Here is a 72,089-nt window from a genome sequence, read left to right on the forward strand (position 1 = left end):
GTAGTCTGGTCATGTGAGCTGTGCTGCTGTGTCTGTGATCCCATTAAGAATCACAGCCCTGCAGCTGCATGCAGACCGCTAATTCCTCCTGCTTGGTCGCCATACCGTGTGTGTGTGATGTATGGGCACTTTGCAGAGGCACCCAGTCATGCTGATTTGCTAGAAAAAGTATTAGAGTTTTTCCCATCATGCTGTCCTGCAGGCAGCTTTCTACAGATGTGCTTACATTTGAAGTGGGGCCCTGCTTAGCTCTGTGTTTACTATTTACGGGGTCTCTCTTGCCTACATCCCTCTGTACCCTTTGCTTATCAGCCTGGTCTGCCACTTGGCTGTGAGTTGTCATCTGCCTCCCCTGACATTGCTGGTATCCTTCTCATAGAGCTGCCCCAACCTTCTACCTTCCAGGAGAAGCCTTTTAGTGGAGCTGCTGTTGCATTATACCTCCTAGGTGTTTACAGCTACTACTGCTGTTTTCTCCAGAAATTAAATCTAGTCCTGTGTGGCTTATAATTCCTTAGCCCTTCCTTGTTCCCCTTTCATCCTCAGAAGCACTGTTCTTCTATGTTTTGCACAGAATGGCGTATCTTTCTGGGCTTGTAAGAGGAGATTGCTCTACCTGGTTCCCAATGGTTTCACCTGACCAGGTCATTTATTTAATGATAGTGCTAGTGTGGGATGGGGGGTGGAAATATCTTACACTTAGCTTACGCTATTGTTGTGTATTAAAATGATTCAAGAAGTTTCTGGACAGCCTGTTCAATTTTGTTCCTTTTGCTGTGCATGTCTGGACAGTCATTTCCTCACAACCATTTCCTATGCATTGAAAGATTTTGGTAGCTTTCTCTTTAAGTAAAGCCTTACTTAAGTATTTCCCCTTGCTTTGGAGGGTTATAGCGGGCTCTAATTCATGTCTGGTTCTTCTCCCTTTAGGCTTCTTAAAATTCTCTGGATATATTCCACTACAGTCTGGATTTCAGAACAAAATACTTGTGTTTGTGTTATACAAGGCAGTTCTTTTCTTCCCCTCTTTCACTTCCTTGTCATTCATCAAGAAGCTTGTACTTGGGTATCGGTACTTCATAACTAATTTTAAACTGGCAAAGCAAAACTTGATGGGGTATCTCACGTGACTTGAACATTTCACCAAGTGAGTGTTAATTTTTCCTCAGATGAGTATTTAATTTTGTTATTTGTATAAGCTAATATGTATTGTTGATCAGTTTACCTATGCATAGGGTATCCCTCACAGCATGCTCTTTTAACTTCTAATAGTTTTTTATCTTAATGATATGTTGCTTTTTGTTTCAGAATAAGCCATTCCAAAGGACAGTGGCTTTTAAGTGTTTTCTCAAAAATAAGAAATCAGAAATGAGTTTCAAAAGCTACTCTGCATCTCTTGTGTTTAAGTCTTAGTACTGATGATCTTGCTCTATCTGAGATTGTGGGATGTTAGACAGGGGAGTCCATCTTAGGCTACATGCTGAGGCAGCAGGCTCGTTGTCTTGCAGTTGCCACAGTGGGGGAGGATTAAAAGGTTTTCCATCAGTCTTTATTTCAGTGACCTTTTCCAAGTCAGGAATAGCAGTTCAGTAGGAAAAACCTGAACAGGCATATCTCTTCAGTGAGTCCGTGCAGTTTTTCTCAAGTTCTGTAATCTGAAAAATAAATTGAAGTCAAGAAGGTAATATTTTCTGTTTTCAAAATGCCATTTCTGCAAATCTCTGACTTGCTGAGCTTCCCACACAATACGTATTTGGAATTTATTAAACTGCTGTACATGAAGACTCCCATGTTTAATGCTTTCAGCAGCTTGCCATAAGTGAGGTAGAATAAAAGTTCAAAGTAATGTCAACATGTGAAATGTTAACAAGTAAAAGCACGATAAGATTCTTTAAATACTCACAGTGATTTAATTTTCATCATCTGTTTAATGAAGTCACTACATAGTTTTCACAAACTGTTTGCTTATTCTTTCAGGCTGCAGGTTTTGGAACAGATGTTGGAAGATGTTAGCTGTGGATACTGGGATTGTGGAGGAGTGGTTATCAGAGTTCAAGGTAATAAGAGTCTCAGATATTTAGCAGTAGTGTTTGAATCACTGCTGGAGCAGTATGTAAGAGTGCTTGATTGCTGTAGAAAATGAAGAAAAATAGTAACCTTGGATTTTGCTGACATAGTGATATATGCAACTGTCTGCTTGAAAGGTTTTTTTTTTCTTTGTCCTCTTTGGGATTACATACTTCCAGATACAGAGCAGTGAGAATGTATATCACAGATTGAACGGTCTTGTTGCTTTGAGTATGGACTAGAATTGACTATAGGTTTTGATTCTGGTCTCCTTAGATACACAGGGAATGTATTTTCCTATGTGTAGAACAGAGTATGATCTCCTTTGAAGGACTGCAGATCAGTGCTCTAAGAGCTATGAATAGTAAGTTTAAACTACAGCTTCCAAAGGGTTGTTAAAAAGATTAGATTTTTACTCCTCTAAGTACTGGCAGAAAATCTGCTTAGTGTTAGAGAAGAGCTGTTAACATCAACTGGAATTTGTGTTATTTCAGAGTAATACTATGTCCTGTAATAACGTTCACTAGCTGTGTATAGTCAGTCTTGAAAACTACTTAAAATATGGATCTGCAAACTGCTAAGTTTCACAGTACTGAAATTTCACAGTGGCATTTCACTGGGATTGCACCTGTGGAACTCTTGGGTTTTATCTATTTCCCATCCACTGTCATTACATTCTGTATGAAACTATCTGCAAAAGGATAAAATGCAGTGTGTCTTCTGGCAATTTTGTTCTGAAAACATGGTGATTTCCATAGTAAGGATTTCTTTGTGAAACAAATTTTAGTTTATAGTAGACTGATACAGAGTAACTTTGGAAAATTGTTGTTGAAGTAGCTGTTACATTTTAATTTTAATGATAAAAATTTATTTTGCTAGTAGTTATTATATTTTTATTTCAGACACTGCCAGAAGCCTCCATATCCAGCTATGCTACAAACTTGAAAGATAAGAGTGCTCTGATTTCATCTCTTTACAAAGTAATTCAGGAGCCACAGAGTGAAGTGAGTATATCAGACCTCTCGCATAAAATGTCTGACATAACACCGGCAGAATAAAATAAGACCTTGCATGCTAGTTAATTGTGTTCTAACTATGTGAACTACAGAACTACATGAAGAGTCTCTGTCAAAATGTTCATTCTTAGCAATGACATACTACCATGGAAACAATTCATAAGATTTGTAACCTACTTATCATAGCAGCTAAGCTTGTAGACCATACTCATGAGCTTCAGGACTTGGGTATAGAATTGAGAAATATGTTAAGGAATTGAAAAGATGTTTGACAGAATTCTTTCTGTAATTCAGTATCACTTGAATATGAATCTATAGCTATCAGAAGCTTGTCTGTTACAACCCAAGAGAACAATGTTATGTAGGTTTGCAACTGTTTTAAGTTATTGCTTAGGTTTTAGGTTTTTTGTTGTTGTTTTAAATACATACAATATAGATATGGACATTTATCCAGTGGTTGTACCCTTGCTGAAATGATGGCAAAAAAAAAAGAAAAAACCTGTTTGATTTGTACGTGTGCCAGGAATGGTTCCATACCCCATGACTACACTTGTTAAACGAGTGTCTTAGGTGAGTTCAGAACATACTGAGCTGGTTTGAGTTGTGTCTTGTTAACTGTATTATCTCACTTTCTACGATCTAGCAAGCCTTGGTGCAATTTCAAAATAATACGCAAAGTCCTTAATTCCTCTTCTGAAAAGACCCAGCATAAGAGAGCTTTCCGAAGTTTGAGATGATGCCAATAGTGGTCAGAGGATAAAATGCTTTTGGTATATACATTTTTAGAGAGAATGCTAGTAGAGGAACTCCCAGGTTGTCCAGCAAAGAAGAAATATAATTTTACTTTGCTGCTCAGAAAGGCATTCTGAGCCATTCCAACTACTGAGTCAAGCCTGTCTAGTCTTCAGAACACTTATCGACATGTAAATGAATCAGATGAATCTCCTTGTTGATAACCAAATTGATACTTTCATATGTTCTTTGATTTTTTTTTTTTTTTTTTTTTTTTTTTTACTAATTCTGCCTATCACTAGGTTTCTCAGGGACCGTAGTAGCAGGGTGGTCAAGGCCCTGCAAATTCTGCTTGAAATTCTGGGGGCAAGGTATTAAAGATTTCCCTGTTAGTGAGACTTTGAACTGAAATGAAAAGCCAGTGCTGACCTCAAGTGTTTTGTTGCCTTGGGAAAACAGTCGGAAAACCCTTTATTCAGACCATTCTCCAAGTACCTGTCACTTTGTGGAAGGGGCTACTTGGAGCTTTCCACATTGTGAAAATACTTACAAACTAGCAGTTAAAAAGACAAGTAATTTCTTTCAACTGTTGTTTGAGATCTATTAGCTGCATTGTGTAATGACACAAACTTGGTTTACAATGTAGGGTGTGTGCTGTTCTTTCTTCTCTTATGTATGTAATACAAAGGGGAAGGATTAATACGTGAACACTACAAATACTGCTGAGATTAAAAACAGACAAACCACCCATCTGTGTAGTTTTGAATATATGTACTTCTAATATACTAACTATCTGTACTTTTAAAACTCTGATTAATCTCATTTCTGGGGATGGATGTGTTCCTTCTTAAGCATTCAGAAAGTAACTGTGTGTATTTGCATCTGTGACTGCATTTTCCTGCTGGGTCATATTTGCTTTTCATATGGGTTTTTTTGATTTGCTTTTCCAAAAATTTAATAATCAATTTGTGAGATAAACGAACTACTTCTTTGCTATAGCAAAGAAATATCCAATTCCAAAGCTTTGCTAGTAAAGACATTGTTAGTTACTTTTGAGGTTCCTGTGCCACTGATAGGTGAAAAACATAATTCAATACAAGGCGAGTCTTAAGTAGACATGAAGATTTAAAGAACTTTTGACTTAAGAGTCCAACAGTAAAAAAAAAAAAAAAAAATTCTGAGGTTTGTTTCTTCACAAGATTTTTAGCTTTCTACTTAAAACACTATTGCTGTCCTTTTAGATAGTAGCCATGCAGGCATTTGCATTAGGAAATAGAAAGTGTTTGGAATATCTTAACACATTTGAATGCAGCTTAAAAGGAAGGGGGATGAAATTGCTTGGACATTCTTCTGTTCCAGCATTAAAAATTGTTTCAATCTAGATGACTTTTAGAACTATTTTAGTGTAAAACAATATCTTGAAACAGTAACAATCATTAGTGCATTTTGATGTTAGATGTAGCATGTGGTGGCATTTTGAGGAAGAAAATCTGGTTTTGTACTGATTATGCATTTAAATGTGCTAATATAAAGCTGTCTCAACTGAGATAACGATGTGAACATGGATACCTGTTATAGCTATTTATGTGCCTTTTAAAATTCAAGCATATCATTCTGAACTGATACTTCATTAAAGGAAGCATGCAAATTGTGTGAAGTATGTAAACTGAAGATGGAAAGCATTTGTGCTGGTAAAGTTTTCTAGAAGGATCTTTGATATTATGCTTTTAAAACTGATGACTGGTTTAGCTTGCCATGATTCTTTTTTTGCCTTTGCTCCAGATTTTTCACAATTAAGTTATGTTGTTGGGAGGTAAGAAATGTTGATTCAACTTTCTTTGTAGTCAGAAGGAAAAATTTGGAAAGCAAACAGATTTTTTTCCTAGCATGCTCTGGTGGTGCCTCCTTTGCTACAATAAAGGGAGGAAAATATGGAAGAATGGGTTTCTTACCTTTTTGAAAGCTTGCTCCATTGAAAAACTGAAGGTGTGACCTAGACAAATAGCAGAAGAACTGAGTGTTGCAGTAAGAATCAGAGGGAAAATGTGATCTGCATGTCACTAACAGTAAAGTACATATCTATATTCCAGTTTTAAAGGATTTTCAGGAAGACGTGCAGTAATACTTTGCTTTCTGAACTGAAGTGCAGTGGCAATTCTAATGATTATGGTATCTTTTCTCAGTGAAATCTCTAAAATACTCTTAAAATGCATGTCTGGTTTGGATTCCATCATTTTCAAGTTGAAACTTTTGGGGATTTTGTGCAGGACTACATTTCAGTGAAGGTCTATTACTAGCCTGAACATTCCTGGTTTTGAACTTAATTCAGAGTCTATTTCTGTCAGTCATATAGATGAACTGTTGAGATGTTAAATCTTGGAGGTAAGAAACAAGGTAGCAAAACTAATCCTTTAGGTATGTTACATTTGAATCCTGCTCTTTCAGAGATTTGCAATTGGGGAATGTCACATTTTATGTAATGCCTTTTATATACTAGCTGGAGCTGATAAAATGAATTTTAAGTAGCTGGAATCTCAGACTTCATTTTTGTAAAGTTAATGAATATAAATGCATCAACTGCCTAGATTCTTTTTCACAGAGTAGTGTCTTGGATGATAGGGTCCTCCTATTTGTTAACACTTGTAAATAAAATATTTAGAAAATTTAATTAAAAATCACCTTTTTCCCTTCCCTACCCCACTTTTTTTTTTTTTTAAGAAGAAATCCTTTTACATTTACAAACTCTCATTGATGGTTTGCTGTGTTTGCTGCCAAAAAGTGTTTTTGAGTATGTGCTTTTGAGATTTTGCTTGACAGTTCAATGTCCAGTTAAGCTGACTTTGAAAGTGCCTAGTGTTTCTCACACTATTTTCCACTTGGGTTAGGAAATCTCCCATCTCAGTGACATCTGTACTTTGACATGTGATGGTTAACACTATGTTTTGTCCTCTAGCAGAGGTAGGTGGTAGCACTAAATCCAGAAACACTGTGCAAGCTGATTGCTTAATTGTTTTTAAGTCTTTTTTTTAACTTGTTCTAGCTCAATGTATTACTACCAGTTCAATGTATTACTTCCATTTATATCAGATTAACAAATTTGATTGTAAAATTACTCTTCAGGCTTCCCATTTCTGTCTCAAACCTATAAATACACTGAACTTTCTAGAAGATTTTAATGAAAGTGGAAAAGTGAGCTAATTTTATGGTACTTTGAATTTGGATGTTATGCAGCTTTTCTCATGTTGAGGGTAAAAGCTTCTAGCAATTTGTGTGTACACTGCTGGAGGTCCAGAATAGTAAGACCTTTTGTTCATGTACTTTTCCTGTAAATTAGAGATATTGAGAGCATGGTATGAGGTGGGGTGATAACAAATATCCTCTATTTATGCCTTGGAGGCTAGAGGAAGTGAGCCAAAAATGAGAGAAAGGAGCCATTGGAATTCTTCACATGGGATGGAAGGCTCTACTTTTATCATCTGAAAGTATGTTATAAGGGATGAAAAGTATATAAGGTGGCTTGGGCAGTTGTTTAATCAGTCACTCCCTAATAGCTAAAATGTAACATTTATCAGTTTACAGTTTTGTCCAAAGGATTTCTTCACAAACAGTTGTCATTTCTTGTGATGTTTTATTCATTCACAACTGTAATTTATATTTCAGCTTCTGGAGCCAGTTTGCCACCAGCTCTTTGAGTTCTATCGCAGTGGTGAAGAACAATTGCTACGATTTACGCTGCAGTTTCTACCAGAATTGATGTGGTGCTATCTTGCTGTCTCAGCCAGCAGAGATTTGCAGAGCAGTGGATGCATAGAGGCTCTTCTCCTAGGAGTTTATAACTTGGTTTGTACATACATGTGGTTATTCAGGCCTAAAAATACTAGTGTGCTTTTTGGGGATACTGTGGAGTATTTTACTGGTGAATAATTAATAATTTTGTTTCAGAATTGAAATTAAGTGATTGAATATCTTAGTTTTGACTACTCAAACTGGTGTCCTTGTCAGAAATCTGCAACATGTACTTTTATTGCAGTGAATATTTTCTCTGTTCTTTTTGTGGTTCGTGGAAAGTTTTAATGCCCTAATGGCTGAAAGAGCCAAAGGAGTTGTCTTAATTATTTTGTTACTTAATTCTTCACCACTCTCATTGTGAAAAATGTCTTCCTTATATCTAGTGTAAATCTACCCTCTTCTAGTTTAAAACTGTTATTCCTTGTCCTATTGCTGCAGGCCCTACTAAAAAAATCTGTCCCCATCTTTCTTGTAAGCCCCCTTTAAGTACTGGAAGGCTGCAACAAGGACTCCCCGGAGCCTTCTCTTCTCCAGGATGAACAACCCCAACTCTCTCAGCCTTTCTTCATAGGAGAGGTGTTCCATCACTCTGATTATTTTTGTGGCCCTCCTCTGGACCCTCTCCAAGAGGTCCATGTCTTTCCTGTGCTGAGGGCTCCAGAGCTGGATGCAGGACTCCAGGTGGGGTCTCACCAGAGCAGAGTAGAGGGGCAGAATCACCTCCCTTGACCTGCTGGCCACGCTTCTTTGGATGCAGCCCAGGTTACGGTTGGCCTTCTGGGCTATGAGTGCACATTGTTGCCGGCTCATGTCCAGCTTTTCATTCACCAGTACCCTCAAGTCCTTCTCGGCGGGGCTGCTCTCAATCCCTTCACCCCCCAACCTGTACTGATACTGGGGGTTGCCTGGACCCAGGCGCAGGACCCTGCACTTGGCCTTGTTGAACATCTTGAGGTTCACATGGGCCCATTCCTTGAGCTTGTCCAGGTCTCTCTGGATGGCATCCTGTCCCTCAGGGGTGTCACCCACACCACCCAGCTTGGTGTCATCTACAAACTTGCTGAGGGTGCACTTGGTGCCACTGTCTATGTCATTGATGAAGATATTAAACAGTGCTGGTCCCAACATGGGCCCCTGAGGGACACCACTTATCACCGATCTCCACCTGGACGTTGAGCAATTGACCACTACCCTCTGGATGCGACCATCCAACCAATTTCTTATCCACTGAACAGTCCAACCATCAAATCCATATCTCTCCAATTTAGAGAGAAGGCTGTTGTGGGGGACCATGTCAAAGGCCTTACGGAATTCCAGATAGATGACATTGGTAGTTCTTCCCTTGTCCACTGATGTGGTCAGTCCATCCTAGAAGGCCACCTGGTTGGTCAGGCAGGGCTTGCCCTTGGTGAAGCCATGCTGCCTGTCTTGAATCACTTCCCTGTCCTCCATGCGCCTTAGCACAGCTTCTGGGGCGATCTGTTCCATGATCTTCCCAGGCACGGAGGTGAGGCTGAGAGACTGGTAGTTCCCAGGGTCCTCCTTGCTACCTCTTTTAAAATGGGTGCATTGTTTCCCTTTTTCCAGTCACCAGGGACTTCACCTGACTGCCATGACTTTTCAAATACGGAGAGTGGCTTTGCAACTACATCAGCCAATTCCCTTAGTACTCTGGGATGGATCTTGTCAGGTCCCATAGACTTGTGCATGTTCAGTTTCCTCAGGTGGTCACAAACCTGATCTTCTCTTACAGTGGGAGGGACTTTGCTCTTCCAGTCCCCATCTTGCAGTCCATCCACTTGAGAGGTGTGGGAAGAGAGGTCACCAGTGAAGACTGAGGCAAAGAAGTAGAGTACCCCATTTGCGTTGGTGACCAGCAGGTCCAGTGTGGCATCCCCTCTGGTAGGGCTGTCTATTATCTGGCACAGGAAGTTATCCTCCATGCATTCCAGGAGTCTCCTGGATTGCCTACAGCTTGTTATGCTACTTTGCCAGCAGATGTCCGGGTGGTTGAAGTCCCTGAGCAGGATGAGAGCTTGCAAGTGCGATGCTTCCTGTAGCTGGAGTAAGAAGGCTTCATCAATAGGCTCCCCTTGATCGGGTGGCCTGTAGTAGACGCAGTTGCCATGGTCCCTGATTTTTACCCATAAGCTTTCAAGCTGTTTGTGGCTATTCTTCAGTGGCAGAAGACAAATATTGAAGGCAGAAGGCAAAATATTGACATTTTTAGATTTTAAAGGTTTGGATGTAGCTAGTTTCTCTTTCCTTCTCTCTCATATATTGAGGAGACCTTTTTCCACATGGAGCATGAGCAATATTGAAAATTAAAGTATCAGTGGTTTGATGTGGAGAGTGGAGGAGCTGTGTAACTTCAGACAGAACAGCTCTGTATGCCTTTTTGATACTTCTGTCTTCCTTTAGGATTTCATATTCTACTTCAAGACATGAGTTTTAATAATTACTATGTGAAGTTAGTCCTTCAGCCTTCCAAGGCGTGGGTATTAGGAGGCACTGAAGCTCTGTTCTCTGATCTCTACCTTTGGATACTACTGCTGAAATTTAGGGGAGGAAAAAAAGTACTTGTGGTATTGGTTATTGGTCAGGTCTGCTTTGGAACTTCTGAAGTCTTTTACTTGAAGTACTTCAGCGGTCTTCTGTGATATGTAGGCACCCCTTTTTTTGCCTTACCCAGTAGTCTTCCACTAACTTAGAGGAGTGAGAAGTCTGCCAACATACTGCTGTGGTGGCAGCATCTTGCAGCGAAGTAGCTTCCCTAAAGCTTTGCATCTGTGCTTCTTCTAACTGCCTCTGAGTATGGAAGTATCAGACTTGGGCTTTTGCAAATACTATGTTGTCTGCTACTGTCAAACCATATGAGCCTGCAGTCGTTCCAGAGGTATAATATTTCCAAGACAAATTACTTGTAGAGTCATTACTTGATGGGTAGATAGTTTTCAGATTAGAATTATTGAACATTAACAATCACAATTAGCAAATAATGTATAATTAAAAAAAGATAACACTGTTTAAATGTATTGAGATTTCCAGTTAGCGTTTCTAAGGTGGACTATGTATGCAAATGCGTGTGCCCTTTGCTAAGTAATTTGAATAGTTTTCAGAAACAAAACAAATGGACTGTGATAGAAAACAAATACAGAGATAATTTCTAGCTTGTAGCTCAGATTGTTACAATGTCCCTAACTGTCCCTACAACAATTTGTTGGCTTTCTTTATCCATTCAGCCCCATACAGCATTTAACATTTTTGAATGTCTGGTTTCTGTAGTACAGTGTAACCATCAGTATCATCTACCTTTTTCAGGAGATAGTTGACAAAGAGGGACACAGCAAAGTGCTGAGTTTCACGATTCCGTCTTTGTCCAAACCTTCAGTCTATCATGAAGTAAGTGACATGTACAACATAATGTTGTTACTGATTGAGAAAGGCAGTATGCTTTGTGGGCCTGTTTGTTAAGAATAAAAGTGAAAAGTAGTTTCAATTTGTGACATGATGACATAGCAGCATATTTCTCAGTCTTCGGAGTACTACTAACTGGTCTCTGAGGCCTCTTCAAGACTGAATAGTCATAACTCCGTAATATCCATGCACAAACTATGTCTTTTTTTTTTTTCTCTATTCTGAAGCCATATATCTTATCTAGTGTAAAATAACTTCTCAAATCTAAGACCATTAAGTCAGATAACCTTAAGCCTGTTGAAAATTGTACAAATGCCTGTTGTACAAATATGGTGATGCTGATCGTTGTCTATTTTCACTGGCGTTGTAGCAAGACTTCAGGTGGACATGTTTTGAATGACCCTTTTTCCTTTAGCCTTCCAGCATTGGTTCCATGGCTCTCACTGAAGGAGCTTTATCGCAGCATGGTTTGTCCAGGGTTGTATACAGTGGACCTCATCCTCAGAGGGAGATGTTAACAGCACAGAACAGGTGAAATGGTATAATGGGATTTTGCTTGAGAATCACTAATGAATCTTAAGTTCTTATAATTTTTCATACAGTTATAGACTGAAGGTGGATAGGTGTATGTTTTGTGGTGTGGGTTTTTTTAAGCACTTATGAATATAGATGACAGAAAAACTAGCAGCATATACTACTACATGAAGAGGGAAAGCTTACAGAACCAAATTAATCCGTTGTCAATTTTATTAAAATAAACACCAAATCTGTTCAAGTGACTCTTGCAAATTTCTGTGTAAACTTGTTTTCTTTTCAAAACTAAAATTGATAATGTAATGTTTCTTGTAAATCCCAGGTTTGAAGTGCTGACATTCCTTCTGCTCTGTTACAACGCTGCCTTAAGCTACATGCCTGCAGTTTCTCTTCAGTCGTTGTGTCAAATTTGTTCAAGGTAATTTCTGTAGGTTGATTACACTTAAAACGGCGTTTTCAACTTGAAATGCAATCACTGAACTTTTTTTTTTTTTAAAAAAAAAAGCTTCAAGTTCCCAGAAGCTGTTTGTAATTTTGACTTTTTTAAATAAGCGTTTACAGCTTTTAAAGTATCTCTTATATAAATTTGGGTTGAGGTATCCGACTGGGAAAGCAATGACCTGGCTTATATGCAGTGCTGTTAAGTGGAGAAGTTAAATCAAGGGAACTGTTTGTTTTTAATTGAAGTAGTTGTAGGTGGGTTAACTAAATAAAATCAGCAATGTCTTCTAAATTCTTCGTAAATTTTTCATTGCAAACTTACTAAACATATTTGGATGCTGTGCAAGTTGAAACTGTCTTGCAATTATAATAGATCTTGGAACTAGAAATCGTCCATTCCTACAGATAGTTTGGATATTTCCAAAATCTGCTGTTACTTCAAAACACAAAACAAACCTCCCAAAAAACACCACAGCTTTAATTACAATGTCTATTTTTGATCCATTTCTTTTTCTGAAGAGGAAGAACTGGTAGTAAACATGTCTAGCTCTAGATTTTTTGAAAGTGGACTTTGGGTTAGGGAAAAAATTAGAATGGTCTCATTTCCAAGAAACCATTACGTGTGATTGACCCTTGCTTTCCTGGAGATGTCTGAACACCTGCCTGCTGATGGGAAGTGGTGAATGAATTCCTTGTTTTGCTCTCTTGTGTGTACGGTTTTTGCTTTGCCTGTTAAACTGTCTTTATCTCAGACCATGAGTTTTCTCACTTTTACCCTTCTGATTCTCTCCCTCATCCCACCATGGGGGTGTGAGCGAGCAGCTGCGTGGTACTTAGTTGCTGGCTGAGGCTAAACCACAACACCCAGGAAATCCAAGAGAGACCTAGAAGTTAACTACAGCAACTTTTTACCAGTTACAGTTCTCAGGTTCCTCACACAAACAAAACATGATAATGAATGCCTGTAAGATACTCTCCTCTTCAGAGGAGGTCAGAGAGCATGGGAGCAATTGGCAATATTTACAAGATCTTGACAAGATCTTTGTTAAATATGCTGGTCTAAAATTTAAGGTAGAAAATACTTAGAAGCTACAGATTGTGGACAGGAGACTGATGTTGCTTATTCTGCTTGATTAGGTTTTGATTATATTTGGGATAAATAATTTTCTAAAAGCCTCCAAAAAAACCCCAAGCAAATTACAAGCAGATGCAAGCAAGTCTTTCTACTTAAAAATGTTGAATGTTAGGACACTGAATTATTTGATACTATAAAATTTTATTTTTATCTTAGTTCTTCATTCCCTACTGGTTTTGGCATCCATGTTACTCTTCTTACTGAAAATCTCACCCTGACAGCATTTTAGGGATTCAAGGCAATGTGTCAGAAGACCAGAATATCTTTCAGTATCCTGTTTGGATGTAGTGCTAACAAAATTCTCAGAAGAATCTATAGGATAACTCTTTTCAACTGTTCTGAGCAGTGTTGAATTTAAAGTTTCTTTTGCAAGTTCTGTATGAAAGCAATCTACAACAAATGTGCTTTCTTCTAGTAAGTCTAATTCAATTTTTATGACTTTTCTAAGGGAGCAAAAGCTTCTAGTACTACTTATTTACAAACATGAACTGTAAATGTGACAATTGCCGCACAAAATATTTTGTGCTGATCTTAAGTGTTGTAAATCCAGATTTTTGCATTTGGGCATCTTCAGTTACTAAGTCTCTTTCCATAAGAGTATCATCTTACTCCGATGTAAAGCGAAGCAGTTCTGCTGATGTCATTCTAGGCTTTTTAGAGGAAGTAGCTCAGACTAGAGTAGGGCTTGTTAAAACTCATCAATACTGGCATTAATAGAGTGTCTGTATTAAGGTCTTTTCTATATAACTGATCACGTTCCTACTGCGAGTTCACTGTTTCCTCCCAAAATACTTAACTGTATCCCTATACAGTAGCATCTAGTAAATGCATAAATAAATACATCGGCATAATGATGACCAGATTAGATGGTTTTTATGTAAACTAGCATTTTTGTTTAAACTGGACACTTACTTGCTGCTGCCTCCACCCCTCAGGCTTTACACAACACTGAAATGCTTATAATTTTAGTGGATTATAAGTGTCATCTTTGAGCCAAACCATTGGCAGAAATTATGGACTGTCTGGAACTGAAGTGTTGCCCAAGTTACATAATAATAGCCTGTTCTGGGGGATAAAGAGGAGGAAAATGGGATGGGATTTTTGTGGGTGAATTATTCAACCTAGTTAGTTCCAGTAACTGGCTCACGTGGTTTAGGAGTAGGTAAGAGTCTGAAAAACAGCTTCCATGCTTAATTTTTACCATACATGGACAAAATAAAATAAGAAAGGATGAACTAATTTGGTTCCAACATCTTAAGCATATCTAACAGAAGAGTCAATTTGATTCACTTAACTGGAAGTAAGATTTTTGATTTAGCTATCTGTGCATACACTTTGCAGGTGAACTCTATATATATTTTAAGATACAAATTTATTTGCATTCTGGTTTCTAAAAATTTAGAGTTTTAAGCCATTTGAATAGTGAGGTACGAATCACAGTGCAATTTGAAGTAATGTACTCCGAACAATAATAAAATTGGAGTTTAAAATCTAAATGAATAAGCAAGAAGTACTTAAATAGTCTGTGCTTCTGGCCAACAACAATGTGAAATTTAGGGGAAAACTTGCAGTTATTTACAAATTAATATGTTTGGCTACTCTTGAAAAGCAAAATTCAAAACTAAGCAAAATAAATTCTTTTTCTTAGAAATACAATTTTGAATTGTTGTATTCAGTCACTTAAATCTTGGTTTAGGCCAGTTTGAGAGGTCTGTATTTCGGGTTGTAAATTTCAGTGAGAATTATAACTAAATAATTGGCAGTTTTTAACTGCTAGAGAGTAGCAGTTAACCAACTCTATAAAGTGGCAGCACAAGCCTACAGTTTGTGGAATTACCTTCAATACCGGATGAGTACATAGAGGGTAGGTATCCTATGGTCCTGCACCTGCATTGGGGCAACCCCTGATATCAGTACAGACTGAAGGATGAATGGGTTGAGAGCAGCCCTGTGGAGAAGGGCTTGGGGATACAGTGCGACATGCACTTGCAGCCCAGAAAGCCAATCATATCCTAGACCACATAAAAAGAAGCGTGGCCAGAGGTTGAAGGAGGTGATTCTCCTCCTCTGCTTGGCTCTTGCAAGACTCCACCTGGAGTACTGGATCCAGTTCTGGGGTCCTCAGTATAAGACAGACATAGACCTGTTTCATAGACCTCCAGGTCTAGTGGAGGGCCACAAAAATAATCAGGGGGCTGGAACACCTCTCCGATGAAGAAAGGCTGAGAGAGTTGGGGTTGTTCAGCCTGGAGAAGAAAACACTCCAGGAAGACCTTATTGCAGCCCTTCAATATATATAACAGAGGCTTATAAGAAAGATGAGAGAAGCTTTCTACCAAGACCTGTAGTGACAGGGTAAGGGGCAACAGGTTTAAACTGAAAGAGCGTCGATTTTTAGATTGGACGTGAGGAAGAATTTTTTTTACTATGAGAGTGGTGAGGCACTGGAACAGGTTGCCTAGAGAAGTTGTGGATGCCCCGTCGTTGGAAGTGTTCAAGGTCAGGTTGGACAGGGCTTTGAACAACCTGATGTAGTGGAAGATGTCCCTGCCTGTGGTAGAGGGTATGGAAATAGATGATCTTTAAAGGTCCCTTCTGACCCAAACCATTCTATGGTTCTGCCTTTATAAACATCTCATAATGTTTTCGTTTCCTTGCATGTTGTCACTAGTGTGGCTTCCTGTCTTTCCTGATTTAAAATTTGTTGTTGTTGTTGTTATTTGGAGATACGGTGATACCAGCATGAAGATTCAAATTTAGATCATACCAGGTGCAAAGTACATACTGGGAGAGTTGCTGAACCATAGAGATCTTGAGGGCACTGTCTACTTTTTTGTTGGAGTGGTGTGTTTTGGTTTTTTTTTTTTTTTGAAGTAGCCAAAGCAGAAGGTGAGTTGCGGGATAGAGGAGAGGAAAAAAGTGTAGTAGGTTAGTGGCAAAGTTAGTATTAATAAAAAAAGGCTCCTGAAATATCTATTACAGATGTAATTTGAAAGGTATTACAACACAATCTTAACTCAATTATTTTTTCTCTGGAGAAAAAAAATAGATCTAAAAGGAATTTTACAAGCTCTCTCATATTAAAGCTGAAGAATTGAAGCTTTCTGAGGCTAAACCTTCTAGTCTATAATCTGAAGAAGGAAATACTTCGATTAATGTCATTAAAGGTCATTCCAGAAGTCCAGTAATAGCCAATGAATTGAATATTGAACTACCCAGTATCTTTGATTTCCAAAATGTTTTGACTGCAGAACCTGATGTGGAATTTGGTTCAGAACTAAATTCTAAAGCTGACTTTTACTGAATTTTAGCATAGTTTTATGAATGTGACACTTCTGGTCTCTTTGCTTGAAAACTTGTATGCAACTTCCATATTATATGCTTCTGTGTCTAATATTAATAGTTGCTATGCTGCTTTATTTTCCTTAAATACCATTAACTTATTTTTTTGTCTGTTCTGCAGCAAATGCATGGATTCAGTGTGACCTTTACTGGTAGTTTTCTTTCATGTTCCACTGTAGTATAAATGTAATATGAGTGTCTAGGATATCTCTGTTTTGAAGGATTTGAACTCTGCCAGTAGAGGGCATACCCTTCTTCCATAATACGAAATAATCTGCTTCAGGACAGGGTTGTTAATGGATACCTTCCTGTGGGTCTACTGTAGTTAAAATGTATACTATCTAGCTTTGAGAGTTCTTTACCAAAGTGATTCTACAGTATTTGCTAATGACAAATGCATGATTTCTTTAGAATTTGTGTCTGCGGATATCCTCGCCAACAAGTGAGAAAGTACAAGGGAGTCAACAGTAGGATTCCAGTTTCATCTGAATTCATGGTGCAAATGCTAACAGGGATTTATTATGCATTGTAAGTTGTGGGGTTTTTTTTAATATGCATACAAAATAAAGAAATGTCAGATTAATTCCTATACTATTCTAGGCATGCTACTTTTGAAATGTTTTATTTTCTAGTGGACAGATGCAGCGTCTAGCATTAAGGTACTTGGGAAGAGAACATAACTTCAGCTAACCAGTTGGAGAACTATCTATGTCATACTGGGGAAAGAAGGCTAGAACAGCACTTAATAGGTGTAACTGATGTGAAAAAATCTTTCTAAAAAACGTTTCCAGCTGCTGTCTGCTGTCCACATTTTTGCATGCTTAGTTTTGATATCAGTCTAGTTAAAGAAAAAAGGTCTTATTATTCTTTCCCTGAAATACTGATGTCATTTACCCTTTGACAGTCATATTAACGTGTGAAGCTCTCTTATTAACTGAAATAATTAGAGACTAAGGAATACTCAAAAGGTGGAGTAATATTAAACAATCCTGTTTGAATTTCAGAATGTTTCATGACTAGCTGATCAATAACTAATTATGTTGTTTTTAAACTGCTCAGGGTGGCCAATGAAAAAAACCCAAACAACTTTGTCTCCATAGACGCTACTTCAGAACAAGTTCTCTAAATAGCAGGCTTACTGCTAATGAACAAAAGTAGTTCAACTCCTTTAAATTGAGCTCTCAAGCAATAATAAACCTGTAAAGGTTATGTGACCAATAAGGTTCATCTGTTGATATAGATGCTTATTATTATGTATATATTTACCGTTGTAGTTATAATGGAGAATGGGATCTGGCTCGTAAAGCTATGGATGACATTTTATATAGAGCACAGCTGGAACTATATCCAGAACCTCTGCTGGTAGGTGTTGTATTTCCACATTTTTTTGAGTAGAATTTTTAGTTTAAGAAATCCTTCCTGTGAATGTGCATGATGCGACATCATGCCAGGAACCTAAATCCCATGACATCTATGTGGCTATGCTCATGTGAATAGCTAGATCTGCAAGTATACACACACACGCATGGGAATTTTCAGTGTACTTAGTTATTTTGTCATCTTCCCTAGTGAACAAGCTATTTTCAGTAGAACACTTCTAAGTCTTGAAAGACTTAGATGATAGTGCAAGAAGTACTTTGAAGTTCATGTTAAGTAATAGCCACATCTTTAAACTGGAAACTTTGTTTTAAAAGGGGACAGGTATTAAATGTAACTTAGTTCTGAGAGGTAATTGCAACCAGCATTCTTATAACCTGTGCAAAAAGCTAGTGTGCTTTTTGACCTTAAACTGGAGTTGTACATAGTATTCTTCCTGGAGTAATAAGAATCCCCTGACAGAATTCTTCTTGTAAAATTTGGATCTTCATGTTAAGAACTTAACTGCATCTTTTCTGTTCTAGGTTGCTAATGCAATAAAAGCTTCGCTGCCTCAGGGTGCCATGAAATCTAGTAAAGAAGGTACAAGATGCATTCAGGTTGAAATTACACCCACTTCATCCAGAATATCGAGAAATGCTGTGACTAGTATGTCTATCCGAGGGCATAGATGGAAAAGGCATGGTAAGAAACACATTTTACAATGAATTCTCAGCTTTTTACACTGTTTTTTTAGTGTTTAGAATAGTATTGAGAATTTTGTTACTGCACATCTTCATTGCTACTAAGCCAATACCAGTTTGGAGGTTTTTATTTTCTTAACTGCTGAATGGGAATCTTAACACAGTTCAGATGAAGTATCTTTTGTATTTCCTTAATCATGTTTAAAAAAAACCTAAACAAAACCACACACAAAACCTCTTTGTTAAAGGGAGCTGTACAAAGTTATTGTTTTTTTTTTTTTATTAAAGAGGCCAATGTTCCTGTTTTCTTCTGAAAAGTAGAGTATAGTACCTGAAGTGAAGCAAATATTTAATGATTTAAAGAACCTCACCTGTCTTAAATTACTTAAAAATGGGATTTAAGGGTAGAGGGATTAATGACTATTTTTTTGGTGTCAGTTTAACCCCGGCCAGCAAATAAGCACCACACAGCGCCCCCCAAGTGGGATGAGGGAGAGAATCAGGAGGGTAAAAGTGAGAAAACTCATGGGTTGAGATAAAGACAGTTTAATAGGTAAAGCAAAAGCCGTGCATGCAAGCAAAGCAAAACAGGGAATTCATTCACCGCTTCCCATTGGCAGGCAGGTGTTCAGCCATCTCCAGGGAAGCAGGGCTGCATCACATGTAATGGTTACTTGGGAATAAAAATGCTGTAACTCTGAATGTCCCTCCCCTTTCTTCTCCCCCCAGCTTTATATGCTGAGCATGACATCATATGGTATGGAATATCCCTTTGGTCAGTTGGGGTCAGCTGTCCCAGCTGTGTCCCCTCCCAGCTTCTTGCCTACCCCCAGCCTGCTCGCTGGTGGGGTGGTGCAAGAAGCAGCTGCTTTGTGTCAGCACTGCTCAGCAATAGCTAAAACATCCCTGTGTTATCAACACTGTTTTCAGCACAAATCCAAAACATAGTCCCATACTACCTACTATGAAGAAAATTAACTCTATCCCAGTCAAAACCAGCACATTTGGGCAGTATAATATAAGGGCTTTCACAAAGTAGAACACAGGTCTGGGCTGAGAAGTAGGAAAAAAATGGTGCTGAATGTACTGCAAAAGGAGAAACCTTATATTCCACTTCTGCAATCCTCAGATGAGGGAAGAGCCTCTGGACCAGTGATCAAAATTGGCAATGGCTTGTTCTGCTGGGCTTGTAATTCTGATGACAGGCTAAGCGAGTGTAGATAAGAATGCTCTTTTAATAGGTTCATTAAAGATTTCGAAGTAGTATCATAAAAATTTCCATATGGTGTGTACTGTATTAGCTTTTGTAGTATATGGACAGTTCAGTTAGAAAAATACTGCCAAGTTACTTGTAAAGGACTGAGAGGTACTTCAGGTAAGTGTTGAGAAAATTATTTATAAATATGCTGGTAGAAGTTGACTTTAAAATAATGATAGAGCTTTCTGAGCAGTAATGATACACAGTGGTGGTAGTAGTACCAATAGTTAGCTGCCAGAGGGGATGAGGGACAATTTCTTTTCAATTGATTAAAAACTGCTTAAAACTGTCAGACAAAGCCGAGGAGCAAAACGTTAGTGTCTTTAACTGGAGTGAAGTGCAGTAGCAAGACACTACTGCAATCTCAAGACTATTAAGGACTTAATTATTTGTTTTCCTTTCTTCAGGCTTACAGTGGCTAAGCAGGGATTACTGACCAGGTGCAAGAAAACTGTATGATAGCTTAGCTTTTAAATGGATAAATGCCCTCTCAAGCTTGGCAATTTTGTCAACTGTTATTTTTGAGTGGTTCTGATACTTGTTCAAATGAGGTGGTGGAGGGAAACACAGATTGGGGATACTGAGTGCTAGTTAATTCAGAGGAGTTGAAAGTGTACTAAAATAAACATTCCCTTTATCTTTGTGTTTGTGTTTACAGAAAAAATGAAATAAAAATGTTACAGAATCAGTATTGGAACCATCCTTATAAGACTGCAATTTTTTCAGCAAATACAGAAACCTAGAAGTTTTTACAATTATTGCTGCCTTGCATGGGGTGGTGCTTGATGAAGTTCAAGGAAAAACGGGTGGGACAAGTGTGCCTTGCAGCAGATAACAGTAAGGTGAAAGGAAAATCAGAATAATAGTAGGACTCATAGAAATGGGGGGAATGATGTGTTTTGTGGAAGTCTCATAAAGCAGGACAAGTTGAGAGAAACAGTGATAATCTAGTTAGTATGACCCAAGTGAGGAGCAGTCTGTGTTTAAGGATGAGCATTGAAAGATGATTAAGGACTCTTACAGAAAAGCACTTGTCAACATTTTGTTTGGGTTATTGGGAAAACTTTCGATTTGCCTCGATGGTACAGGATTTAACAAAGAGGAAGAAAATCACTTGGTGTAGGGCAGGGGTGGAGGGGAACTTGTCTAGCAGGTTGTAGGATTAGTGGTAAATTTGAAGGCTATGTAAACATTAAGCTAGTTTAAAGGCCAAAATGGTGTCTATGGTATCTTTGACTGTCTGATTGTCAGTTAGTTTTAAAAGGTAGATGTTCCATGCATATACCACTTCAGCTAATGTCCTCAAAATTTTCATTATAAAATACTAACAAAATTGTTTGTGATTTGAAAAGCCTTTTTAAAGTCAGAGTGCGTAGTCTCCTGATTTCAAAATTCCTAATAACATAATTCAGTGCCCCACAATTCCTGACGAAAGAAAGATATGGAATAGATCTTCAGGGTCAGCATGCAGAAAGAATAATGAGGCTTGTGCTTACAGATGCTTGTTTGAATTAAAATAAATACTGGAATTGGTAGAAATCAGATGACAAACCTTGTACTTCCTGACCATTATTTTCTCTTCCACGATTCAGCGGGAGAAAATCTGTTCAGATTAACTCAATAAAAGTGAGTTGTACAAATGGATTAGGAAACTAGAGGAGACAGCTGAGAGGTAGTTTGATCTTATACATTACGTGGACCAGAAGACCTGATGAAGCAAAGTATCGCTTGGGGAAGCAAGGGCAGCAATTTTCAATCACTAGCTATTTGTGTAAAATAAATAAAACAACATAATTACAGCCAATCACACTTCCAGCTGAGAAGCATGGGGTTTATTTTTTTTAATCTTTTAACAACATTCCGTTTACTATCAAAGTTTTCAGACATTAGATCATGCCAGCCTTTGCTAGAACTCTAGATTGACTTCATTTTTGAAAAAAGGATCGACTTAACATTTAGTCTTGATGTTATACTCAACCCTGTAACTTGTTCATTAGAGCTGTTACCTAAAAGGACTTTTTAAAAATCAAATAGGTATTGTGAATTTGGACTTCTAAGGTAGGTACTTTAGAGGTACTAAAAGTGAAGGTTGTTTGCAGAATGGATACATCTAATCACAAATGGATGGTATTTATAGAGTCAGTTGATACTAGCTACCACTTATCAACAAGTTCAGTGCTATTGAATTAGATTGCCTATAAATCATAAAGCTCAAAAAGAGGGGTGTTAGCTCCTCTATCTAGCATTAGTTTTTTTTGTAGTGTTCATGTTTTAAACACAAGCTTTCAGTGGCATCTCCACTTGCATTCACACATAGAGGAAAACCAGAAAAATCATAGTGTGTAAGGGACATAAACACCTAAATGAATGGTTATTTATGAAAGCTAGGAAAAAAAACAAAGCAAGCCTCAGCAGTGCTTTCCTTACTAATGTAAAATCTGCCAAACTGCCCTGTGAAAAGGTTGTTCAGGAAAAACTCCTGTGTGTAGAGTTAATGCATGTAAGACAGACTCTGTAACAGACTAAGGAAAGCTAAACAGATGTTGGTAAGATACATAACACAAAAACAAAGATATCAACTAAAGAAGGACAAGATGTTATTTTTTTTCCCCCATTGCAGAAATTGACTTCCATGTAGCACACAATGTTTAGAAACATTAGTCTTTAAATCTCTGTGGAGAGAATTTTCTTACTTTTTTTGAAACAGCACAATTCCTGAAATAGTTGATAACTTTTTGAGGAATCTGGAATTAATGTTAATTTTGGGATATGAGCTTGATGGTTTTGTAAATAATTCAAAATGCTAACATTGTCGTGCAGGAAATGCAGCTTGAGCTTGTGGTGGTTAAAATTGAATTACAATTCAAATGGGCAATTTGCCTGTGCAATCTGAGGTAAATGATGTAGACAATCATAATAAGGTAGGCTATAATTGAAATATCTTTTTAATTCTTAGCAGCTAGTAATGATGAAATGCATTTATCAAGGTTGGTTGTACTACTCAAAGCAGTCAGAAATATGACTCCAAATGCATTTTCCTTCAACTGCTATGGGCATATTTTTATTAACTTTCAAACTGACATAATTATTCAGTTATGTCTTTACACTATTTAGCAGTGTCCCTTGTTTTCTCTTTTGCTTCATTGCTTTGTGTACTGGGTATTAATATCTCTTTCTCAAAGGATAGACCACCAGAGTTGTCCACCTTGAAGCAGTATTATCTTCAAAACCAAGCACTACAAAGCTGAAGGTTTGTTTTAGGTGTTCTTAAAAGTTTTAAAATAAGGAGGGGATGCTACTATGAAGGACATAGATTGTGTAGTCTTACCTCTTACACAAGACTGTAGATGCTATGGTAGACAGTGTTAATAGGAGTTGAGATATCTGGTATCCCATTTTTACATTAATTTCCTCCTGTAGCTGAATTTTCCCTTTCAGCAGAAATAGTTACTAGCACTTAACTAAAAGATTAGACATAATTGAGCTGAATAAAACTCTTGGGTTGTTTGGGTTTTTTTGAATTCCCCAGTTCATTGCGGTAACGGTTACACAGCTGTGGGAATGCAGCAATGACGGGTAAAGTGTTGCTATCACAGTAGGATATTGCATTTAGAAATGCACACCACCAAACAACAATAACTAAGTATTGCTACTATAAAAAATCTGTAACAACAAAATTCTTCCCCTGTTCCTCTGATTTCTGCTCTGCACTCTGAGTCTCCTTTCTTTGGAGCTGGATGCTGTTAATTAGTGCTTTTCTGCCCTTGGTGGGGAAGGGACTGACAGTAAGCTCTGTTCTGCCCTCTCCTCTCTGTGTCCTGGCTCTAAATGAAGTTTCTAGCAGAATCAACTTGTGCATGTGGAGATCAGTGGATCCTGGGAAGAAGTTCTGCTGAAATAAGGTGCCTGTAGCTGCACTGATGGGGTAGCAGGAACGTGTTTGAAGATAGTCACAGGAGTGGCACAGGTACCTCACCCTAGTAGAATTGACCAATGAGACCTATCGGAGCATTGATCTTCTCAATAACCTTTCTGCTCCTGTGTTTTTAGAAAAATGGCTATATTTGGTGGTGGTTGTTATTATTATTACTATTGCACTTCACAGTGCTCACTTGTTACCTTTCTTACTGACAATAAGAAGAGTTTTGCAGAAAGTGCTGTTAGAAGGAATAACACTTGGAAACAGTTCTAACTTGAGTTTCCTGCCAAATATCAGGAAGTTAGTGGCTAATAGCAGCAATTATTAATGCCATTTCCTTTGGATAGTACAACTTGTGAAATAGATACTTTCATTAGTTGTTGACTAGTTAAAGAATCATGATACTTAGCATTTGCAGGTAAAATCAGGGATAGCTCTTACACCAGGGGACAATGATGTCTGTACCTGCCAGAATAACCTTCTAGCTCTGTGACTGACTTCGTTGTTGTGAGAAGTGCAGACAGCACAAATGCTAGCAAAAAGCCCAGCGCTGGAGCCCGCTTGACCTAGACGCACACTGTGCCCACACAGGAGTCCTCAGTGTGGGGACAGGGAGAGGAGAAGATCCCCTCCAGCTAAAAAGCATTAGAGCTGCTGCTGTGAAAAATCATCTCATCATAAATTCCTCTGGTTTTGGACTTCGTACTGTCAGTTAAATGTCTGTACTGCCAACTTCTGTCATGTGCAGTAGCAAACTGGCAGTATAGTCTGGGTGGTCCTTACTTAATCCTCAGGTCTGAAAGAGCTGCATTATGAATTAAAACACTGGTTGAGCTTTATTCTGAGCTGTGCTTTTGGTGCATTTTTAGTCTTGTCAAGTTTGTGGCCATAGTGTTTGCATATAGTATACATATATAACATATAGAATATATAACTATATAGCATATAGTGTAGTTCTTGTTCTTCACTTGTATTTCCGTGGTATGCATCTTTGTGGAAGATGTGCCATGACCGATGGCTGTAACTGTTGTCTTTTTTTCCTTCTCCAGGCCATCTAAATGCAGTTTAGTGTTTGTAGAGCTAGCGCTGATAAAGCAGTTCTGAATACTTTTTAAAAGACCTTCAGACAGTGAGAGTACTTCAAACACTGTGGAGCTTACAGGTCGCTAGGATTGTAATTTGTTCCTCACATATACTTGTAATTTCCATAATGTTTCAACTCCCACCCGTTCTTATTTTCACTTTTTTTCCTCTCGAGAGTTCATCCTTTTCAAACCTGTCTTCATCAAATGTGGACAGGCATCTTTTGAGTTGGGATTTGTTTTACCAGGACCTTGTAAGAACTATAGCATTCTCTTCACTAAATATCATTATTGAATCTCTTGTGCTTACATACAGCTGCTATTCTCACACTGAGCAGCAGTGGAGTTTTCCGTTTGCTTGGGGATTTTTTGCAGGAATCTTTGACTGTCTTGAAATAATTTTTTGGCCAGGCTGAGCACTTGTATATCTGCTATTGATAAAAAGAAGTAATCTTAGAACGAAGCTGCATTAGTTTTTGCCTTAATTTCTTTTTTTTTCCTCCCAGTGCTACAGAAAGTTGTGGTGCTTTCCCTCCCCCTAGCTTAGTCCCTGTTTTCTCAACTGTACTTAGTAACTGGTTTTTGGTGAAACACATAAGTTTATTGCAAACTAATTAGTTTTAAGCTCATATAAGAAACTTACAAAGGCTGAGGAGATCAACATATATGCTATATTATTAGTAGGTGGCAATAACTGCAGTAAAACTCCATAGGTTTTATCTGAATAAGTTGATTTTAGTAACTGGAGAATTTTCCTACTTGTAAATATCTTTCTGGTTGAAAACTGTTTTTTGAAATGAAGAAAGAAAATGGAAGTCAAAGTGTGCTTGAGTTGGCTTGGTTGTTTCACTGTTAGTTTTCAGGCTGAACACTGTACAGCATCATGACATTGTATGTGTAGAATTTATAGTGTGACTTGATAACACATGAGGCTGATACACCATTTTATTGTAAAAATAAGTTTCACTTTAGCATGGTGGTACAGAGAATATAGTCATAAAAGTGAATTATGGAGAGTTATTTGAGATCTGATAATCTCTGAATGTTTGTTTAATGATTCTCAGAGACTTCAATTTTGAGGGATCAAGCATGGAGCTTTAGTATGTGTATGCAGGCCAATAGTTGGAAGATTGAAGCCTGCAATTTAAAAATAAAGCAAAATTCCATACTCGCCAATGTTGCTAATTAACGAGATTAATATGTGAACATCTGCTTTAATTCATAATGCTTTAGTCATCTGTATCTGTTGGCTTTTGTTTCATGTTTTGTTTCAGACATCTTTTTTTTTTTTTTTTTTCCTTATCCATCTTTAATTCTAGAGCAACCAGAGAATGTTAATGATGCTACTGAATTGGGCAACTTTATCATACCTGAGATTAGTGTCACAAGTGTGGCTGGAGAGAGGACCGGGAATGGGGAAAAGAGCAGAGCACTAGCAGAGAATGATGTTCAGCATTTACAGGGAGTACAGGAAACAGCTGCAGATCCTAGAACTGACAGCAAAGGCATGCCAGAAATCAGGAGACAAAAATCTGTAAGAAAAATGATGGAGGATGGAATAAACTCATCTGGCAGAGTGCAGTTTTAGCAGAGCACTTGTAGCTGCACTCTAAGGTACCACTGTTGATTGAAAGGGTCACTGCTGCATGTTTGGAGAATTAGAGTATGCAGTTAATATATTTGCATGTGTAATAACACAAATGCATGTATTGCACACAGCTTCGTCTGTGCCACAGACAACGGCAACATACTTACAAGTGGATTTATTTAATCTGGAGAAAATATGCTGTGACACTCAACATACCTTTCAGTTTATTAAGCATTTTTATTGGGTTTACAAAATCCAGTGATCAATGGCATGAAGAATCCATCAAAATGGATCTGAAAAGTATCTCGCTGTGTACCTCAGATTTCCCAGATTCCACCTTTCATGGTATACTGGAGATCTCATGTTGTGCTTGAGTTTCCAACTCACACCACCAGACCTATGATGCAGAAGGTGACCTTTCAGTCCTAAAGAATTCTTGGGTTGCTAAATGTGCAGGTGCCATATTGGGTGTCCTGGAGCATTGATCACATACCTCTACAATTAACGAGCTTTGCAAAATAATGTATTGGAGCACTTGCTCAAAATAAGATTGACACTTTTTTTTGTTCTGTGTGGTATCTTCTAATCTGTAAGTTTATAATCTCCTGCATGAATTAACAAGTCTGCATTTCTGTTTTTTTTTTTTGTTTCAAAATCACTACAAAATGAGATTGTGGGCATGCTTTTTGAACTAGATAATGCAGCATTACTTGATGTAACTTTATATCCTAATGAACCTTAATTCCAAAATGTAATGGAATAGGTAAGTGTTTTGTCTTCTCTTCTCTGTGCTGTTGCTTTATGGCTTCATACTTGTAAATACAAAAATCTAGCAATACATAAAATCATGAACGTGAGAAAGTCAATTGCTAATTCTTTATTTCTTTTTCTACCATGCAGGTAATACTGATTTAGCAATACAAGAAGAACTGATAGAAGTATCTGAAACTGATGAAGGGTTTTACTCTAGGGCTACTTCTAGTACAAGTCAGTCTGCCCTATCTAACAGCAGCAGCACAAGCAGTAAGAACCTTTTAGGGAAGAGCCAACGAAGGTCTGGAGGAAGCAAAGCTGGAGGAAAAGAAAAAGAAGGAGAAACCTGCAGAGAACACTTGTCGCGAAAACAAACTCAGAGAGCCATGAGTGAGAATCTAGAGCTTGTCTCTCTGAAGAGACTGACACTGACAACTAGCCAGTCCTTGCCTAAACCTGGCAGCCATAGCCTGGCGAGAACGACCACTACTGTGTTTAGTAAATCCTTTGAACAGGTCAGTGGTGTCACAGTTCCAAATAATCGTGGTGGTGTATCTGGTACAGAGGCAAACAGGTTTTCAGCTTGCAGTCTTCAGGAGGAAAAACTGATATATGGAACAGAAAGAACAGATCTTTCGATTTTAAGCAAACAACCTAATCAGCAGCGACCTCCTAGTATTAGCATAACTTTGTCAACAGATTGACATCATTAAATTGGCAAGTATGAAAACTAAAATATTAAGAGTTTATGCTGATATTGGTACATTGGTACATTAAGCTCCTTAATATGCTATACATTACTTTCTTAAACCTCAAGCCCATCAATTCTTTGGCTCACATTTGACAGTAATAGTGAATATACGACTGTTGTAATTATTTTGTGTCAACTTCTAATAGCTTGAAAAGTTCCCGTTTGACTTGCCGTATTTATACTCCTGATTGCTTACAGCTTCATATGGAGTTTACGGCTTCACCAGTTTAACAAGAATTGATGGTTGTTTAGCCACTGACCAAGACGTGTCGCTGTTGACAAATGCACAGTATGGGAACAAATAGAGCCTCTTTTCCAGATTCTGCTTTTCACTACCACTTGACATAGGAAAAACTGCAAGTACTTTTTTTTATTTAAGAGGAGTCTTGCAGTATGGGCATGAAACTTTGCAACAGCATTGTAAGGACATAAACATTCTCTTATATTAGCCATGAGAAAGCTGTGCTTACATCTAAGGTTAGAACTAGAAGCATCAGTTTAGTGTTTAATGTTATGGCGGTTTTTGTAACGGTAGTTAGTACGCATTGCAACGTTCATACTTCTTTATGCCTATGTGAGTCTGAATTATAGGTGCATTTTGGTTTTTTTATACGTCTTTGAAACTGGGCCAAAAGTCATACAGCAGCAGTACTTGTGGATGGGAGTTCTTATCAGTTGCTATAATAGTCACTCTTTAGACTTACAATTGTGTGACAGACTCATCTTTCTTTCAAGTTCTTAAATATCAGGCACAAAGCTACTAATGGAAAAGTTGCTGTCATCAGTATTTTTATTATTTATGGGGAAGAGATGTGCTTATATAACAATGTTATGTAGGAAATAAGGTATGAGCCCTTTGCACTGAATCAAGCAAATCAGGAGTGTGAATGTGTTTAACATGAACTTCTTACTTGAGACTAAGAGAATACTACCAAAGGATGTGTACTTTCAGTAACTTGCAAGCACAAAGGGAAATTATAATGTAAATATAACTAGCACTGTAATTGCTAGTCTTTTATATCTATTATTTTTCTAGTTTGAAATTCTAAAACACCTAACTGAACATTAAAGGTTAGTTTGACCTTGTTTGATACCAACTTTTATAACGTTAAGATTTTAATTAAAAATGGACATTAAAACTGCTTATGCGGAAATTTGGAGAAGTAGTAGCTGACAAAACCACTCCAGTAGCAGTGATTAGCTGATAAACAGACAATATATTACTATGGGTGGAGAAATGGGATGAAGATCTAAGGCATAGTCATTCCCAGCTGTCCAGATTTCTGCAGCTAGTGATCCCTTATTGTCAAGAACCTGGTAACAGAGCAAACACTAAAATTCTGGTAGACTTTCCTATTTGCCTGGAGATAAGTTTAGATAGCTCTTTTTGACTTAAACTGAAGCACATGTAACTTTTAGGCAGCTAATATTATTCAGGTTTATAGCAATTAATAAACTGGTTAATTAATGAAAAGAGATGAGGAGACATAGTCAATAGAGACAAGTAAATTGTATAATCCTGAGACAGCAGACTAGATGTGTATACTTCTTAATATTCACCAAAGTGTGTGGAATAGCTGTGTCAGTCTATACATGTTTGTCTTCATCCGAGAGCCTGAGTTTAAATGAACGTGCCACACTTCTCAGATTCTTCAGTTTGTTGTGTGACACTGTTCTATTTGAATAATGAAGTATTTCACCTTTTTACAGTGGAGTGTTTTCTTAATTGTACATGAAAACTTACATTCCTAATGTATAAACTACAAGATTTCATGTTTAATACTTCAATCAGTGAAACAAACTGGTTCTTTGGAGTTGTATGTTTTTGTAAATACTTTGTACAGCAGAAAATTTTGCCTCTTTTTTTTACAGGTTTTTCTGCAGTACACACTAGACAGCACATTTATTTCAGATTAACTAATACCCATGACTCCTGGAGCATGCATAACCACAGGCAATAGAAGGGTTTTAGGCAGCTGGTAGCAGACATTGGCTAGCTCTACATGTACCGGATGTAGAGCTGTTGTTTCCTTGACATTTGTTCTAGATGTTACAAAGTAGTAACCTGCAGAACTTACAGCTGCCTCCTCATCTGCTTTTGCAGTGTAGCATTTAAGAATACTTCAGAAACACTTCACAGTAATTTAAATTGAAACATAGTCTAGAATAGATAAATAAAATTGCAGTTGACAACTGTTTGCTGTGATGGTCTGAATTGTGAGTTGGTGTTAAGGGACTAGAATTTTTTAAGTAATTCTATTGGGTTTGGTTTGTTTCAGTTATCTCCACAGTAGACACTTTTTCAAGCTGGGTGTTGGTGTAAAAGATGTTTGTTATGCTGGGAAGATTTATTCACTTTAGCTATAAATAATTAGAATTTCGAAGGATCTAAAATGCCGTAAAATACAGATATGTAACATAATGTTTACAATACTGTTGGCTACAAGTCAAACAGTGTTAAGTTAGTTTATTCTTTTATCTGGCTAATTATTATAACTGTGGTCTGGCTTGAACCCACGACATAGGCTCATATTGGTACAACTGAAATCATGTAAAGTTTCATAGTTCTTTGAGAAAATGATAAAAGGAAAGGTTCTTGATACTGAAGGCTGCTGTTTCTATAGATATGTGGCTTCATATAAATATGTATGTATTGGTCTCTGGAGCAACTTACACAGTGAGCATGTTTTTGTGAACTGACATCACACCTTGATACTGATCGAGTCTAAAGAATTTCTTTCCCAATATGAGTAATCAAACTTTCGGTTGTGCTTCTTTCTTTTCTTAAAAATGAAAAAGAAATAAAAAGAAGGATGGGGGAGAGGGAGGGCAGACTTATTTGTTGTCCAAATGTCCATGATGCAGTATTGGGGGAAGAGGGGAACTAGGACAGGAAGCAGACATACTCTTTCACAATATTTCTAAAATTGTCAAGCTCTTGGGTTTTGAGCATTATCTGATCACTTTAGACTGATGAATGAAAAATGTGTATTAAAGAAACAGAGGTCTCCTAACAGTGTAAGGAAAACCTATTAAGACATCCTATATCGTAGTCTGCCTGGGAGTGGACAGTTCTGATGAATACATGCCAAACGTCATACATGACTGCTACATTCTGCAGGAAAAATGTTATGTAGGAGTGAATCATTGCAATTTATAATGAGAAGTTGTTTTAATGCTGACATTTATAACTGACCTTACTGTTTTAAATCAAAGGGCACAATTTCCAATGATGGCTTTAAACAGCAACATTTTCAAAAGTCAGTTGAAGTGGAGAAGAGTTGTTTTTGTTGTGAGAATCTATAATATTTGTGAAAAAGCATATGGCCTCTAACCATTTGCTGTAGAGCTGCAATGACTTTTCTGAAGGGAGTTGAATTGCCTTGAATACCTGACAGATTTGACAGGTACAGAAATATATAGCTATTTTAGCTACACTTCTCTTTAAGGACGTATCTTCTGATTTCTATGAGGATACTAGAAATTTCTAACTTTATTATGTCTGATATCTTTTGTCAGTGTTTGAGGCTCACAGTGCAGTATATAAGTGTGTAATATATTGTATTTGTATAATTCTACTTCTAAGACTAGATGTGTACATTTCTGAATATTCACCAAAGTCTGTGGAATACCTGCGTCAGTCTATCAATGACTGTTCTCACCTGAGAACCTGAGTTTAAATGAATGTGCCACACTTTCTCATATTCTTTAGTTCGTTGTGTGACACTGTTCTGTTATAGTCACGCAGTATTTCACCTTTTTTACAGTGAAATGTTCTCTTAATTGTACGTGAAAACTTACATTCCTAATGTATAAACTACAAGGTTGTCTTGTTTAGTGTTTAATAAATTGGATAGTAAAATAAACTGGGTTTTTTGAAGTTGTACGCTTTTGTGAATACTTTGTACAGCAGAAAATTTTTCCTCTTTACAGGATTTGTTGGAAAAACACATTAGATAGCAGTATATTTGTCCAGTTTTCATTTTACACATGTAGAAGTCACAGTAAGTTTGATCACGTTACATAAATTATGCTGAATACCTACTTTACAGAGCGTAGGCGCTGCAAACACAGCCTTGTCAGGTGAGACACCATGCCTAAACCACTTGGCTGAGAAACAGTGACTGACAGGTGAAAGGTGAGGTCAAGCAGATGAATTGTGACAAACTGTGAACTGGTGTACTGACCTCTCCTCCTGGTTTTGTGTTACCTGCAAACATGCCGAAGGTGAGCTCTGTCCCATCACCTGTCTTCGTTAATGAAGATGTTCAGCTGTGCTGGCCTGGGTATTGACCCCTGGTGTACACCAGTAAGGCCAGGTCTCCAGCTGGGCTTTGTGCCACTGGTGACAGCCCTTTGAGCCTGGCAATTGAGGCAATTTTCTGCTCTCGGAGGCCTGGGATTCCTGTGGGCTGCTCTTGCCAGTAATGACAGAAGCAAAGGTGACAGTACCTCAGCCTTTTCCCTATCCGCTGTCACCAGGTCCTCTCTGCCCCACTCGGCTGTGGAGCCCTGTTTTTCCTTGGTCTTCCTGTTGCTGGTACTTTGCTAAAGCTTTTCTTGTTGTCCTTCACCTCCCTTGCCAGATTCTACTTCATTTGGGCTTTGGCTTTTGTAACCCCATCTGTGTGTACTTGGATAATCCCCCTAGGCCCCCTGCTCTTGCTTCCACCCCTTGTACGCTTCTTTGCTACATCTAAGTTTAGTCAAGAGCTCCTTGTTCATGCGTCCAGGCTTCCTGCTGCCTCTGCTTGACTTTTTGTGTGTTGGTATGGACCATTCTTGAGCCTCGAGGAGATGATTCTTGAACATCAACTGGCTCTCCTAGGCCTAACTTCTCTCTAGGATGGTCTCCCATGGGCATCCACCAAGCAGATTCCCGGCGCAAGGCAAGTTCTGTTCTTCTGTAGGTCCTCGGTTGCATTTTGTTCGACTTCTCTTCTTTCCCCTTACCAATGTAGTCTCTGGTGCAATGCTGTAGAGAAACCTAGATGAATGGAAGAGCTGTAGTAAATGGCAGCAATTGGAGATCTTGCTCTGTGTGTGTTTTCATTTTTTTCAAATGTCAGTCTGTAACCTCTCTTTTTAAATGGGCAAAACTCAATTTCCCTTCATACAAATGTGTGAGAAAAGAATCTGAGATTTCCTAACATTTCACTTGAACAAGCTATGAGTTTTCTTTTCCAAAAGGTACAAATCAGACTTGGTGCTGTGATTGTCCTGTGTAAGATTTGCTATTTCAGTTACAGTGGGTGAAAGGCAGTGCTTAGAACAGGCTCTTATGTGGTTTCAGGTCAGAATTGTTACTGATTAGTGAAAGACAATGTGAATTTGAATACCTTTCTTCCCAAAATGTGGTAGGGAGTACAAAAGAAATTAATGGTACCCCAAAATACAGCCTTTAAGGGAGGATGAGAGTACCTGAGAGCCTGCTGGACAATTCACAGTGAGAGGATTGTTTGAAGGTAATACAAGCAGTTAGTAACCAGTTACAGAAATTACACTTCTTTCTATGGACTTTACAGCTAGTTGCCTGCATTGAGCTTGTAATAACTATTTTTCATGTTTTATGTTAATCTAGCTCTGTATTAACGATTACTTCAGTATGGGGGTTTTCTCCCAACCCACAGCTGCCAGGTGGTAAATATATCTGCTAATTCAGGATAGTGGGAAAAATGTCACTGTGACTCCAAGCAACCTTTGTGAAACAAGCCTTTACATTTCACGGTGCTCGCTTCATTAACTTGATTCCTTAAAATGAGGTTGTGTTTAACCATCTGTTACTCTAAATGTTCTGGGACAATACTGAAATTTAATGGTGCGGAAAGACTTGTGGAAGTTAGTCTGAGTCATGCCGTACTTCTGACAGGCTACCTAGTCTGTTGTTCTCCTTGTGAACGCTAATACGAGCAGTCTTCTGTGTAAAACTTCTTGGTCTGGACTATGATGGTAGATTTTTCTAGTGTGAGAGGACAGATTCTGGAGGAGGTGAGAAGAAACAGCAGCTTTTACCTCCACAACACACAACTAAGTAAATGAAGGAGTGTCAGGTATTAGTAGAAGTCGTCCTCAGTGTGGATGTGATTTTTCTGATGTTTCTGCAATACGAATAGTGAACCAAAATAATGAATGAACATTCAGTGCTGCTTCTGAAAAAATACTTTGCTTGTGCATGAAATTTTAATATCATCTGATTCCTATTAAAGTAGGAACAGAACAGTGACTTATTTAAAACATACATATGAAACCATACATACATTATATATGTGTGTATACATTTATACATATATAGACATATATATGGTTTCTTCTTCAGCTAGTCCAGATATGGAGGTTGTAAAAGTGTTGGGGACACTATTGGAGCTAGCAAAGACTTGGACCAGCCCTGATGTCGATCACCTATGATACCATCTAAAATAAAGGTAGCTAGGCACTAAAAAGTTGTACTGTCACTGGTCTTTTCCTTGTGATATTATCTGCCACGAGTAAGTTGATTTGAATATAAATGGTAAAGGATTTTGCATTTATTCCTTAATTTTTTTTAAAAATCATAGTAATATTTTTTTCTTTCGAATGTACAGTTCAGACTTTGCTAATAATTCAGATTGAATAATTGAATTGGGGTAACATTATATAGGATAACATTTTGGAATCAAGTGCAAGCCAACTGTCATACCAAATGTCAGCTTTCAGCAGATTGTCCTGCCCTGAAATGTTGATGTTTGAGAAATCAGCCATAATAAATCACAAAATGGAAAGACTTTCAAAAGATAACAGCAGTGGTATTCCCCAGAAGATTGTTTACTTGCTAGCTCATTGGGATTTATATTTCTCATTTCAGCCACTAGAGAAAACCAATCCAACAGCTGTTTATCGAAGCTACTAATTTCAGCTCTCCCTGTATTGTCTGGAGAAAGATACAGACACCGTCAAACTGATTCAGCACATCCTGAGATAAGGAAATCCTCTCTGACATCCAAAAAGTGTTCATTCCATCTCTCTCTGGCTTCTCATCCTGAGCAGCCGGCTTAGCGTTGCTGCCTCGTTACTACTTCCAGCTAAGCTGAATCTGTACATCCCCTTCGTGCTGCATAAAGTCAAAATAAGCTTTAGCATAGCATCAGTCACTTCAGTGTAGCTCCGAATGTCAGCAGCTGGCCTATTTTTACTAAAAGCCTTACAAGCAGGCAGGCGTGTAGGAAGAATAGATCTGGTTTAGTAGTTCTTGCTGGCCAGGATGTAAAGATCAGCTTGAAATAATGGGGCCAGGTAGTGGGAGCTACGATTCAAACTCTATCTTGTTCGGACTATTTGAGTAATCGTGAAGTAGCTGCATTTCTGAACGTCCAAAGCAGGGAAGAAGGAAAGAATCAGAGCACAAATCTTTTTATAGCATTCCTGTTTCTGCCATTCTTGCTGCAGGATCCCACTTAAAAGTATGTAATAGCTTTAGCAGCTTTTTGGGTTTAAAGGTAGAATAGCAGCAAGGCTGTTAAGTGTCTTTTATAACTGAAGGATACCTGCTCCGCTCCAGCTGAACCCTCTGACAAATCTGAAGCTTCGTTCTTAACTATTCAGCCCGGGAAGGAGCTTCTCGGCTGCCTCGCAGACTGTGTCAAATTCATAACTTTGGACTTCTTTGGTTATCCATGCAAATGTACTTTTTCCTGCCACCAGCGTAGGAAGCCATGCTGCAAAGTCATTGCCCTCGAATCTAGCATGAACCTGAATGTGTTTCAGGTGTTCAAGTCTTACCCAGCTCAGTGAAGGGCTGAGGAGAGGTTTTTCATCACTTGTTCAGTCTTTGCCTGAGACAGGCTTCTGACGAATTTTGGACGTGTTATAACGCTGCCGGCCTCGTACGGCAGCCAGTTCTCCGTGCCGCCCCCAAACAGCCGGCTGGAGCGGCAGTTTCAGAAGTCTCAGACTGGACGCTGTGTTGAGCCCAAGCTCAACTGCCGATCTGAAACACTGCGGTCTGGCTTCTAAATGCTTTAGTCCACCGCCCTGGCGTCATTACACAAAATAAAATGTGCACATGGACAAAAAGGTTAAAGAAGAAATTACTGGACAATGGATTTCTCCAAGATCCCACATGGTATGATTCATTTTTTCCTTAAGGCTTGGCACACGTGATACATACGGCAGCATCATACCTGTGCTCTGCTCTCGATGAACAACAGTGGGTTTGTATCTTAGGAGTGGTATTGGATAAGAAAACCTCTGTGATACTTGCAAGCACAAAGAGCTTTGATGCATCCTGGTAATGGTGAGATGAGTAACTTCTTAAATACACCAACAAAATTAGTTACTAGGTAGATCCACTTGTAAGGCATTTGATGCCATAATTTAATTTCAGGCAGAAAAGCAGAGCCTTGGGTGGAAGAATCTTTATTCTATCTTGAGATATTGAACAGCTTTAATATGCCTTGACATTCAGTACCACATTCATAATCCTGTAGTTATTCCTTCTTACTCTGATAAGAGCAGGCACTGTACAGCACAAGTGCTGAGGGATAGTTTTGTTTCATGCTTGAAAGGAGGAACGTGGTGTATAAAGCACACTTTGTACTGAGCTGTGGGAAAAGAGGTGAATGGGCGACTAAACCAGAAGCTTTAAAACCAGTTCAAAATGTCTAGTACGCTTCCTCTCTGCCTGTCTCTATAGTCAGCCTTGAATGAATGAGGCAGCCACGCAGAATGGGAGAGGCATAAAGCTGAGAGCTTACTGGAGGGGGTGAGCTTTTGGAGGAAACCGCTTCTCCCATGGCTCCCGCCTGACCACGGGGGCAGGCATCTTCCCACCAGGCAGGGCTTCTGCTACAGTGTTCTGCCCCTTCCCTCCCTCCACCTAAAGCCTGTGCCTCCGTTTCCTTCTTGGAGTGGAAGCTGAGTGCTGGTACTACCACAGTAACAAATACAGCCCGTTAACGCTAGACTTAGAGAAGGGCATTTGTGGGCAGAACTGGTGGCTGTGCTCTTGTTCTGTAGGTCTAAGCACTGATGATTTCCCTGTTATGCTTTGGTGTCGAGAAATGTGTGACTGGGACCTGAAGCCAAAGTGTCAGCAACTTCTAGACTGTTTCTGTCAGAAGGTTAAAGAAAAGGAGAGACGATAAGTGACATGAAGAATTTTTTACTTTCTTAAAGGAGGTGGCCCTTAACCTGAATGAAACAACGGCATTAAGAAGATTTGGTGAATGTACTAGCCATCACCTGGATATCTGAGGGAGTTTATGGAAGAGACAGTGCCAATGCTACAGCCCTTGGTCAGATCTAACCTTACAAGCTGTGGAGTCAATAAGGATGGAGGGTTGGAAGCTGTGAAGACATCTCAAGGATGGCAGATACCAATCAAAGAGGAGAATGAGGAGCCTGCGGCTCACAAGGTACATGTGATGATGTGATGGAGGAACAAAGCTGTCCATTGGCATGGCATAGTTGATTTGTCCACCCAGATCAAGAATAAGCTGCAGATCTGACTCTACAGGAGTTCCCAATTAAAAAAACATGCTGATTGTCTCAGTGGATTGGCTAGTGTCATGCAACTTAGAAGTTTTTGGGGTTTTTTTTTAAGTAATGTAAGGAGCTTGCATAACAAGATGAACAGACCAGTCACGCAGCAGTACGTGAAAATGTTTTCTATAGAAATAATACACTGGAATAGCTTTTTTTTAAGTGGAGCATGAGCAGGGAGAGATCCACGGTACTGAGAAAAGGCACAGGTAAAGGTAAGGTTGGTGGAGTAGTGCAGCACATGAACAATGTGGCAGATTAAAAAACCATTAAAAAACCATACTATATGGTCTTTGGGCTAAACTCTGTTAGAAAAAGGGTTATAAAAACATTTTAGTGGGATAGTGTTACAGGTCTGCTATAAGCCTTTGGGGAGACATTTGTAATCTTGGCAGAGGAATATTAACAGAAACTGTTATTAGGAGCGGCTTAAATTTTCTTCCTATAACTTGGAAGACAGATGCTGTCAATAACTGTAGGTCCTTCTTGCTTCTGGAAGTTTTAACTGACACCCTCATTCAACAAAATGTTCCTCCACCAAGGGGTGTGCTGCTTCAGCCTTTGAGCATCTTTATGCTGCATACTGCCGGGCAGTGGATTCCTGAAGCTGGGAAAAGAAGTAAATCAGCCCTAGGTGGGAACTCTTCTGGGGAGAGGCCCCTTCTGGCATGTTCAGCTGGGGCCCTGGTACTTCTGCACAAGACTTCATTGTGCCGGTGTGCAAGTGCAGTGAAGTAAGAAAGATTTATAGAAAATAACCTTTTTTGGGTTTCGACAAAGAATAAAAAAATAGACTCGAACAAAAAGACACTTTATTTCAAAATGAACTTCATGAAATGGAGATGTCTGGGTAGTCAAGCTTATTGGCCTAAGAGAAAGCAAAAAAACCCAAATGCTCAAAGAAACTTTAGTCGAAGGATAGAGTCTCTAGCATTTGCCACCTTAAGAAGGGGAGGATCTTTTATGGAAAGCTGGCTTCGGACATGTAATTCCCTCAAAGAGTGTACTTAAGCACCTGTAAGGAACTGAATGAAGGGGGAGCAGAAGAAAGCGTGTGGTCTAGTGGGATCAGAAAGTCCTTGTGGTGGACTGAATTGCTAGAAGAAAAAACTGAATTCAACCTTTTCAAAGGAAATTAAAATACATGTACAGATTCCTTAACTATAAAAACAGAACTGGGAAAAAAGCACAAAGGGAGAGGAGCGGGGGGGGGCTGACACCAGCAAGTGTAAGAAAACGTTTTCAAGGAGATTGACATTGCCACTCCATGGCCAGTCGGTACAAGGACATGGCCATGCACCCCCAAAAGCTCGAGCAAAACGTCCGGTCGGGCTATGTTCCTACAGCCAGTGCCACAACCGCTCCTCTGACCTGCCAGCAGAAGGCCGGGTGTCCCGAGGCGTTCGTCGGTCCCACCCCAGGCACCAGCGATACCCCCACGGCTCGTCCGCCTGCCATCGCACGCGCTCTGCCACGGGGAACTCCTTATGCCGAGAAGAGCAAGGCCAGCAGCGGCTCATCTCCGCTAAGCTTTGAGTTATCACAGCAGATGACATTTCTTGGAGGCTTCAAGGAAACGTAACAGAAGCCTCCATGCGGTTTGTTGCGCCGCGCCATACGACGGACTTGCATTAAACTTTTTCTTTGCGGCTTTCGTTACCTGGAGGGGTGACATGAAGCGCGGCCGGGTCAATCCTGAACTCACTCTTGTAGGTCCTTCTGTCAGAAGGAAGATGTCCCATAGTGATCTGTCGTGACCACATTTGCTCAAATCTCTCGGTATCTGCTCGGCAGGCAAGTTACTAGCTGGTGTAAACTCCCCCAACCTTGCCAGTCACCTCTACTAACCACTACGTTATTCGGACAGGCAAGTCAAAATGTCAGGTCACATAAACACTGAGCACCTATGACAGCAGGCTGTCATATGGAAAACAGAATAAAGTCAAAAAAGAGGTTCAGCGTGCTCAGGCAGCCTTTTTCCTATGGGTTACCACACGGTCTGTAGCGAAAGAGACAGCACGACAGAAAACAGCAACTCGCCTTCAACAGCAAACACGAAGCACCTGTATCACTTTTCACATACCACTGTATCTCTTCCAAGGCATGACTGCGATCAGCTGAACTCATCCCAGTTCATATTTCTTGGGAAAATTTTCTTTTTCTGTAGAGTTATATAGAAGATGACTGAATTATCTGGAAAAAATCCTACATGGAACTGTATGAGAATGTATGATAAAAGAGAAATGCCGGTTAGCTACTTAAAACTGATAAATCCTAATTTTTTATAAGCTACTGCGTTGTATAGATGAAATGATAGTTTTGCTGTCATAGTTGATTTGTGTTAATTATAATGCCTGTGGAGAAGGAAATTTGCAGAAAAGTGTATTAAGTGCTCAGCACTCAGCTGCCTGTCAGCTGAACGGAAGGCGAGTTAGTGGAATGTAACAGTCTGTCCTGTTTCTCTTGTAAATCAGTGGTTAATTATAATGTGCAGCCACATGGCCATATGTCATTTGCTCTGGCATGACAGTGACTGTCACATTATTGATCACTGCGCTGGGTGAGCTGCTACACTCCCGTGCTAAGTGCGTGCCTTGCAGAAGTCTGATTGGTTTCAGCGTTGCATAAAACTAATCTTCATTCGAAGCGTAGGAATTAAAATTAGGCCAAATATCCTACCAGAATCTAACAAAACATTTAGTGTGTTGTATTAGTCTGTGATTATTTTTTTTTTTATTACTATTTACTGTAAATAGACTTAAATATAAAAGTAAATAGATGAAATGGCAGAAATATCCTCTAGGAGCAGGCACAGAATTACTGAGAAAAGAGCTGTTGCCAAGTGCAATTTTTCTGTAGACTTCTTGAAGCTAAGCAGAGCTGTCCCAAACTGTTTTAACATATCCAGGTATCTGCAAATTGGCTACTTTTAATCTATAGCAGCTTGGGTTGCCCATTTAAAAAAAATGCAGTTGTCTAAAGGGCTCCTTTTCTCAAATGTTTGTTTTCTATTTGATAACATATTTGTGTCTGATTTAAAATACTGCTAAGAAACTAAGCCTGGTTTTCAAATTAGCGTCCCATAGAAATTGTTCCTCTACCAACCACACCTGGGGACTGGAGATAATGTTGTATTTACCAGAATATTTAGGAAAGATAATATGAAATACGTTGCCAGACATTCCTCTAACTTTCCTCCACGTAGGCACTTTCCATTTGTGAGAATAAACCAGAACGTAACAGCGTGTCTCTGGCACGAAGGGCAGTATGGTGTGGCAGGGCAGTAGGCTTAATGAAGCTAGCTGGCTAATTGTGAAAGGGAGGTGCTTCCCCACACAGCCGTCGTGTCTTCCGTTCTGCTTCAGGTAGCTCAGTGGTGGGTGTCACACAAAAACGTGGCCTTTTGTGGTGCCAGGAAAGCCATTATTAGTCTGGTTTGTTAGATTGTGCATACTGTAGCCAGTACGTTTAATCATCTTTATTCCCTACTAACTAGAATAAAACCTGGTGAGTAACATGAGGTATTTTGTTGAAAAGGGGAGTCGAGTCTTCATAACATTTGGTTGTCTGAAGGTGAGAAAATGTCCAGCTACCTCCAACTACAGCAGGAAGCACACCACTTAAACATTCATTTATCCACCTGTGTCTGGAAAACGGGGAGTTAGACGGCTAAACGTTTACACTAGCTTACGCACCGAGGGCTCAAAAGCATGGACGGAAAATTGGAGGGTGATTAATGCTTTAGGCCAGAGCCCTTGATGCCCCGTTCTCCTCGTGACAGCTGCAGCCAGAAGGTTTGCTCCAAAAGGACAGCCCAGAATTAATCTGGTTTCAATAGGTCGGAACCTCACTGAAGACGTTGCAGCATGTGCAACGTAAGGCCGGAAACGCACGTGTCCTTAACTCAGCTGAACCAGCACAGCATAGTTCAGACACCGTACTGCTTTCTTCTGTCGCTGCTTACACCGCTTAACGGGAGCCTCTGGCGTCCTTTCACAATATTTCCACTTACCCAAAATGAAGGTGGACGTTCTCTTTTCTATCAGCAAACGCCTTGACTTCTGACTTCGGTACGAGCAGCGGTGGTGGTACCCGTGAGAGCAGAATGTCATCCTTTGTCTTAGACTGTGTGCGTTCATTGCACCTACCTTACCCTTCCCTCTTTGGGTACATAGTTTCGTAAATAAGCACCTCCCGCGTGCAGATTATTACTTGGAAAACAATGGCTTTCAAATTTGTTTTTTTCAGGCCAGCATTGGGATACCTCGTGGAGCCAGAGCTTTCTTGCAGTGCCTTGCTCTGCTCGCTCCTATGTTTTTGGTGCTGTGGCTCTGGTTTTGGAGCATCTCTGGAGCTTGCCTTTCAGTCATGTGGTGGCTGCTCAAAAGGTCTATCGCTCATGTATGCCCTCTCTGGCATAAGAGCCCTCTCTAATTTGGCTGCTGTTGGCCGTGGGTTGCTCCCCCTCACCTTGGCCCTCGTGGGAAGCCACAAGCAGGGTCCCCATGGGTATGGTTCTGGGGCTGTCTGCTCCAAAAGGCCAAGATGAATGTCATTTCTGAGAGGCTTTTTTACTTCTGAAAGTACAGAAATCTCTCCAAAAGCTGGTATCTACTCAAACACCAGATTGTTCGGGGCAGCATGCCCAGAAACGTTGATATTTGAGCTGAAAATGTAAGCGTTCATACATCCCACTTCCTGCGTTTGTTGTCTTTGTGTAGTTATGGCATGGGTCTGCTTTGTCGGGCAGAAACAAAAACACCATTCCACCTTTCCGTTTTACTCGGGTGGTATTTTTCAATGCACGTGCCCTTCAGAGGATTACACGGGTGTAAGCTCTTCCCGACAGCTGTTCTTGGGTTAGTGGTGGCTGCCTCCATGGAGCTGCTTGTAGGCTTACTTGGAAACTGCACTGACGGGAACCAAAGAAATAAGGAGTTCTTCTGCGTCATTGAGAATTCCTGTGAAGGAGGGAAATGGAATATCCCCAGTGAAGAGGTTAAAAAGAAAAGCAAGACATGACAGCACTAATGTCACTGAGAGACTACACAGACGTCACGGCTTTACGGCTTGAGGTAAAAGGAATTTATTTCTTCTTCTCGTGTGGCGGACTGCATGCTTTCAGGTAATACGGAGCCTTTTAGCAGTGTTTATCAAACTTTTTGCTTTCCCTCCATGTTAACAGAAACTCAGTTGTCCTAAGGCGAGAGCAAACCGCAGTTTCTGACCGCAGTTTCTGACCACAGTGCAAACCTGGCTCTGGAGGAAGGGAACCGATTCCACTGATTAAAAGTATTTTATAGTTACAGTGTCAAGACGTTGATTCCATAATTACAGTTTCTTCTCAGTGGCCTGGCCAGGAAAAAGGGTGTTGATGCTGAGCAGTGCTGTGTTTTTCTAATATTTTGTATTTCACTTGCCAGACCTAACCATGACCTTGCAATCTGAGAAACGCTCACCACCTATACAGGGCTGGGTGGGAGCATGAACTTCTCTTACACAGAAATGCCAGCATTTTGAAATGCTTTGTTCCTAAATGGGACTTCTACAAGGAAAAATATGTCAGAAACACTAGTATGTGTCTTTTCCGTTGTCCCTCTATGTGCTCTCTATGAAATATATAAAAGGAAATAATCTTCTATTTCATCTCCTGGCCACTCTTGCCAGCTCCCAAAGACGTCCGTGCTTGTAGCTCAATTCTGGCCCTCATGGTCTAAGATCTGCCTGTGACTTTTTTTTATGTCACTGCTTCACATAAACTTCACGAGACAATTGTTAGAGGTGCCCGTCTTTTAGCTTCTCTCGGATTTCTCTCTTGCAATTACTTAACCAAAACCAGACTTAACATGTACCTACCAGCAGATGATAGAGTACCCCTTCCCTCTGTAGCTCAAGTAGGTCCCCAAACCTTTTCCTCAGCATGTGCCTCATATTCTTGGAGATTTGATAGCTCAAACTTCATTTGCAATTGATGCCTCCTTGCATCGTACTTCTGTGCAGGCAGGTTCACGGGGCTTTTCGGGATGGGTTTGTCCAACGAGCTTGTTTATTTTCCAAGGAAAACACTTCTGCAATGACTTCAAAGCAGAGCTGTTACACAGCTGGATGAGAGCTTCTTTACATGGCTCACGTGCCTCTTCCTTCCAGCTCCTGGTTATTGCCTTGCTGCCTGCTGCGGGTGCTGCAGGCTGGCACAGAACCGAGAGTGAACCTGAATTAGTCAGGACCTGGCGCTTAGCTGCTTTTGCAGTTTAGTTAATCTTCAACAGTGTAGTTTTGGGGCCCTGTAATTTATTAATGCCTGAATCAAGACTCTTTATCTTTGGAGATGATTTAGAAAGAAGATTATTCTTTGTGTGCTGGGCTGCTATGACCTGTCTTACCTGGCAAGTCAAAAGTTGTTGTGGTTGGCTGTGAGGGTTCAGGCACAGCATGGGAGGTCCTGAGCACCACCAGTGGAACAGCTTTTGTAGTCCCCACAGACTAGGCTGGACCTCTTGCGGTCCCTTGTAGTCAGGTCATCTCCTGCCTCTAGCAACTCTTGATAGTCAGCATGACTGAGGGTATCCCTCAGGTCACCTACCCTGGTGACAAATGGTCCAGCTGTGTGAGGGGGCAAATAAGTTTTAAACCTATTTTTGCACATCACTTTTTCCCTCCAAATACATACTGTTTGTCATCTGGCAGATACAGTTCTTAGCAAACCAGGCTTTCCCCCTCCCCCCTTGATTTGAGATAAAGTATGTGCCAAATATATATCAAGGCACACACTGTGCAAGCCTTCTAACATCAGTTGTAAGAGAACAAATATGGAGTGAAATCCTGCTTTTGAGCTCTCTAAATCTAGAGGCACTCCAGAGAAGACAATTTTGACATTGCTCTGGATTGAAGACATTTTACTTGGGTAGAAAATCCAGTTTGTGATGTCAGTGGTAAAACATTTGAGTGTTTGGAAACAAACTTAGTTTTTGAAAGCTTTCACATTTATCAGGCCTTTGGTTAGTATTGCCAGGCAGTGATCTCTAAGTGGCATCAACTCCTTGTAGCACCGGCCCTCTTTTCCTTCACTTGCTCTGAGGCAGTCTGGTACGCAGCGGTGAGCATGTTACCAGTCTTGGCTAAACGAGCAAGTACAATATTGTCAATAAGCATTTTGAAAGATCAGCTCGTGGTTATCTCTGGGGACAGCAGAAGCCAACTGCCTGGCGAGCTACCAGTGGAGTTTCTGCTTTCTGCAAAAGCCCAAACTAAATTTGAAGGAATAATTTTATAATTGTGTCAGAACAAACATCTAAGCTCTTTTTGTGATAAGTGTCTAAGATCAGATACAGCTGGCTCCCAGGTAACACCCAATATTTAGTCCTCTGAGAGAGAAGCCTTTGTACTACTTAACACAAGAATGCTGAGCCTCACTGACATCTGGGTGACCAGCTAAATGGATGTACATACTGTAGCTTCCTTTAATGCTACTATGGTGAGAAAGAAGGACAAAGACATTTATTTCTCCACCAGATTTTTATTGGGAAGTGCAAAAGGCAGCATAGTCTGTTGCCCTAATCTTGTCATTTAGAGGACTTGTTTCATGAAGCCTATCAAAGCTCGTGAAAGAAACACCACATCCAAATCTCTGTTTTTGCACGCTACAGCCCAGCCTTGTTCTTAAATGAGCCCTTCTAGCAGTCTCTTTCTCAGGCACTATGGATCCAGATTAGTGTGGGGTGTTGGATGGCATTATGTGAGCATCCTACCAACTTTGAGTCGTCCTGGGACTTCAGCCAAGTCCATATTGTCCTTGTCTCAGGCCAACATGTTATTTCCTCATTTTCATTAAAGACTTAAAGCAGACTTTTTCACCCTTCCTCCTTCCCTGTCTCTCCAACCCTTTATTTTTCACATGGCTTTCCATGGAGTAACTGTTCTTTATCGATAACCATGCAACTGTGATTTATGATTACTTCACCCCAGGAGTGCACAGGTGTCCTCAGACTTAAATTCCATGGCATGAAATGCTGTACAAAGTGCCTCCTTGTTGAGCAAACCAGGCATTTCAAAGAGAAACGGGAGGAAATTATCATCTATATACTTGCACATAAACTGACATACAGTTTGCTATTATGCCACATTTAGGAATGAATAAAAGAGTCAGATCAAGTAATGAATATCTCTGTTCCTTTGTCTGTGGGGGAGTTACGATATGGTCCTCAACACAAATGACTGTTCATTTGTATAACAATGGGAATTTGCTGTTAACAGAGAAACTAGTGTGAGAAAGTTCAGCGTGACATCTTACAAAAGGGTAAGGGGGTATTTATTCACAAAATCTTTAAGCAAGTTGATTTTATCCACTCACATTCATTCTCCTATAGATTTAATTCATTCACCCTCGGACACTCATATATTCATGAGCACCGAGACATACGACCGCAAGCAGCCTGGCCAGGATCTCTTGCGTCCAACGCAAAGGAGAAGGGACGCTGACTGCCAAGCCCTCACTGCATGCCCAAGGTTCCCCTTGGCTGGGGCCAACATAGTTTCTGGACAGATCTTCCATATCCCTTAGGAGGGATCAGCTGGTATGCGGTCATCTTTTATTTCATCCTCTGTAAATGACAGGCCAGGTTGCTGCCCATTGCCTGTTTTTCCTTGTCTTCAACACGTGTGTTTTCCTGATGGGCTAACAGGACAGGCAAGGCGCACCGGGCGCTGCGGCCTCAGTACCATCCTGCCGGGTCTGGGTGCCGGGTCTTCCGCTGATGGGTCATCTGTGTTGTGACTGTTTCTGAAGTGCAGGTCTTTTGGTCTTGGCATAAACAGAGCAATTCCTTACTTTTACTGCTGGAAATTTTTTTTTTTTTTACAATATAGTCCATTCTTTTAACCCTCTATTCTCCTGTTCCTGCTGGTGCTTGCACGCGTTTCCATTCATACTTCATTTATACCAGCCTTCATTTTTCAGTTAGAAACCTCTACAGCTGTACGCTCATTCTCAGATTCCTGATCCCCTTTTGCTAGGATTTATCATCGCTCTAAAATATATCATTTAATGCCACAGACACTCTTTGACGGCACGCAGGTGAATGCTCCGTTGGAATGTAAATGAAGCTTGTAAATATTAAGATATCATACTCAGTGACAGAAAACTCTAAAACTGGGGGGGGGGAGGCTCTGTCCCCGCTGTGTGCTGAAGCACAGACTTACTGAAATGCTGAAGTATGTGTGAAATAAATAAAACACCGAGGTGGTAGGTGGTCAATATAAACAGCTTAAAAAAAAAATCATGCCAGCCAAAATAGGGAATGGAGAGCTGACACTGTGTATTTCCCATGACGTGTGCTGCAGGATTTGAATACGGTGTCGTGAAGTTACTGCTCTGGATTTACTGTTAGTGGGAGAAAAGCAAACCATCCATGGTTTAGTATCTTCTTGCTTGTGCCCAGCAACGGAAGTTGTACGTTATCACTGACAGGAGGCGAAATCCTGACTTCACCTTCAATCTTGAAGCTGTCTGCTAGTCCCGATCACTGCTGGAGTCAAGCGGGGTGAGCCTGTCGCTACACGATAGCACTAGACCCTCTGAAATGTAGGATAGCATGCTAAAGTCACTAGTTAGTCTTCTGCAGCTAGTTGTCAAAACCCACTGTTGATCAGCTGAAAACTGACCAGCAGGAGCCTGCATGCTCCTGGCTTTTAGCCCTATTTTAGCTACTTGCTATTACTTGGAAGTAAAATCTTGGAATCTGTTCTCTTAGGAACCTTTTTCCTTCTGTAACTGGATTCATTTGTGACACCAGGACGAAGGTGTGTTTCCCACGCCAGTGATGTGCGACACAGATGCAGTTAAACAGGACAGCCTGAAAACTCCAGCTGCCTTAAGGGGAGGAAAAAATTGCAAATGCGTGACGTGATACCTTAAACAGGACAAAACTTCACTGATCTAACGGTTTACTCCACGGGTTCTAATGCAGAGTAATGTCTTCTTGGGACAAGTATCTGGACAGAGGTCTGGAAGGTGCAAGCCTGGATGGGGCTCTGAGCAACCTGATCTAGTTGAAGGTGTCCCTGATCATCGCCGGGCGGTTGGACTAGATGACCTTTAAAGGTCCCCTCCAACCCAAACCATTCTATGATCTGAGTTGGAGATAACAGAATTTTGCACAAGCTATAGAATTTCCGTTTCTTTTCCAATGTTGAGAGCTGCTTAAAAATGGAAGTTAAACGTGCTTAAGATCCCACAGAAGAACTTATTAAGAGATGCCGTGCACTGTCCCATGTACAATCTTCATGTAGGATCCTTGTTCATGACCAAAGCATGAGATCATAGAGCCACGGTCCCTGACTATTTTTGTCACCACATAGTTCCTGGCTTTTTCAAAGTTTGGACTGGACTTCGATATAGCATTCACCACAGCTGTAAGGTAAGTGCATGAAAGACCTTTTTTTTAATTCACTGTGGATATTGGAATCAGAAAATGCAAGAGGATGATGTGTTCGTGCTTCTACCACAGAACTCCTATGCATCAACCTAATCACTCGAATCGCTATACTAATTTTATATATATAAATAGTGTGTATATATATAATTAGTATATACATATAGACACCAATAATATACTAAAATTCCTGATTTTTCTAATGTCAAATATTTGTATATGTGATTCCGGGTGGCTGAAACACTGAGTACTTCCAAGTTGCAGCTGAGGTGCACTGTATGTGCATATACATATACACGTATAAACATATATACTCAGTAATGGTGTTGGTATTGATATCCAAGCCGACTCGCTTTAAATTAGTTTTGATAAACCTACATTTATTTACATATTAGACACTTATGCATGCATTCTACATATATGTGTGTGAGCTGCAGGCTTTTTGGACTTAACGTAAGACAAGCTAGTCTGGACACCAGTATCATTCCTGCAGCAAGCTCAACCTTCCCTATGAGTTACAAACCAGTTTCTTGATGTCGGGGACACTGCAACTTCCAGGTACCTGGTGAGAAATGTTTGTGCCATTATGTTTTTTCAGCATTCAAGGTGCTGGTTACTCTGCAAATGCTCAAGCCCTCCTTCTATGAACTAGGCCTTACACCCTATTGAATAGGAAGAATACAACCCTACCAGAAAGCTGATTAATGTGTTCATGTTACAATGTCCTATGCTACAATAAAAGCCCCATAAAATGACCATGAAGAAATAAGTTTATTCAGTGCACTTAAAGTGAAACAAACAGTAGTTTACAAAATTCATGGTAACCACTGCTTTATTACACAGAAAACTCCCTAAGTACTAAATTTACTAGAAAATCATACAACAACCAGAGAAGCAGAAAGAAAAAAAAATTTAAAAAAGCAGTGTGAACAAAGTTAAGAAGCATTTGTGCAAATGGAGGTATTGCTGGTTTGGCGCCAACTGGGGAGAAAAAGAAACAGTTGGACTTGATGATCTCAGAGGTCTTTTCCAACCTTAATGATTCTATGATTCTACGATTAAGGTTGGAAGAGAACTCTAAGATCACCAAGTCCAATCGTCAACCTGACACCACCATGCCCACCACTAAACCATGTCCCAAAGTGCCACATCTACACGTTTTTGAACACCTCTAGTGACGGTGACTCCACCACCTCCCTGGGCAGCCTGTTCCAATGTTTGACCGCTCTCTCAGTAAAGACATTTTTTTAATATCCAATTTAAACCTCCCCTGGTGCAACTTGAGGTCATTTCCCCTCGTTCTATTGCTAGTTACTTGGGAGAAGAGACCAACACCCACCTCGCCACAACCCCCTTTCAGGTAGCTGTAGAGAGTGATAAGGTCTCCCCTCAGCCTCCTCTTCTCCAGACTGAACAACCCCAGTTCCCTCAGCCGCTCCTCATAACACTTGTTCTCCAGACCCTTCACCATATTCCCAGAAGGTGTAACAGAAGTTGCAGCAGACTACTGGAGGTTGAAGTATGTCAAGAATGAGATTAGCGATTAGTAGTTTGAGATAATTTAAGTAGAATCTGCTCACAGGTAGTAGACTCCACAAAGTTCTAAACACAGAAGCAATCGTTGGTATTTTTCTGCTACTTGTAAGTATAGACACTAAACACGCTTAATTTACTGAAAGGGAGAAGGACACTTCAGCGCACATTTAAGGGTCCTGGCAACTTGACAGCAGCAGGCTTTAACTTCCATGGATGTAGAAGTATCTTTTTCACTGCCATTAAAACTCCCATCTCTGAAAGTACATTACCAGAAAAACTGATTTTGATCAAATACGATTGTACAAGCTTTATACATGGCATATTCAAATTTATTTCTTTTTTTTATCAAAAACCAAGTATACTTTGCCAATAAAATACTATTTTATTTTTTTGTCACAGGCACACAACAATGTGTTCTTTATTCAGACAGTATGTATCTATTAATTTGTTTCCACATAAAGAAATATAGCAAGAGGCTTTTGGTCAATCTGCCTATAGCAACAGCTACTGCTCTAAGACAAGTTATTTTGCATTACCTGCAACTCCCTCTGTAATTGAGTTGGGCCTGCTCAGCAGAACAAACACAACTGTACCTAACAGTGACATGCTTCTGAGGTAGTAATATCTTAACTGCTCTTAAATAATTCATTTTTTTAACATTTCACATATATATTACAAATAAAAGGGAAAGCTGGGTACAAAAAAAGGAGAATGTACACCATCCAGGATTAGTGTAAGAAAAGAGCATCGTGGAGGTAGAGCTGTAAAACTGTGAAGCTTACAGCAGGAAAAACTTGCCAAGCCCCAAAATAATGGTTATAATAATTCCCCTTAATAATGGTTAATGTTTTTAACTGAAAGATGTAATCAGTTACACAGGTAACAAGGTAAAACTCTCCTTTAACTCCATGTATTGAACAGATATAACTGGTGCAGTGGAACTCTCCTCTCATTTTCCCCCATATTCAGGACATTTTTAACATTAATTTTCATATATACCTTATTTCACGTAATTGCTTTACCAACACTTTTTCTATTTATACATAACTTTTATGTTTATAGCTTATAAGTTGTCTATCAAAAAGCTTCAAGAGTGTAGAGTGGATTTATCTGTGGTTTTAATATACAGGGAATTTTACCATGGAAAGTTTTGGTTTTTAGCATGGAGCAAAAGGTAAAAAAAGCCACCTACAAGCTGGGAAGATGGGCTTAGATTTATCTGGGGGGCAGATGGGTGTTGTCCTTCCCATGAACCCACACCTTTGCTCTCTTGTTGGAGCATGAGCTAGCTCTTCCAGTATACTGTACTTCTGCACTGAGAATGAAGAACATGTTAGCATTGACGCAAGAGATTGAGAGAAGGCGATTAAACAAGAGACCTAAAGCTTCCTCACAGTGAAATACACCAAATCTAAAAAATTCTGGAAGGTATTGGTGCTGCGCTGGAATTATGGTTTAATTTTAGACTCAAAATATGGTATATTATATGCATTTTTTCCAAAATCATAGCATTTGCCCTGGGAGTATGATTTTTTTAATTATTTATTTATAGGTAGCAATGTATAATTAGAGATGAATTAAATAAGTTTGACACTGGGAACCACATTTCTCAAAGCAGCAGTTTCAGTTAATTGAATCATTATCTTTCTTGCTTCTTCTTGAGCTAAGGGATACAGTGGCTTACTATAAAATTAGTCTGTAAATAAATGCCTTCAATTAGTGGTTATTTTGAGAAGAGGAGAGCTTACCTTCTGCAGGAAAGAAAATTAATTTTCCCTTTTGAGATAATTGCATTTTCAGGCCTCTGTGACTTATGGAAAGTGATGACTCTTTGGAGATGTCAGCTCTTTGTGAGGTGTAAAATTATAAAGTACAAGGAGAAATCATCAAGAATCTTAAAGGAATTCAAAGTGGACTGTTTTGTAATCTGTTCTTACAAACCTTCACATGGTGCTTACTTAGAAAATCTTGAATACAGAGTTGAAAAGTAGTAACAGGCTATCGTAAAGGTTGTCTGAAAGCCCTCCCTGCACATCTCCGTCTCTGGCCTTACTTCTTTGAAGGTTAACCTGAAATTAATTGCTTGAATTTGTAGTAATAAGTTTTGGAATAATTCCCATATTGTTTTCATTTATTTTAAATCACTGCCAGATATTTCTGAGTCCTATTTAACATGATTTGTCTGGAAATATACCAAAAATGCATAACACAATAATAGCTTATACAGTGTTTGAGTCCAAACTGTAAATGCCCACTCATTCACATTTTCATTTATAATTTTCAGTGTGGTCCTTTTCTTTGGAGTCATATAAACCAATGACTAATTCTTGCCATCAACAAATGTCCACTGCATAAGAAAAAAATGAAAAAATGCATTGTGCAATGTGTTCATTCATTCTACAAATGGAGTTTTCAATATGCAGCACCAAATGTTCTGTGGTATTATCTTATACAAGTCCTAGGAATGGCAAGCTTTGTAACCGCATGCCTCCAGTCTTCTCTGGAAAGAGAAAGAACAGTTTACACTACGGCTTATAGATTAAAAAAAATCAGTGTGTTTTTATAATTTAAAAAGCTGTTACAATGGGTAATAACCTCCTAAGCATACCAAGAAAATGGAACAGATTGTCACACTAATCTCACAAATGTTACTGACCACAGGTACAGTAAATAGGGTGGGCTTGATGAGTTAATAGGAAGCCTACTGTAGCACTCATAATTTGAAACCCTAGTAATTAAAGATGAAGGGAAAGGAGGGACAGTCTATTAGCATCTTAATCCTTCACCTGTATGCAAATTGACTTTTTAACCATACATTTCCTAGTACTGAGATTGGAATGGCTTTAAAGGTCTACATAGAAAGGCTCTTCATTCCATGGAAAGAGTACAACAACTTAAAGAATGACAATTATACATAAAAATTCTTTTTGTTTTTGTTTTAATAATAAAATACTATTCTTAAAGCAATCTTTAGCCATCTGATCTGATGGCCATCTCCTCTTCTTGAGGAGAATATTCTTCTCAAGATCTACAGCCTGCCTGCCAGGTTACCTGCCTGTTTCATTAGTGTAAGCTACTCAGCCTCAGCAATTTGGGCTGCTAGCAATCATTTCCATAACGTTTGAAAGAGTTAGACATGTCACAGTTTATCTGGGCAAAAGACCTGCTTAAGCAGTGGACTAGACCTCAGAAATCTGATTTTGTTCTTGCTTCTGTAGGTCACCTAGATGGGTAACTTGCAAGGCTACCACTGTATTCCTCAGTTTCTTCATCTATAAAATGGGGGTAATGATATTCGCTAGCTTTTAAAAAACATTTTGATGATATACATGGTTAATTATTAAGCAGTGTGGATTCTCCTCTGTGAGTAACACACAGCTGCTAATACGCTGACTTGCCCACTTTCATATTAGCATCTTTATTTAAACATTTGCTATTCTTACTGTGACATCGCAAAACACTCATTTTGTCAAACAGCAATTGTGATGAAGCTTTTACCCAGCACAAGTGTAATTAGAATAGTAGAGAAGTGATGAGACTGTCATCAGCTTGGAGCTCGAGGAACTATCTGGTATTTTAAGTTCAAGTAACTGAGGTAGCAGAAGTAGTTTCCAATTCAAGTCTGCCCTCCGCTGGCTTCAGTGAAACACTGCTAATAAATTTTTGATTAATAGTGTCTCTGTAATGAAGTGGAGGAAGTAAATTAATAGAAGCTGATACAATTTATTAATTGAGACCTTTAGTCAGCATGTCTTTTTAAATTTTTTAATAGTAGTTAAATAATTTGTAAATTTCTTTTTTAAGTCCCATCTAGGCTCCCTGGCAGATTCTTGTCTTCAGGTTTTCAAAAGCCCACCAGCGTATCATTCACTTCAGAGTTGCTCGAACTAATATACAGCACTGGAAGTAACATTCTGCACATGGGTTTAAAGACATTTAATAGAAAAACTACAGGAAAATATTTTGCTATGATACAATTAATGATTCTAATATATAGTGCTATATATACTATTCAAGTACTAGTGTCCTAAAAGAGTCCAGTATCTTAGTCTAGTCCTCTGTCACTAGAAGCAGTCTTCCCCCCCAAAATGCAAAAGGAAAAAATAGCAATTTTTATTACTGTGTTTATTTTAGAGAGAACTTTCCACCACAAATCCAACATACAATTAACTCAACTCAGGAGGACTCATTTTCCTTTCTATATTTAAAGTAGGAAGGCAATTGGGGCGGGAAAAAGCTATCTTAGTTATACTTACTCACATAGATTCATCTAGCATGATTTCAACCCCAAGGTGACATTTGTGTCTGGAATACAAAATCTGTACCATTATGCACTGGAGGATATGATCAAGCTGAAAAGCCTCTGATTCATTTATCTTGTCATCTTCATGCTTCGTTACACTTAATAGCATCGAATCTCTTGTGGCTGCTACCTAAACCAAAAGAGTAAAATGTGGTTACTTAATATACACTTAGAAAAAAGGGAAAGAATAAAAGTATTACAGAAATGTCATTTTACTCGGACCTTTCAAATGCTTGAAAATCAGGGTCAGATTCATAGCACGTGCCAAGTATGCCCAACAGACTTTATAAAGCAGAACATAAGGAACTTTCGGAAGTTCCTTGAATGTCCTCTGCACCTGCTAAAATTCTTGCTGAAATGGCTATAATTCAAACTACAACCTTTAGAAGTCCATATAACATTTTACAGGAAGCAGTGGAAGGCACACAACTAATCTGTGCTTACTGTTTTGTTGGTGGTTTTTTTGTTTTGTTTTGGTGGGGGTTTTTTGTTTGTTTGTTGGTTTTTGGGTTGGTGGTTTTTTTTGCTTGAGGTAGGAAGCTATGCAAAACCCTACTGAAATCTCATTAATCACTCCAGAATGTACTGTTAAAAATCACCATCTCAAACCGGACTCCAAAAACCCAGTATCTAAACTGACTGCCATTCTGCACTTCTGTGAGATTACTGTTTGAGATTATTAATAACCCTAACTGAAAAGCAGCAGCATTGCCACACTGAAACACTGACAGGTATTTACCTGAAAGATCACCTGTGTTCTATGCATTAGTGGAAAGGGTCTAAGATGAACTTACAGAATTATTCTGTCAATATGTAGAGAAGATATACTTGTGTGTTTACTTGACAATATTGTAAAATTAATAAAAGCTAAAAACATTTGTCTGGGCTAAATACAGCATATGATTATGCTAAAATAGACAAAGCCTGGACAGAAATTATGTACAAAAGGCAAAAAAGGGGTCAGCATTTAAGATATTAAGTTTTATTTTAATAGAATAGTAAAAGCTTCATTAACCACGAGCTGTGCTTCATTTAATCCCAATATCACTACACTGGATTTGCACAGGAAGAAAAGAGCTTTCCTTGATCACCTTCTAGTGTCTATGAAAGGCCTTAATTACTCTTCATTACAATACTAAATTACTGATTCTAATGTTTCATGTGCTGAAGATCTCAAAGAATTTTCAGTGCAATCTGAAGTATCGAAATGCAAAAAATACAGGCAGACATAAATGCTGATACTTTTGTCGGTATGGGCTCGACTTCAAGTTCTGAAAGGCAGCTCTTTCTGGAGTGTCACCTCTAGTAGGAAGCTCATGCAACCTGTTCTGATGGAGCTTGGCAAGAGGAGGTGTGAACTGCTCCTCACCTTGTTGGTCCTGGTTAGGCCATGCTGAATTAGGAACATGACAAGAGGTTTGTCCTTAAGTTTCTGAAGTGAATTTACCCAAACTGAACAATCAAGATAAATTAATATCTACATTCAGTTTATCTAACTAATTTATTAAATATTTAGATATACCATGAAAGATTCCATTTAGACATATATATATAATACTTTTACTTAGCTAAGTAATCTTATTCAAGATCTGAAAATATATGTATTTTTACTTTTCCTATTATGCACTGAACTCTGTAATTTGCATCAGGAGTTGTTAAAAACTATTATAATGACAAGACTAAAATCCAGACTGTATTTGAAGTAAGAATTAAAGCTATGCTAAATTAAAATTTAATTTATACTTAAAAAAAAAAAAAATCTTAATTTTAACAAACACCCTTCCTGTTTTGGATGTGCCAAAGGAAACGGATACTCAGGGATATACACATTAGCTGAAACCATGTATATTTTTTAACAATGACTTAAGATAAAAACCAGAACAAACTCACATTCTAGCAGAAAACCCACACAGACCCGTTCCACATCCACCTGGCATATTTCAACTCAGAGGTCCTTCTTTTTGCTTTACTACTTGTTTTCTCTTTGCTTACAGCCAGAAGTAATTAGTAGCTTGTTGTTGTATACATTTATCTTGCAAAACCTGAAAGAGTGCATCCAAAAGCACTACTGTAAATCAGTGAAGCGAATGCTATGTCGATCAGTTCTAATTTTCAAATACCTCATTGTCAGAAAAAGTTTTTTCAGCAGCATTATTATTTTTTTGTAGATGAATGCTAAGAAAGACTACAACAAACGCTCACTTTTAATTACAATTCCTATTTTTCAAATGCTGCAATTCTGTGGTTTGATACAAAGAGAAATATTTCGTTTTCATATGTAATGCTGTCAACTGATTGCAAAGATTTACATTCTCAGTTTCATGGTTGCCTCACCTTAATATAATTTACTAAGGTCAGAATTTGTATAAAAACAAGTGTACGGAGAGCAAAGACTGTTTTGGAAATCAGAATACATTCACTGTTTTCCTCATCTTGTTTCAATCATAGTAAAAATTTGCCTAAAACAAGCATCTTTTAAGTCCTTTAAAATCTTTATAGATGTGGGCTGTTATAACAACATATTCTTCAGCAACAAAAATCTAGTTGAGATCTGATGACAAGTAAAAGGTTTACATTCAAATATCTTTAGAGGAAAATCCTCCTAGAGCTACTGAAACCTTCACTGCTCAGATGCTAAAAAAAAGCTTAATTTAGAAACAAAGAATGACTAAATACGGATATTAGTTTTGGCCTCAGAAAATCCTTTAATCCATCAGATTTTTGCGTATCACTGAAAGTATGCAAGGAATCAGATTATTGTTTTCATCCTCGGCCAAGTACTGCAATCATAAAAACATGCATTTAAGAACTGTTGTGTTTTAGAGGAACTACTTATGGTAAAAGGTAGCAGTATCTTTAAATATAAAACTTTATTTTCATTATTAGATGAAGATGGGGAGAATGGGAAAGTCAAGTTTCAAACAACCGTAAAGTTCTGCAGCAGGTAATATTCCATTTTCAAGCACAACAGCAGTTCTCAAAGGTCTTTAAAAGCTGAATGCTGTCTCACCTAAGACTGCTGTTTCTCCTTCACTGGCCTCAGGAGCTGTAATGAAAAACAATGAAATTATTAATCTGTTTGCACTCAACTCCATATTACCACTCAGGGTTTTTTTTTATTTTTAAATAAATAAATTGTACAGTTATTATATTAGAGATACAAAATTACTACACTTAGCTTTTTGTTCCTATCATCTGATAATTTTACTAATTTTCTAGGTAGGCATCTGACAATACAATTTTTCTTGGAAATATCCCGTATCAGACAGTGACCAGCGTACAGCCAAAGAGTATCACACAGAAATTCATATGAAAGAAATTGAATCTGGACAGAAATTTTTTTATATGCATTACTGCTGTGTATTCCAAGTATGTTTTGAAAATATGCTAAATGCAAAAACTCAAACATATTCACTCCCAAGTAATCTAGGTCTGAACAACATTCAAGAAAGAGACATTTTAGAATTGTGACATTTCCCACATACATAATCGGACCACCTTTGTCTTTTTTATCTTGACTGTAGTGCTTTCCATGTCTATTTGTCTCTGTGAAATGGCAAGGAACATTTCCCAGAGCAGCAGTACTGCAGAACAGCTGGGATTTATTAGACTAAATGAATGGGAATACTAAAATGGAATGGAAGAAAAGGACCATCATTACTACAGCACAAGAAAAATAGAAAGTTTAATTGTAATAATAAAGTGAAATAGAATGTCTAGTCATAATATACTCCTGTTTTTACTGACATCGTAAAGATTCAGCTTGCAATGAAAATCTGTTAAATACCTCTTACTTATGTTCTTCTATTATTTATACTGAGTTACAGTGTAATCCTCAAGTATGAAGTATCTACCATAGTATCTTTGAAATGCAAATCCTCCTAAACAGAGCCAAAAGCAAACTTTGTTCCCAAGCAGATGAATTTAATGCAGTTTCTTGGCAGTAAATTGAAGGGGAAATCTCAAAAGTAAGAGTGGTAAGTCCATAATGGAGGTCTGCAGGGATTTCCTATGCAGAGTTTAGAGTGATTTTTCAGTGATGTGTCACTTCACTTTCTCTCCTTCAGCTTTCTGAGTTGCATGCACTGTTGTGTGGCTTTACTTTGTGGTGTGTTGAGACAAAGCTTTAGAGGTCTGGAATTCTTTAACCTGAAATGTATCCTTTGCACCAAAAACCAAAGACAAGCTAAAGCCATCAAATGGAGTGACATTATTTCCCTGAACCAGAGACTGACACTTAAATGATTCAGTCATGTCTATAAGAATCTCAATTCTCTCCTTTACCCATAAAACCTGAAATACTTGGTCAGTTTTGAGTGAGTGTTAGTGGTATTTATTTGCTATGAAAACACAGCACTTGCGGAATTACTGCTAATCAAGCTAGTAAAGCAGTAGGGATTCACATTCTTGTTATCCCAGTTAAAACTTCTGCAATTTTATTTCTGATTTTATCGTTGTTACTGATCACATGAACTATGAGGCAAAAGAAATTCAAAGAGTTTTTTTGTAACAAAAAACTTCCAACACATACGGTATTACTAATTTTCTTCTGTCACTCCAGCAATTGGGGCTGTTGTTTTTCTTATTTAATGGATACATCATTCCAAGTGTTTTTGTCTGCATTATCAGCCATAAGAAAAAAAAAATAAAATCAAGTAAAACCAATATCCTTCATGGAAGTGTTACCACAATAAATTATAAACATGATCTAGTACCCACAGCATGCCCACAACATCCTAATTCTGTATTCTCCAGGCAAAGCTGCCTCCATCAATTTCTTACAGTACCCATTTCTCTGGGTATTACTTCTGCTCCCTTCAAAACAGCTCCTTGTTTCATTCTCAGTCATAGGCTTTGGTTTTAGGGGCCAATTTTCAATACTTCAATTATTTGAATAGTGCTGTCCCAGAACTTGCAGGGAAGATGACCGATACTCATTTCTACCCTTTGGCTGAGCCAATAACTCACCAAAAAACTGTTGAGCTCTTTGACCCTCTAACAACCTAGGCGCAACAGGAGCCAAATAAAGGCATAGAAAACTTCTGGAGTCAGTACAAACCCTTACTGATGGCACGCTCTGGTTTTTTTTGTCTTGTTTGGGGGTTTGTTTGTGTCTTCGTTTTTGTTTTGTTATGGGGAGGATTTTTTTTTTTTAACTGCAAATATGATACTTTGGACAGTATGAGGCTATTGATGTGTGTTATGATGGAAGAAGTGCTGTTTTCCAGTCACTTTTCTTAGTTTACAGGTATCCCTTCTCAGCTTCAGTATGTAACACGATATAAATTTAGACCATTAGCTATACAGAATCATCTTTGTTTTATGTGCAAACAAAACACATGCATTTGTGCTCTTCTAGGCCACAGCACTGATTTTGTTCACAAGAGAACTGTGGCAAAGAAATATTAACATTCTTGCTATTCATTTCCTGACTTCTATGGTTAAATAAAGGAAATAACCTACAGGCTTTTAGTCAAGCATTAGAATTAGCATGCATGAGCAACGAAAGCTATCAAGGAAAAGTTTCTCTGCTCTGAAAATTATTCCTTGACTTGATGTATGAAGGGAAGAAAAGAAGCAGCTAGTACACGTGGCACGCTTTTGTGAAAATCCTTTCTCAAGAACATCCACAATAAGAATATACTGTAACATACCTGACACTGTTAAACCAATTAATACTCAAAAGAGAGAGAGCTCTTTAACCATTTGGATCAGTTGTTTAGTACATTTGACCTTCTGAATCCCACTTACACTAAAATTACAAGAAGTTTAAGGAAAATACCTTTTGAATTTAATTCCAGTACAGTGGGGTCACATGTTATTGTAATATTCTGTAAGAGATTATTAACAAGCTGTGTGCTGTAATGAACAGTTGGTTTTGTACATTTAGAAAGAACAAGCTGTAACCATAAGTACATGTGGAAACAGGTCTGATTTGGTCTCATCTACAAAGGAAAACCAATTTAATACAAACTGCTGAAAAATAGGTTCCTGCAGCAACCACTTTTCTTCCTTTGCAAGGGTCAGAAAAGAAGGTTCATTGGTTTGAGGTTTTTTCTGGGCATGACAAGCCATTACTGACAAATGAATGTGCCTCTTGCACTACACTTGTTCAGAACAATAGTACATTTGTAATTTTGAATGTTTTTACAATTCTACTCATGAGTACTAGTTTGAAAAGTTTGACAACAGTGATATACCAGAAAAATGGAACACTAATGCAAACCTATGGATAGAAAGGCTTGTTACCTCAATTTCAAATTAGAATTCCCAGCTTGAATAGAAGACTAGCCCTAAAATAATTGAACAGTAGTTATATAGTACTCAATTTCAGGAGCAGAAATACAGATGTACACGTACCAGGCCAGGTATGACAAAGCAGGAATATGTGACCGCATTGGTAAGTACAAACTTGCCTTTAATACCATCCAGAAAAAAGCAACAAACAGCACTTCAGAGGCAGCTTTGTCTTTTATGGATGAATTATTTGTATTACTAGTTGCCTAAGATTGCCACAGAAAAGTCTTCATTAGTATGTGCCATAAATTCTGGATTTGTTGCTGAAAGCGTTCCATTAATCTGGAGGTACTATTTTGAAGTAACATAATCTCGGTTATGAACTGGAAAAATCCCTTCCTACAAGATGATACTGGGAACACTTTATCTTTTAAAGTGAAATGAAGACATCTAGCTAGTATCTTTTTACCTATCCCAGCAGCTTACCCGCTGCAGAAAGAGCACAGTAAGCCAAAACTGATTCTTCAAAAATGTCATCAAGGAAAACTAACTCTTACAAAGTCAACTGATGCCAACATGTGCTTCCATTATTATGTGTCATTATTTGGAGCACACTTTGTTGCCCCTAATGGCTGAGAATGTTTAAAGAAAATATGACATATGCTGATGTCGTGTGCCATTTGTCATGAAGGCATATTCTGTTGAGAAGGGTGTAGATTCACAGTCCAGGCTTTGTACGGATGTTCATCTGCTGATGAACTACAGCACTGGTGCCTAACCTTTCTTTAGGGGTAAGCTATTCAGTTTATAAAGAAGCTACTCACAAAACTCTAAGCCTCCACTTTACTTGTGTAGATAACATTAAATATGTGTCAGCCACATGACTAGAAATACTGATGTATCCCACCAACATGTTTAATGTGTATGAAAGCACAGTGCGTATGGACTGTTTTACATAAGGAAAGGCTGTTTGTGCATTCTCTAACATGACAACATGTTTGTGTCACCACATTACCAAAATACTCCTTTATCCTCCGCATTTTGATTATTGGTAGACAGTGGCAAAAGCAAGCTGTGGGCTGCCAGGATCCCACATGTGGCTTGCAGTTTGCTATCTGGCCATACCTGGAAAGCAAGGAGCAAGCTATAAGCTCATATTTTGATTATCTCAGATGGCAGAGCAGGCATCCACTCACTGAAAGAGGAAATGAGGTGTTTGTATATGTGATATTTATTACAGCCCTAAATTATTTTTTGGATCTAAAAGCACTGACCTGTTGTTATTCTTAATGCGACAAAACGGCTGTCAAACTTTAAATAATTGCCTTAGGCAAATCAATACTTAACAACTGTTTCTGGTCAGTAAATCATGACTATGAGCAAAACTAAAGAGATTTCTGCACTGTCACAAGGAGCGATTTCTAAGAACTTTTTCCCTGATTTCCATATGCAATTAAGTTTCCTCCAAACTATGACAGGAATTTGATATAGTTAGCAGACGTGAGATAGACTGCCAATGTTAAATACTGCAGCCACATCAGTAGCGCTAGGAGCCTGAAGACCTGGATCTGGCATTACTTCAAAGAGAAACAGACTACCTGAGAAAGAATGAAAATGTAGCAGAGACATGACATAATTGGCCGAGTCGATGCCACAGACATCACATAGCAAGATGTCCTATAAGTAGTGGTGTCAAACAGCAGCTTGGTGGTTAGGGCACTGCAAGAGGTTCTTGCAGAGATCACTCATTTATTAGTTAGAAAAGAAAGTGGCTCAGTACTTATCTGGGGTCTGAATTTGTAAGGACAACAAGCCCTAAGCACTGTAGTGGCATTTTTTTAGATATTAGGCATAGAACCAGAGTGCCTCTCCCCACATTTCTAGTCAGGCTTGCACCCCCAGAACTCCACATTTCCACGAATTGAACACATTGCACAGTCTGGTATCAAAGAGGGAGGCATTTCCGTTTTCACCCAGAAACATTTTTCTTCTCACTCCATCTCTGCCTTTCACTTACCAAAAGGCACTTCCTAACCTCCAGAGGTGGCGTGCAAAGTGTGCGTATACCTTGAGAGCTCCGGGAAAGAAACAAAAATACATAAATGCAGGACCTACAGGCAGATGAAGGCGGCCCACAGCTTTTGTTAACCCCCTCACCCTCGAACAACGGCCCCGATTCCGGCAGGCTACCCTTGCACCGCCACCTTCGGCTCGCGGGCCTGACACGACGCCGCGGGACAAGCCCTTCCGGGCCGCGGTCCGGAGCGTCAGCCAGCAACCCCGCTGCGCATGCGCGCTGGGCGGCGACGAGCGGAAGGAACGCCGCGGACGCCATTTCCTCGCCCTTTTCGGGGAAGGACCGCGCCCCCTGCTGCCGCCGCCGCCGCCGCGGGGGTGTCTCCTCCCCGCAACTCGGCGTGATGGGGTCCCGCCCACCGCCGCTGGCGCAGCGTTACGAGGGCGGCTGGGCTCCTCCTCCTTCTCTCTCCGCCGCCGGAATGCCGAAGCTTAGCAAGGAGGCCAAGCAGCGGCTACAGCAGCTCTTCAAGGGCGGGCAGTTCGCCATCCGCTGGGGCTTTATCCCCGTCGTGCTCTACCTAGGTCAGTGGCAGACGGGGGACCGGCCGGTCGGGGCGGGGGTGGCCCTCGGCGGCCGTTGGGGAGGCTGAGGACGGGGGCACGTGCCGCCCTCCATCCCGCCCGGGCCGTTACTGCCCGCCAGGCAGCGCGCGCCCCGCGCCGGAGGCGGTGTGGGGGAGCTGAAGGAAGGGCACGTGCGTGGGGGAGAGGGGCCCTGCCGCGACCCGTGCTCTGCGGCCCTCACCGCGCATGCGCGGCTGGGGAAGGGCGGGGGAGCGCTGAGGGGCCGGCGGTGGTCTGGGCCCCCTTGGGCCCGGTGTGGCGGCCTGTGCGACCCTCGGGGTAGGGGCGGGGGCTTGCCCTTGGCAGAACTGAGCATCGTTTTATTGTTGTTTTGTTTTGTTGTTGGTTTTCTTTTTCTTTAAAAAGTTTTTTCTGCCCTTTTCTCTTCCTGGAGCCTGTTCCCGCGCTGGGAGCGCGCGTTGAGCCTGCGTGCTCAGTGAGGGGAGGGCCGCGGCCGCCGGCGGGCTGGGCCCCTTTGAGGAGCGGCCTGAGCATGCACCGGAGCAGCTTAACAGCAAACGAAGCTGCGATTTACTCATGCATCAGTGACTGACTGGTTTAGTGGGCTCGCCTGTGTGTTTCTTGCAGCAGGGAGTCAGTGCGTGAAGAGAAAGTTGTCTGCGGGCGGGAGCTCTGCTTTGTGGTGTCGAGCGGGTTGGCAGCCTCTGGGTGAGGTTGAATTTCCAGCTAGGTACAGGTTACAGTCTCTCTCCAAATGGCGTGGCTCCTGTTTCCGAACTGCTGTGGAGCATTCAGGGGATGCCTTGATGTCATGCCTGACACCCAGGATGTATTTCACTTGCTCCTGTCATGGGGCTGGCAGGGCATCACTACCACATGGTAGTTCTCCCACCGAGTTTGGGCTGTATGCCATTGGCTGTCCTTGTTAAAGAGCCTGACCTACTTAAGCTATGCACGTGTGCAGTAGGCCTGACACTTCTGTTTGCTTCTTTTATGACAAGGGATCCCAGGGAGGCTGATCCCCACGGTTCAGCTGGCTTAACTTCCTGCCCCAACTTTGTTGGGCCTTTTGGGAAAAGCATCTAAAACAAGCAGGCATCTCTGCCTTGAATGCAAACATGAAAGAAGGTTGGGAGCTTGATATGTTGACAGCCAAAGCTGTTTTAATTAATTGAGGGAGATGCAGTGTCCAATTTGAAGGGCATTGATTGTTCACATAATAGATAACAATCAGGAAAAAGATGGTCTCAACAGTTACATACATGCTTTAACAATACAAGTAAAAGGGGTCACTTCAAACACTACGGAAAAAACTTGTTGGCCGTGTTAGGTTTAAAGTTTAATTACATTTCCATTTTTAGTTTATCAGTTATTTTAAATTGATAATTTTTGGGTGGGAATTTCAGCCTCATTTTGCTAATTCAGCCTAATTTTTTACCTAATTTTGCTCTTGCTGAAGTTTTGTTTTCATTTTACTTTTATGACAGTATCTATGAATATGGGAAAGATGCTTTTTGTTCTGAGGGACACCAGAGGAAATTATATAAGTTACTTCAAGTCATATAGAGCCATCTTACTGTGTTTACAGTTATGCTGATACCAGGATGCCTCGTATATTTCTGTTACCTAGCACTAAGTTGTAGTAGTTTAACTTCATACCCCAGAAGACAAGTGTGCTGTTCCACATCTGCAGTGCCTTCTTATAGATTTGTCTGCTGTAATGAAAGGAGTTAAAGGGTAAGCAGATGGAAGGGGGATGTACAGGTGCCACCTTTGCTTGCCATAGACATTTGGAGGTGGCATGCACTCAAAGACTGTAGAATTGGAAAAGAACCTCTTGTACTAGGATTGCATTTGAGTCTGGAGGGAAGGTGTGATGCAGTGGAAGGGCAAGAGGCCATGCAGTCCTTGGTGTCACTGATTCAAGGTCAGTTTTTGTATTGACCCCTGTGTGTATGACATACACACTAAACTAAACACAGACAAGGAAACTTTCAGAAATTTTGAGCTTTTAACTTTCTCTGAAAGGCTTTCTAGGTCAGGATGAGATGCCCAAGGGATGTATGAGGGAGCCTGCTTTGTGAATGTGCAGTTACAGGTCATTGGTCAGCTTGCTTTGGTTGTATTTTTTTAAATTTGCATTGAAGTGTCTGCCCCTGTTTTAAAGTAGGTAAATTAGACCGGTGCAGTTCTGTTAAACATGGCTTGCTTATTTAAAAGTACTGGGGGGGGGAAGAAGCCAGAAACATTCACACACACAGTATGTGACTCCTAATAAAACTTAATTTATTTTAAAGTGATTTTGCTGGACAGCGTGGCAACCAAGGAAAGTGGGTCAGGATGTTTAATAGTCTCAAATCACGCAAGGTTATCTTCAAAAAGCTAACCAAGTGCCCATGAAGTTAATGGAAGTTTTTCCATTAACCTTCATGGCCTATGTTTCAGGCAAGCTGACGTTAACTACTTATTTTCTGTAAACAAGGGAAATAATATATTTTTCATACAACTATCGATTTCTAGGTAGGCAAGTGTAGGAGAGAGGGTGTTGAACAGTGCATGATTTGCATCATTCCACTTCAAGACTTTCAATTTACAGTCCAGCAGGCAAAGATATTTTATACACTGACCCTTCACTTGCTTCTCTAGCATACATTTGCTTTAGTGAATTAGTATTTTAGTCATTAGCTGGGGATGAACTTTTTGTAATTAACCTTCTTTTCATTTTCCTCAGTATTAGTAGATTGACAAACATCTTGTTTCTTTGCAAGCTTTAGTACTAGGTAGCTTTTCAAAAAGTGCCAGTAAAAATAGAAGATTTTAGGTTTAATTGATTTAACATTTAGAATTCTGTCATCTTAAATTGACTGATGGACTGTTATTGAATTATTACTTTTAAGTTCTGCATTGGATCTCATTGCAGAACATTGCCTGTGAGGACTCAAGGTGCTCGCTTGTCCCAGTTATAGATGTCACTGTTGGTACCGCCTTATTAGGTTGCTTTCTGAACAACATTTAAAATCTGCATGTTTGTGTGTGTATAGGTATGTATGTCTTGATCTTCAAGGTAGATAATTTCCTCCATCTCATATAGCTATATTCAGTTGTCCCTGAATTTTACATCGTATAAAGAGGCAGGTAAGAATTGAAAAAAACAAGAACAAAAAACTGTACACTTGTGTTTATTTTCTCTGCTTTCTAACCCTGATAAGAATGTGCAATTTTTATTCAGGTTAGTACACAACTTAATGAATCGCAGTTCTCTGCTCAGTAGGTTTTCTTTTTTATTGCAGTTTAATGGGCTGGAATAATTTGATAGTGATTTAACTATGTAGGAGTCTGCACATACATTTTTTTTTTTTATATACATATATGTATGTAATGTATGTTTCACTTCAGGTTTTAAGAGAGGTGCAGATCCTGGAATGCCTGAGCCAACTATCTGGAGGTATGTATCAGTTCCAAATGTACATGCAAATCCAATGCAGAGAGTTACCATTTTGGGTGTTATGTGTGGACAGCAACAGTTCTGCAGGTTTCTTTCATCTGTTGTTTTTAATTGTTTAGGGTGAAAGCATAGCTGGTCATGGTTCTTGTTTCTTTAGAAATCCAAACGAGACAGCGAAACACAAGTTCTTGGGAGGGCCTTTCCCTTAATCTTGCACGGCTTTTAATATATGGGACTTCCTGTGCCTTTTGAGTGGAAACTGCCCTTCTAACCTGTCGTTGAGCTAGTTTCTGCGCTGAGGAGTAAGTTCTCCATTTTCTAGCACAAATTTAAAACAAAACCCTTTGCAAATATGGTAGTAACACTGCATAAAAGCTGCATGGAATTAAAGGGCTATATCCTTCAATGTTAGTCATTTTCATGAAGGAAAGTGCATTTCCTCATGTTGTCTCTTTCTTGTGGGACTGCTTTAGTGCTGCAATGTCATGGCATTAGTAATACTTGAATTCTTGCGGTATTTGAGTCTTATTGCAGGGCTTCCATGGGTCAAACTAATTAAATTAAAGTTTTGAAGGCAGTATGACTCTTACTTTTCTTGAAATAACTTTGATTACTGGGTAGAACCAGGTATTCCTAAGACAAATAATTGATGGACATAACTATGTGAATACTGTGTACAAATTTTCAACGTATAGAAATCCCATTTTTAGGATTCAGCGGTTCAAAGGAGCTACTTTTAACAGCAGAAAATATGGAAAAAAGTGTCAAGATCGTATTACAATTTCAGTAAAATCTTCTTTTGTCTTAAGAACTAACTTGCTGGAGTTGTTTGTGTGCTGACAGTGTTTCTACATTTAGCTTCACTAGCTGTTTGAGACTTCTTTTCTTGGTCCATTGAGCATGTCTCTGCACAACATAAAGTATGTATCCATACCAGAGTGTATGTACACAGATGCCAGAAGCATGTGTTTGGTCTAACCAAAGGTTATAGATGCTCATTTTTCTGAGCACATGTTCATGCTCTGTAGGCTTAAAATTTATTTTAGAAGTGGCATTATTTCAATATTTTGGAGGCTAGCATTTATTCTGTACACTTACAGGGCTGTTTCTCCAGACCTGTGTTTTACAAATACCCAATTAAAAACAAGTACATGCTGCAAATCTGACTTTCGTTTCCTCCCCCCTCCCCTTTCAGTCTACTTTGGGGATGAAGGATGCGGCGGTCCTGTTCTGGAACCAGCCAATGGGCAGAGAAAGTGTCTGAAGATACGTACATTCCAGAAGATGAGACAGACACTTAACACCAGCTGGCTCAATCAGCTTGCTAATGACCTAGGTTGTACATACAACAAAATGGAGTTTATATGGACCTAACTTATTTGCATTACAATGTAATTAAATAAATACAATTTGAATGGATATACATTGGTTTTAAGTCTTTAAATAAGTATAATGTAGTAATTTCTTTATTACAGAAAGGGTAACTTGTTGTGTCGTTTTGTTGTTTTTTTCAAAATATGGTGACATTCAACCTCCATATTTTTCCCTGTTGTGATGGTCTTTTGGGTAAAGATTCCTCTCTATCTTCACAGCAACCACAAAACTGAGTTAATGTGTTAAATGCTTCAGTATTCTTCAAAGATTTCTTGCCTGAATGTTGGTAAGCCTCTGCAGCTGGTCATCTGGTATGAAGATCCATGGTAAAATGTTACTGTGTTTAAGGGCAGAAGTGATTGGAAAGAAAATGAGATATGAGCCAAGAAGAAAAAATGAAACTGAAAGACAGGAATTGGTAAGGAAAAAAAAAAGTGGGAAACATTTATGAAACAGCAGAATAGCTAATCATAATAAACTGCTGACAGGGGAATAGAGCAAGGACTGAACACATAACACGTTTCTTGTGACCCTCTTGATCACTTGTGACCCTCTTGATACTGCAGCTTTTCTAGTGCCTTTTTTCTAATGGTAGCTTGAGATTAGTGTAACCGCTTATATGTCTTGAATTATAAAAGGAGTTCAAATTCTGATCCTTTTTTCTTGGTTTATCCTAATTATAATAGTAATGAAATAATCTGTTGATACTTGATAGTGGCTTTAATCATGATCAAGAGCATTTTTCTTCTCTTGAATCTAGTGGAATAACCTGAGCTATTCAATACTAAGAGATACAGTATTCAGTGTAAAGTAACTTGGATTTCTCAAAATCAGATTTTGCATTTGTATTGGGTTTGTATGGCAAAGTTTTTGTAGGGGGGGGCTGCAGTGGTGGCTTCTGTGAGAAGTTGCTGGAAGCTTCGCCAATGTCTGACAGAGCCAATGCCAGCTGGCTCCAAGACGGACCTGCTGCTGGCCAAGGCCGCGACAATCTGCAACGGTGGTAGCGCTTCTGGGAGAACAGGTTTAAGAAGGGGGAAAACTGTGGTGAGACAGCAGCCCAAGAAGAGAGGAGTGAGAATACATGAGAGAAATGGCTCTGCAGACGCCAAGGAAGAAGGAGGGGCAGGAGGTGCTCCAGGCGCCGGAGCAGAGATTCCCCTGCAGCCCCTGGGGAAGACCATGGTGAGGCCGGCTGTGCCCCTGCAGCCCATGGAGCTCCATGCTGGAGCAGATCTCCACCTGCAGCCCAGGGAGGAGCCCACGCCAGAGGAGGGGGATGCCCAAAGGAGGCTGTGACCTTGTGGGAAGCCTGCACCGGAGCAGGCTCCTGGCAGGACCTGTGGAGAGAGGAGCCCAGGCTGGAGCAGGTTTGCTGGCAGGACTTGTGACCCCGTAGGGGACCCAGGCTGGAGCAGTCTGTTCCTGAAGGATGGCACCCTGTGGAAGGGACCCAGGCTGGAGCGGTTTGTGAAGAACTGCAGCCTATGGGAAGGACTCAATTTGGAGAAGTTAATGGAGGACTGTCTCCTGGGGGAGGGACCCCACGCTGGAGCAGGTGAAGAGTGTGAGGAATCCTCCCCCTGAGGAGGAAGGAGCGGCAGAAACAATGTGCGATGAACTGACCACAGTTTCTCATCCCCCTGTGCTGCTGAGGGGGAGGAGGGAGAGAAATCAGGAGAGAAGTTGGGCCTGGGAAGAAGGGAGGGGTGGGGACAAGGTTTGGGTTTTGTTTCTCATTATCCTACTCTGATTTGGTTGGTAATAAATTAAAATAATTTCCCCAAGTTGAGTCTCATGTGCCTGTGATGGTGATTGCTGAGTGATCTCCCTGTCCTTATCTCAACCCACGAGCCTTTTGTTATATTTTCTCTCCCCTGTCCAGCTGGGGGATGGAGTGACAGAGCGGCTTTGGTGGGCACTTGGCCTCTAGCCAGGGTCAGCCCAGCCCAGCATTTCACAAGGGTATGCAATACCCAAAATACAGCATTAGGTGGATGGACCCAAACACCTGCAAAAGTCTATTTCATGTGCTCTGTTGTGTGCCGGACATTTGGGGATGTGGTTTGTGGGTCTTAACCGCCACATTGTTGCTCTGGCTGCTTTCCAAGAATAATAGTGTTTGGCAAGAGGTAGAGAAATAGGGAAATGTTCTTGTTTCTTTCGTTAAAAGTTTTACATAAGCGTGGATGTTTCAAGCACTGGACAGATTCTGTGACCTCACTATCCTGAAAATTTCCCTTAAAAATTGTTGTAGCTCAGGGTTTTTTCCAAAGTCTTGAAGTCATTGGCTAAGTATTGCTTATGCAATTCTTAAAATTTCACTTAAAGCACATTGGATAGAAAATTTTTGCTATTGTGGAAAGAAATCACTGTTCTCTTAAAAAAAAAAAAAATTTATGGTTCAGGAAAGTCATTAGCATAGAAGCTTTGTGTTTTCAAATTGAGGGGAAAAAAGCGTGTTTCATAGAATGCTCAAGTCAAATTAAATTGAGTGCCAGTATGTAGTATTAACACTTTGCATTTGTACAACTAGTGTTTCATTCAATACAACTTGCTCTCTGTAACTTAAAAGGTGAGTGCAGGTCCTTAAATAAACAATCCTTTTTGTCCCTGAAAGAACCAGAATAAGCATTAATCATAAGTCTTGGTAATTAATTGTAAGGTACCTAAAAACAGAATAAGAGACTTCCCCCCCCCCCCCCCAAGTTTAAAAAATAAGGAATCTTTGGTAGCAATGTATTGAAATTATTTTGCAAGTGTTGTCATTTTCACAAAATTCAGATGGGCTTTATAAGAGCAGATCAGTGTTCTGTGAAGTTACACATTAAACAGATTCGTATGAAGAGTCGTGATTCCCTAAAATAACTTCAGCAAATATGCTAGCTTTATCAAGGCTTTTTTTTTTATTGGTAGTGTTAGGGGGAAGAGGGCAGGTGTCTGGAGTAAAGTGGAAGGACTCATGTTTGTCGGGGCTGTGGGCTGGGGACTTAAGTGTTACTTGTTCTGAGTGTTTTAATCTCTAATTTTTGCTTTTCCATCTTTCTTCCAGTAAAACTTCAAAAAGTTTTATTTTACTGTGGTGGATGGAACACACTTAAAAAGGAGCAAGCATAGGCTCCCCTGCTTGATCATATTGATCAAAAGATCTCTTTCAAGCGAGTTAGTGGCTTCCACAGCCAAGTATGGATTCTTTCCTGTAGTGGGGTTTGTGATGCAGTCCTGTGAGACCACGTATGAACTCTTAATGTTGGAATAAAGTCAATGAGTGTACTTAACTGAAAATCGAGCTGTGACTGCCACAGCTGAGCTCAAGGCTACAGTGAGATGTGTGAAATAAAATCATTAATGCTTTCCTGTGTGTTTTGGGACTGTACCCCCTTCGAGGTACCTTCAGCTGATCTTAACTGGAGACAGGAATTGTTCAGCTGTGTGCCCTGTGCCTGCAAAGTGGAGGTGGAGTGTGCTTGTGGTTGCCTTACTGTCGGGAAAATACCCCAGATGGGAGGCTGTTGCTGGAGCCTGTTGTACCTGGTGACAAACAGTTATCAAGGGGCTGAGGGGAATGTTTCCACCTGAACCAGTCTTAGGAAGATAAAAAGTTGCTGGAGGTCTTGTCTCAGTGCTGCTTTCCAAAAATGAAGGCATCTTGAGGATTTGAATGCAAGAAGAATGCCCTGTTCTCCATCTCGAGTGACCTGCAGTCCCATGCCCATGGTCCTTCTACATGAGGAAGACAACATTTCTCCTTGTCAGAAGATGATGGTTGGCCTCTCGGCCTCCTGCTGTGAGAGTGACAATGGCAGCAACAGCTTTTGTTTGGTCTCCAAGAAGGGTGTCTGTGAACAAAAGGTTGTCCTTAAATGAGGACTGATCTGTTTCTCCTCCTCCAGCCAGACTGTGTGAAATACTAGTGAAATTCCCCTCTCCCCTCTCCTCTCTCCTCTCCGGCAAGGAGCAATATGGTATCCTGTCTTATGAGTATCGTTCACTGGCACACTGACCACAATGGCTGGTGATGGTTTTACCATTCAGGAATAACTTCTGTATTTTTCTGTGGTGTTTTTTTTTTTTTTTAACTGTTTTGCCCATCATTGTATCCAGCTGGAGTCAGAAGATCAGTTATGACCTGGCTGCTTTAGCAAAACATCTCCTGCAAGCTCAGCTCTGAGGAGCTGCCCTCAGGTGTGGACATAGCAAACAGTGCAAAGGGGGACAAAGATTTTGGCTTAAAGAGAGGGAGGAAGGAAGGGAGAACGTTAGGGTCCTGAAGAGAAAATAAAGATGAGGAGGTTGGTCAGAAGAAGAATGGGGAGTAGGAAAAGCGGACAAAGTTTTTAAAGGTGAAAATCAGGTAAGAAGTGAGAAAAATGTGTGGACGGGAGAGCTGCAGAGACCTGTGATATTTGGTGTGTGATGTTGAGGGAGTCTTGCGAGTTCGGTGGGTTTCTTGGTCTTGGTGTGTGGACTGGGGATCTCCTGGAAGTAGGATATGAAAAATTGTACTGTTTAGTATAGTCACTAAATGTGAGAATAAAAAAAAAGATACCTGGCTTTCAGTATGAATTTACAAAGGAACCTACCTTTTTGCTCCAAAAACTTTTCAAGGACTGGCGAATTGTGAGGTAAAAATGAAGCTGATGGAAACTTTGAAACAAATATTTAATTCTGTTACAAATTCCTGGTGTAGACACGGCTGGTATAAAGTCACTGTACTGTATCTCATCACAGTGATAAAACCGGGGATACGTGCTTTTTGT

At 39.7% G+C, this 72,089-nt stretch overlaps 2 protein-coding genes across 4 annotated transcripts; both read left to right on the forward strand.

Annotated features, from left to right (window-relative positions):
• Window positions 1–2,006: 2,006 nt before the first annotated feature.
• HYCC1 (hyccin PI4KA lipid kinase complex subunit 1) lies at window positions 2,007–27,837 on the forward strand (the record flags this gene model as incomplete). 2 transcript variants are annotated; one of them, XM_082015536.1, is made up of 10 exons in its annotated part: window positions 2,007–2,057; window positions 2,970–3,071; window positions 7,476–7,655; window positions 10,926–11,006; window positions 11,437–11,552; window positions 11,878–11,973; window positions 16,885–17,001; window positions 17,748–17,835; window positions 18,375–18,534; window positions 27,281–27,837. In XM_082015536.1, the coding sequence occupies 10 exons, from the start codon at window positions 2,007–2,009 to the stop codon at window positions 27,835–27,837; spliced, it is 1,548 nt and encodes a 515-aa protein (XP_081871662.1). The 2 variants fall into 2 exon arrangements, with proteins under 2 accessions (XP_081871662.1, XP_081871663.1); XM_082015537.1 differs by lacking the exon at window positions 27,281–27,837 and adding an exon at window positions 26,112–26,569.
• A 34,567-nt stretch (window positions 27,838–62,404) lies between these two features.
• Window positions 62,405–67,374, forward strand: TOMM7 (translocase of outer mitochondrial membrane 7; the record flags this gene model as incomplete). 2 transcript variants are annotated; one of them, XM_082014709.1, is made up of 3 exons in its annotated part: window positions 62,405–62,507; window positions 65,907–65,955; window positions 67,151–67,374. In XM_082014709.1, the coding sequence occupies 3 exons, from the start codon at window positions 62,405–62,407 to the stop codon at window positions 67,164–67,166; spliced, it is 168 nt and encodes a 55-aa protein (XP_081870835.1). In that variant the 3' UTR covers window positions 67,167–67,374. The 2 variants fall into 2 exon arrangements, with proteins under 2 accessions (XP_081870835.1, XP_081870834.1); XM_082014708.1 differs by lacking the exon at window positions 67,151–67,374 and having other exon boundaries at window positions 65,907–66,267.
• Window positions 67,375–72,089: the final 4,715 nt, after the last annotated feature.

The sequence above is a fragment of the Phaethon aethereus genome (assembly GCF_964289735.1).
Source record: "Phaethon aethereus genome assembly, chromosome: 2".
In the NCBI taxonomy this organism is placed as follows: Eukaryota; Metazoa; Chordata; class Aves; order Phaethontiformes; family Phaethontidae; genus Phaethon; species Phaethon aethereus.